Genomic DNA, 68,189 nt, shown 5'->3' on the forward strand with positions numbered 1-68,189 from the left:
GTATGTGATGGTCCGAAGGAGTGTGAAGTATACCAAAAAAATGGAGTAATATATCATCAGACTATGAAGAAAATGAGCAAACAAACATTAGAGAGAATTATTATTTAGCAAGACAGAAATTGTTGGATCCTTCTGGCAACAGAGATTTAGAGAAAAGTGTAGAGAAAGGAAAATTGTGTCTAGGTTTTTTGTTAACACACCTAGATTTTTTCACGTACCTTTATATTTTGGACTAATTGGGTTTTGTATCATTTTTTCTACATGTTTCTTGTATTTACCTTTATATCTTTATATCAGTAATATTTCTTCACTATTCTGTATGTCTGTATACGTCATATTTGCCTTGTTCTATACCCATATGTACTCACATTGTATGTTTTGTTTGGATTTTATGTTTTTGAAAATAAACCTAGACCTTTAGAAGCCTTGTGTGGATAGCATACTTTAAAACATCATAACTCAGTGTTTGGTTTATCCCCCTCTCATGCTCATTCTCTCCCAGCAGATGGCGCTCTTTGACTATTGTAAAAGGTGCATCCAGCTCTGGCCAAACTACAGTTTGACATCTTGATTGCACAAGCATCGTCAGCAGGGGGGCGCCAAATTATTTATATTGTAATTGTAGCTTATAGGAAGTATAGGCATCTCAAAAATTGAATATCAGGGAATTTTTTTTTTTCTGTAATTTATTTCAAAAAGTGAAACTGTCATATAATGGATTCATTACACATAAAGTGAAATATTTCAAGCCGCTTATTTGTTTTAATCTTGATTATTCTGATATCGATTATTATGTTTACAGCTCATGGAAATCAAAAATTGATGATCTCAAAATAGCCTATTAGAATAAATACAGAAATGTCGACCTGAGAAGGGCTCTAATCAGCTAATCAAAACACTGGCAATGGTTTCCTGAGCCTTTAATCTCAGTCTGGGAAGAGAAATAAAAATGTCAACAATATTATAGTTTCTTTTAAATGCACCTGCCTAACCCCTTGCCTAGGTGGTATAGACAAGATAAAGATTAGGCCTATGTTTTGGAATAATACAATGTCAGTAGCGTCAATAAATGATAACAGGATGTAAAGGTCAACGGATGGGTCTTATTCTTGAAAAATATACGTTAAATCAGAAAATCAAAACGAGGACACGTCTGGCCACTCTTCATTATTCATACATCTAAACCACATAAATGATTTATCAGTATTTTGCTATACACCATTGACCACCCTCCCTTAGCCGGAGTAGAAATAGAAATTCTAAGAACGACAGGAAATGTGTGCCACCCATTCATTTCAACAAGGGCGGCACCAGACAAAACATCGAGATTACGTGCACATCTCAAAGTATGTTTCTCAATGATTGTCTCCGTCCTATCAGCTGTTGTCGGATGGAACAAGTTGTGCCAAAATCATCTGCCACTGACGTTTGCCAAACCTCACGATCTCCTTGCAAAAATGGGTCAAAAAATAATTTAAAAGTTTCTTCCATCACAATAAATATTTGATATGGACATCTAGCCAGAATATGATACAGTAGGGTTTAGCCTATAGCCTATATTTGGTATAGTACTTTGTCTTATTTTGGCCACTTAACCCGTGTAAGGTCTTCGGGTCTGTGGGACCCGTTTTCAATGTTTGCTAAAAGTAAAATTATGCTATTTATTATTAACTCAGACTCATTGGCCTTGGCTCATTTTCTGTGAAGAACATAAAAAAAGACTTATTTTCAATGACTGCACACATGTGATGTTCGGGTCTACTGGACCCGAGTGTAATAATTGAAGGTGCTATGTAGCCTACCCGTGTGTGTGTGTGTGTGTGTTTCTGTGTCTGTGTGTGTGTCTGCGCGTCTCTGTGTGTGTCTGTGCGTCTACAGTATGTGTACATGTCTGAAGGTGTCTGCGTGCGGGAATGTTGTCTTTCTGCACCATTCCCACACAAAGTTACAAAATTGTTAAATTCAAGTAGCCTACTTTCACCTGTTCTGAATAAGTTCTAATCTTTTTTTACATTTTTTATAATTTCCTCGTTTTCTTACAAAAAACTAAAATTATCATAAATGTGATCTCACAGGGGTAGGCCTAAGTGGCAAATATGAACCATAGGCTACATGATGTCTATATCATTGATAATTGAGCTAAAGTAAACATCTGTTAAGTATTTTTACATAAATTGTTATGGCTGTATTCATTTAAAAGCCTAACAATGTGGTGGGTCCACCAGACCAGTCCCGGGAACATTGGCTAAGTAACAAAAATATGAACACCTTACAGGGTTAAGCAACCGGTTGTAGCCCATGAATAGTCTATCTTTTACATGCAGGACTTTTAACTAGGCTAGCAATATTAAATTAGGCCGAATTAAACAGTGATCTTGGTGCACACCTTTCTCAAAAAGGCGCGACATTGGTCGATTGGCAGCTGGCCAGTGTAGCGTAATGGTCAAGAGGGTGGACTGGCTGGCAAGGGCTTACATTTGGGTGAGGCGGATTGAAGATTCATGCTATAATTAGACTTAATCCGAGCTGCATTGCTGACCATTGTGGCCACTTATCTTTTGGACATTTTGATTCATCAATCACAAAGGCAAGTACTGTCTTATTTCGATAACTTTCAAAGTGGCTTTAATTCATTTTGTTCAAACGTGTGGCAAAAATCAAATTAAGTTCAAACCATGATCCTATGTTGTTTAAATGTAGCTTTCATCCTCCAATTTCTATAACTCTATCTTTTTTTTTTCTCTCGATGTTCAGTTTTATTACTTTCAAACTCCAGATGACGCTTTAAAATTTAACTAAAATCCTCTATACTTATTTTACGACACAGGCTATCCTCTTTTCGTCAATTTGGACTACTTTTCTACTATTATACGAGCAGAAATGCGAGCTGATTTAGGCTAAGCCTCTCTTGATTATAACAATATAAACAATTGCCAGTAGCCTACTAGTTGGCCTATTGACAGGTGCAGTGGCAATTCTCCCATTCATTGTAGCTTAATTGTTATTCTATTGCTGTAGCTCTGTAGCTAAAATGTTAAAATGCAAAATGTTAGCCTCCTTTATTGCTGTAGGTCGCTTTGGAGAAACGCGTCTGCCAAATGATTGAATGTAAATGTAAACAGCAGGTCTATCAAACTTGTTCTGCTCAAGGTGCTTTATGTTGTATAGTTTGGGGTGGCTTCCTTCATAGGCCTGGTTCGTTTTGTAGGCCTAGGACAATTTTGTAGGATTTGCAGACTAGCCTAGGCTATATGATATGTGTATTATATGTATTTACATGATATTACTGCCAATAAGGTAAAAACCCGGTCTTCATCCTACTACGGCAGGCTATTTGTCGGTGTCACCCAATAGAATACATTTGGAGGTGGAGTTTCAAAACACTGCCATCACATGAGGACAATATAAGCCCCCCTGTGTCACCGTGCAATTACAGTTCTTTTTCAACAACGACCAGACGTTAAAGATGAGCCTTTCAGCCAAAGACAAGACCCTGGTGAAGTCTTTCTTCACCAAAATCGCACCGAAGGCGGAGGACATCGGTAATGAGGCGTTGTCCAGGTAGACCTACAAACTTCATATTTTAGTCAGAAATTATTTGAATGCTGTCGTATAGGCTCTTCATATTTCTTCATATTTCCCTCTCATTTTACTTTCAGGACCCTCTTCGTCTATCCCCAGACGAAGACTTACTTCTCCCACTGGAAAGACCTGAGCCCCGGGTCTGGCCCTATCCGGAAGCACGGCTTGACTGTCATGACTGGTTATATGGATGCTGTTGAGAAAATTGATGACCTCTTGGCCGGCCTGCTCGAACTGAGCGAGCTGCATGCCTTCACACTGCGTGTGGATCCTGCCAACTTTAAGGTAGCCTATGGGACTTTTAGGCTGATGAATGGACTACGTTCTCTTAGGCCTATTGCATTTGAAATATGATTAATATAATAGCCTACTAATACTGTAACCTTTCAACAGATCATAACCCACAATGTACTTGTGGTGATGGCGATGTACTTTCCCGATGACTTCACCCCCGAAGTGCATGTGGCTGTCGACAAATTCCTCTCCAAAGTTAACCTGGCTCTGTCTGAGAAGTATCGCTAATGCGGGGACAGAAGAACTACATACCTCAATCGAACCCGTCATTGGTTCGACTTAATTTGAGCAATTAATAAATCAATGGAAAAAGTCAGATCATGTGTCATGATTTTTTCTTTGGGTGTAGCCTATTTCGAGTCGCATTGCGTTCTAAATTATAAAGGCTACTGCAGGCTACTGGACCTTACTGTAGGGGAATGATGAAATGATGTGTAGACTGATTATGGTAGCCTACAGCCAACAACTTTTTTGATTAATCAACATGGTTTGCCCGAAGGAGTGTGATCTGTTCAAACAAAACAACAGCAAAAAACAAAAGAAATACCATATGGACGAGTGAGATTATTTGTGACGCCACGATGGGCAACCTTTGTGGATACAATAAATAGCCTAGGGCCCTAGGCCTACAAGGTGAAGTGCCCTCTGGGCTCGAATTAAAATGGTTAAGATTGTTCAAATTGACGATCTGGTTTGATGTAATGATCAGAGAACTGAAGCACCGTTTTAACTAGCTGTAGGCTAGTTCTAGCTGGCCCTACCCCAGTGCATTTTGTTACAGCAGGCTACAAGTCTGATGTTTTCTCTTTTACATTCCCCTAGTGCTTGGTGGTCAATGCACCCTGTGACAAACTAGCTTTTCAAATCAAACGAATGTAGGCCTAAATTCTGTTAACAACCGGATGCGTTTAACACGCAAAACAATATATGCTTGGCTACTACATGCCTAGGTAGCTCGATATTCTACTCAATCTATGAAGGCCTGTACTTGGTAGGCTACATATTAATTTCTAAATAATTATTGTGGTGTATCACAATATAATGTATATAGTATTTTGCACTCTGACAATACACATCTCTTGCACTTTTGCACATCTTTCTGCTCTATCACAACACATCATGTACAATGTTACTAACTGTTAAATTCTTGTGTTTTTATCTTATTGTTATATATTGTTTAGTGTTAAAAATGTCCTTTGCACTTTTTGTCCTATCTGTTGCGTTTTTTCTTCACCGTGGAATAGAGAGGAACGCAATTTCAATTCCTCTGCATGTCAAGTATATGTGAAGAAATTGACAATAAAGCTGACTTTTTGACTTTGACATTTAATATTTTTTAAGGTATCTTTAATCATTTTTTAAAATTCTTTAGATCATTTTAGACCGAGTGAGAACTGATATGGAAAGGAAAGGAACATCCACATTGCCGATGACAACGTGATACCAGCACCTGGGCCCAGTTTCCCGATAACGACGGAGACACGGTCTTACGAGGGTTTTCTACGATTCATCTTACGACCGTTCGATTGGTTTTTCCGACTGTTTCCCGAACATGCTCGTAGCGTGAACGCGCGTGCACTCCTCTTAAGATGCTCTTAAGGGGAGCTGTCCACGTTAATAGTTCTGAAATATCCTCTGATTTGACGGTGATGTCAGGTGACTGCACGTCACAGCTATAGGCCTACCATTTAAACTTCGGATCTACACATTTATTCACATCAATACGAAAATAGAAACACTTTGACATCTGCATGTAAGCACCCCAAGTAGGTTATATACCACACAGAGACATAAATAATTGTAATTATTTTAAGATTAGATTGTTGCACCATGCAATAATTTTTCGCGGTGCCACTTAAGAACACGTTTGAAGATAAGAAAGAAGTCGAGTAAGAAAGAGAGGAAATGTGTAGGCTTAGATTTTTATGCAGTAGGCTACAGATTAAACCACATGTTGCTTTCTCTGCTTTTCACCTCATAGGCCTAATAAAATATTCACTTAGCAAAGATAATGTCAAACTATTCTGGCAACGTCTCGTTTCATAACTTGATTGCATTTTTGTCCGCTTTTCATCACACTATTATGACCATTAAATGTAGGCTATTTTGCACGCTAAAATCTGATTCATCACAGGTAAACACAATAAAGAATGGGAACGTAAGTTGGATTATGTATTCTAAGTTGTAATTCCTCTGTATGTCCTGTTGGTGACCTCAGTGAGAAGTACTGTTAAGACGCTCTTAGCCGGTAACGAGTACTCTGGAGCACTCGTAGATCTACGAGTGTTTTCACGATGCTCTTAAGCTACGATGGTTTCGGGAAACAGTCGGCAAATCTTAAGATGTTCGTAAGAGGGACTTTACGACGATTTTAGGCTTAAGATGCTTTCGGGGAAGTGGGCCCGGACAATTGCATTTTTATTTCAAATAGAATAGGAAGGTTTAAAATAATTTTAAGGTCCATATGCCAACTTGTTTTATATGCGAGTTACATGTCATCAAAGCCAAGGTCTTCACATTTTTCAGTGACACGCATTCTTACTTTGCCAGTGTAATTGACCATAGTTTGAGACTTTTATTTTGAAATTACACAGGACAGGGGTAAGGAGATTCAGCGCGCGGCAAGCTTTGTTAGACAAGTCAGACATTTTTTCTCTCTTGCGTGAACATACACCACATACGCACAGAAACACCTTTTCTCATTGTTTTACTTGAAGATTTATGTGTACATCACCGTTACGGATTACATTTTAGCATATTATGTTCGTGTTAAGTCTGTTTTGTGAACTACCTGCAAGGAGCTAATGGACAGCTAAATGAACTGCTAGTTTGCACCCTTGGAAAGTGGAGCGAGGTATGAAATCTTTAAGTATAATGTTCAGTTATCCAAGTGAACCTTGTAACGTAAAGTGTTAAATGATATTTGCAGTGTTTTCTTGAGTTATGAGTTGTCCACACGGGTGAATTTAATGTGAAAGTTGGCTTTATTGTAGCCTATTGCATTTACACGAGCATATTCTTCATTTATCATTTTGAGTATCCAGTTAATAATTGCATAAAACTATGCACTCTGTTTGTGTATTTTTATTTACTTGCTCTTGTGTGTATCATACTTTAGTTTCACGGTGCTGGAAGAGCGACAATAAATGTCATTGCACCCGTTTTCGTGACTCCTCTTCATTTCGGTTCCGAGGGCTGCTACAGTGAAACTCGTCACTACGCTGAGTCATCTACCACGCTCTGCCAGGATGTCAAAATGTCCATGGTCTACAGATAAGTCCACAATCAGAGACCGACAGAGTACAGGTTAAATTTAAGTGATCGTCAACATTGGACATTTTGATACATTGAACATGGTTTATGGAAATTGTGTATTAGCCTAGGCCTACAAGGTGATTGAGTAATTTCACGTACATTTTGTGACCTGAAAGATGAAAATAGACACTCCAAATAAGCAAGAAAAACGAAGGTGAATGCATTTCACTGTTTATTGTGTTAACCTGATTGAGTTTAAAAGAAGTGTATTGCTTGATTGTACATCATCAGTAATACTGTCTGATATAGTTTTTGTTGTTCTTTGCTTATCTTAGCATATCCTTGATGGGTAAATGTCTGAAGTGAGTGGTTATATAGTTTAAGATTTAGTTAAAGTCATAGATTTGAGTACAGACATACTACACTTACAAGCTTGTAGCATAAACAGACACATAGATAAACAAGATGTCAGAACCCTCTGAAGAAGTAGACAAGATATTAGAACCCACTGAAGAAGCAGACAAGTCACCAAGAGGTCAGGTCTAGCTCTCGTGAGCTCAATCTAACAGAAAAGGGCCAAGAATTACATGAACAAGAAGCAAAGAAAAATGAGAAAGCATTCAACAAGACTTATGAGGTGTGGCGACAGACAGCAAGGGAAATAAGAACACAGCTAAAGTTGTGCTGCTCAGATGAAGAGCTTAGATCATGTAAAGTCAACATTGAATCTAAGCTCAACACAGTTGCTCAACATTATCAAGCTATGCAGAGAAACCATAGTACTACTTCAGACATTGTAAGTCGAATGGATGCATGTGGCACTATAACAGCAGAGATCTGTGAACTAGCCACCAGACGACTAAAAAATATTCATGAAGTTTTTAACGGTCAACTTGAAAAAGGAAAGAGTGAGAATGACTTTAAATAAGCATGAGTACGGGTTCGGTCTTCTCGGTAAAACAAACACTGAAACTGTGTTCTCTGAGTCACCTGAAGAATTTGATAAGATCTCTAATGCCAACTCCACGGCATCTAGCAAACGTGCCGATGCTGAGGCTGAGCTTGCTGCCAGGTTAGAACAAGCAAAGTCCATGCAGGAACTACATGCTCAACAGTCAAGGCTTGATGAACTTGAGAGTGAATGGAAAGCCATGGAGGCTGAAATTAAATTAAAAATAGGGAGAGAGAAAATAAAGTTACAACAACTACAAGCAGAGAGTGATGTAAAGGTAGCAGCAGCTGCTGCGGAAAGCTTACAATGACTGCGATAGCCTCATTCATGGTGGTGAAGAAACACACATCCAGATCCCACCAGACCACCAAATCACTGTCAAAACATTAAATGTACAAGCCACACCGTTCCAGCCTCATCAAACATCACAAGGAGCGTCGTCAAATCAGTCAGAAGTCAATCTAGCTCTAGAAATTGCTAGTTCATTCACTCTAAGTCGTCTACCTGTCCCAGAACCTACAACATTCACTGGTGACCCCTTGAAGTTTATCGATTGGCAATTATCCTTCAACGCATTAATTGATCAGAAGCCCCTTCCAGTCGCTGAAAAAATGCTCTATTTAAAGAGTTATCTTGCAGGAGAAGCACGCAAGGCTGTGGAGGGATTTTTCTATCGGAACGCAGATGATGCATATCAGGGTGCTTGGGCAGTCCTTCAAGATAGGTATGGGAATCCATTCATTGTTCAAAAGGCCTTTAGAGATAAGCTTGCAAAGTGGCCGAAGATTTCTGCAAATGACCCAATTGCACTTAGAGACTTCGCATGAGGCCATTCCCCATGTTAAGGGACTGAGCATTCTCGATGACTGTGAGGAGAATCACAAACTTCTTAAAAGGCTTCCCGAGTGGTTGGTCCGTAGGTGGAGTCGTATTGTCGTGGAAGAATTAGATCAAAGTGGAAATTATCCCAGCTTTGCGCGCTTTACAGAGTTCCTGGCAAGGGAAGCCAGAATTGCATGCAACCCCATTGCTTCACCACTTCTGCTGAACATTAAAACAACAGAAGAGAGGGTTCCACAGCGAGCCAAAGCCCTAAACACAGTCACTCAAACGAAAGACTCTCCCACTGAGACAGTAGAACAGTCAAGGGCATGGCTGCCTTGCTTATGTTGTCAGGATGAAACTCATGGTATTTCTAAATGTCCAACTTTTGCTGCAAAATCCATAGATGATAAAAGGGCTTTCATTTATGAACATCATCTTTGCTTCGGTTGCCTAAGAAAGGGACACGTTACCAAAGAGTGTAAAAGGCGGCACACCTGCAGCACATGTGGTCAACGTCACCCTACATGCCTGCACATAGAAGGAAATATAAACTCAAATGAAAAAGCTACAAAGGACTCTGGAGCTGTAGGAGAACATAGGAATGAAGGAACCCACAAGGTTACATCATTTGCTTTGACACAACATGCCTCAGCCACCTCCAGCATTGTCCCAGTTCTTGTGTCTTCGACGACAGCACCAGAAAAGGAAATTCTCACTTATGCATTGCTTGACACACAGAGTGACTCTACTTTCATATTGGAGGATCTAGCTGCAAGACTCAGTGTGACCACGTTTTCAGTACAACTCAAGTTAAGCACCATGACTGCTGCCAATACAGTAATAGCAAGTAAGACTGTCAGTGGTCTACAGGTTAGAGGACTGAACTCGGAAACATACATCACAGTAAAACAGGCCTATTCTCGAGACTTCATTCCAGTCGATAAGTCACACATTCCCACTAAGGGCACAGCACTCCAGTGGCCTCATTTGAACCACTTAAGAAACAAGATGCCACCATTGCAAGACTGTGAGGTGGGACTACTGATTGGTTACGACTGTCCGTCAGCACTGGCCCCCCTAGAGGTCATCTCAGGTAGTGAAAATGAGCCCTTTGCACAAAGGACTGCATTAGGCTGGAGTATCATAGGGTCAGCCAATCCCCACATGGACAGGCAGGGAAATCAAAGCTTTGTTCATCGAATCTCTGTGAAAGAAATCCCAGTGCCATCTGCTCCAGATGTGTTAAAGATTTTAGAATCGGACTTCAGCGAAAAGACCTATGAGGATAAATACGTGTCTCAGGATGATGTTCGATTCATTCAGTTTCTGAGTGACAACATTAAGCAAAAGGACAATGGACATTACGAAATGCCACTTCCCTTTAAAGGCACTGGTTTACCAGTTCTTCCAAATAACAAGAAGCTGGCCACTGTTAGGCTGCAACACCTGAAGAAAAGGTTGAAGTCAAACAAACAGTATTATGACCACTACATGGCCTTCATGAAAGACATCATAGACAGAGGTGATGCGGAACCAGCCCCAGCAGCTTCTGAGAGCGAGACTGTGTGGTACATTCCACATCATGGGGTATACCACCCCAGAAAGCCAGATAAACTTAGAGTTGTTTTTGATTGCTCTGCCAAGTTTAATGGGATGTCTTTGAATGACACACTACTAACTGGCCCTGATTTTTATCAACTCTTTGGTGGGAGTTCTTCTACGGTTTAGAAGAGAAGCTGTTGCTGTGATCTGCGACATTGAAAAAATGTTTCATCAGTTCTCCGTTTTACCCGAATGCCGTAATTACCTGAAGTTCCTTTGGTGGGAGGGAGGTCAGTTGGAAGCAGAACCTCAAGAATATAGAATGACAGTCCACCTCTTCGGCGCTGCCTCCTCCCCAGGATGTGCCAATTTTGGACTCCGGTACCTGGCACAACAACATAAGACTGACCATCCCCTAGCATCAGCCTTTGTAGAGAATAATTTCTACGTGGACGATGGGTTAATCAGTGTTCCAACGGAGGAAGGGGCTAAGGAGCTAATCATCAGAGCACAGGAACTTTGCAAAAGTGCAGGCTTGCGCTTGCATAAGTTTAACTCAAACCGAAGAGAGGTCCTTACCTGCGTAGCTCCATCAGAAAGAGCAGCAACTACTGACCCTCTCAATCTCAATCCAGACACCTTACCAGAAGGACACATACTTGGCATTCAGTGGTCCATGGAAACTGACACCTTTTCTTTCAATATTGATGCCAAAGACCGCCCTCCAACTCGTCGTGGTATCCTGTCAGCTGTCGCCTCCCTCTATGATCCACTTGGGTTCGTGGCTCCATTCACCCTGAGAGGGAAATGTATCCTGCAAGAGCTGTGTCACCGAGGTGTTGGATGGGATGATCCCATTCCTGTAAGCCTTCAGTCACGGTGGGAGGAGTGGAAGGATGGTCTCAGAAGGTTAAAGGAGATCACTATACCCCGATGTAATGTTCCTCACAACCTCGGTAACATTGTCAGGATTGAACTACACCACTTTGCGGATGCCAGCAGGACAGGATATGGAGCGTGTTCCTACCTAAGGTACAGAAACAACAAAGGTGAGATCCATTGCAGTCTCAGAGTAGCTCCATCAAAGATCTTAAGTATCCCGAGATTGGAACTCTCAGCTGCTGTCACCGCAGCCAGAATGAGCGTCATGTTAAAGACGGAACTTCAGATGAAAATTGATGAAGAATTTTTTTGGACTGACTCTCAGGTGGTGCTAGCATACATCTGCAATGAAGCACGAAGGTTCCACGTGTTTGTGGCCAACCGTATCCAACTGATAAGAGGAAGTACAGATCCCAACCAATGGCACTATGTTGACACAACACAAAACCCGGCTGACCACGCTTCGAGAGGCATTAACGCAGAAGAAATCTCCTCATCTAATTGGTTATCCGGGCCTAGATTTCTGTGGGAACAAGAAGTGCTCTTGCCACCTAAACCCTCGACTGAATTGCTTGTCGGAGATCCAGAAGTCAAGGCAGCTCGAATATTTGCAACCCAAGTCAGTGAAACGAGTGATATCCTAAGCCGCTTGAGCCGGTTTTCCTCCTGGACAAAGCTTGTGAAGGTGGTTGCAAGAATCAAGAGAGTTGGATCTAAGAAAACCTCACAACATGTTGAATGTGTGTCCATTGGCGAACGTAAGAGAGCTGCTGAGGTTGTGATTAAGCTGGTCCAACAACAAGCCTTCTCTGAAGAGATAAAGGTACTTCAAACAAGTCACAAGGGCAAGTGTCTCCCAAGTTCAAGTCCCCTTTTTTGCCTGGACCCCATGCTAGATGAAGGACTGCTTCGTGTTGGTGGGAGACTGAAAGAGTCAACTCCTACTCAAGCGAGTAGGACGCATTTCACACTGCTCCTGCTTCACCTATCCTTTTAGCAATTTCCACTCTTTTTCATTCTTTTATTTCATTTACAAGCTAGTTTAGCAAAGACAGTGAAACCAGTACATTTAAATCTGAAACTTTAGTGGTTAGTTTTTTACTTTAAATGAGCCAGCCAAGTCAACGAGCAAAAACTGAACGGCAATTCACCTTGAAGTTGGATTAAAACAAAATGCGCTCCTCCGCCAGAGACCCAGGAGATCATGCGAAAATGTACTGAGCTAGAACAGAGGATTTCTACTTTGGAATCAAAGATGCATGCCCTTCCATCAACGACAGATGAACTACGAGAGGCATCTCATGAAGTGAGTACAGCAACTACTGGAAATGCAGAGAATGTAACCCAGCAGTCTAATATCACTGCTAATAGAGCAGATGAATGCATCGACCTCACAAAGGGAAATGTGAGTACAGAGCCTTGGCACAGGCAAGGTGCCAGACCAAAAAACAAAAAACATAATACAAGAACTGTAATTACCTCAACACCAGTAAATTCAGATGTTAACTTCAGGCCTCGGATCAGAAATACAGACAGATCAGCAAACTACTACAGGGCTTGTGGTCCTAAGGGAAGCCCACAGTGAAGAACTAAAGCACCCCATTATCCTCCCAAGGGACAGCCACATCACTGAGTTGGTTATAGCTCATTACCATGCCCAGATCTGTCATCAGGGACGAAATCAAACATTGATGGAGCTACGAGCCAATGGTTTTTGGATCCATGGTGGGAGTAAGACTATTGCCAAGTTTGTTCACAGATGTATAAAATGCCGAAAGCTTAGACGACCTACAGAGGAGCAAAAAATGTCCGACCTTCCAAAGGAACGCTGCCAAGCTTCAGACCCCTTTACATTCTGTGGGATGGACTGCTTCGGTCCATTTGTTGTTAAGAAAGGTCAGAAAAGATTACAAGCGATATGGGCTTATCTTCACATGTTTGTATTCACGAGCAGTCCACATTGAAATGCTTGAAGATATGTCTACGGACTGTCTTATCAATGCCATAAGATGCTTTGTCAGTCTGAGAGGAGCAGTCAGTCAACTCCGCTGTGACCAGGGCACAAATTTCGTCGGAGCTAGAAATGAGCTCAAGGAAGCCCTTAAGCAATGTGATACAAAGGCACTGGAAGCCTTCCTGGCAGACAAACAATGTGAGTTCATCTTCAATGCTCCTTCCGCCAGTCATGCAGGAGGCATCTGGGAGCGACAAATTCGAACCATTCGGAATGTATTGAATGCTACTGTTGTGCAGTGTCCAGGTAGACTAGATGACTCTTCTCTCAGAACACTATTCTATGAAGCAATGGCCATTGTCAACAGTCGTCCATTAAACGTGGAAGGAATCAATGACCCTCACTCATTAGAGCCCTTAACTCCAAATCACCTCGTCTTGATGAAATCCAAAGTCGCCTTGCCACCGCCTGGGAAGTTTGTCAGGGAGGATTTGTATGCTGTAAAAAGGTGGTGCAGGGTACAATACCTTGTTGAGCAGTTCTGGAGCAGGTGGAAAAGAGAATACCTCCTGAATATTTCCATAAGACAAAAGTGGCACTTACCTCGGCGAAATCTAAAGGTAAATGACCTTGTCATCATCAAGGATGACCTGCTCGCAAGGAATGAGTGGCGTCTTGGACGAGTGATTGACTCATTGTTCATTTTCATGTTTGTACCTCATTCATCATAACATGATTTGGTGGGAGTGTAATTGACCATAGTTTGAGACTTTTATTTTGAAATTACACAGGACAGGGGTAAGGAGATTCAGCGCGCGGCAAGCTTTGTTAGACAAGTCAGACATTTTTTCTCTCTTGCGTGAACATACACCACATACGCACAGGAACACCTTTTCTCATTGTTTTACTTGAAGATTTATGTGTACATCACCAAGTACGGATTACATTTTAGCATATTATGTTCGTATTAAGTCTGTTTTGTGAACTACCTGCAAGGAGCTAATGGACAGCTAAATGAACTGCTAGTTTGCACCCTTGGAAAGTGGAGCGAGGTATGAAATATTTAAGTATAATGTTCAGTTATCCAAGTGAACCTTGTAACGTAAAGTGTTAAATGATATTTGCAGTGTTTTCTTGAGTTATGAGTTGTCCACACGGGTGAATTTAATGTGAAAGTTGGCTTTATTGTAGCCTATTGCATTTACACGAGCATATTCTTCATTTATCATTTTGAGTATCCAGTTAATAATTGCATAAAACTATGCACTCTGTTTGTGTATTTTTATTTACTTGCTCTTGTGTGTATCATACTTTAGTTTCACGGTGCTGGAAGAGCGACAATAAATGTCATTGCACCCGTTTTCGTGACTCCTCTTCATTTCGGTTCCGAGGGCTGCTACAGCCAGTCTACTTTTCAAAGACAAGGCCGTTCAGACCGGAACAAACCTTGCTTGCTCCTTGAGAAGCGAAGTATTAATGCAATTTATTACATCGTTGGTGAAACTGAAATTGTTACAACATGGAGGGACTTAGCGTAACGTCGACATAAGTGATATTCAGCACATAATCTCCCGGCACTGCTAAAGACTGATATATTTGGTTTAGTGGATGAATGAAGAAGTTTCCTTTGTCTCTTTAGGCGTGTTTTTCTCCTGTCTCCATCTTCTGTCGCTCACCTCTCTTTACAAGGTAGATGCTACAAGTGTGATGTAGCATGTCATCTGAGAGTTTTGTTATCTTTGACAGCTTTGTGTTTTCTGAATTGCCTCGTGCAATGTCAGAATGTCTGAACTCCTTTCTCAACACAATGGCATGATAAGGTAATGGACAAATTGTGTGTGTTTAAGGTGAAAACTGAATGACAACCAGTTCAAATAGCCTACTGATTGATTAATGCATAAAACTCTTCAAGCAACGTTCACAGAGAATACGTGTCCGATTTAAGATAAATGACATTGCTATTAGGTAGGCTACTTTTTGACCACTCCAGTAGGAGTCGGTCCTATGTGGTTTGCTGTGTGTGGTGTGTTGCATGCTGAGTAGGGTTGCCACATACACTGGATTTCCCGGGTTTGTTCTCTTTTTTTGAGTGACTGTTCCGGACAATTAGTGGGCCTAATACTTCCCGGGACACGAATTGTCCCGGTTTCTGGTGAAAATTAACTTCTGATTATAATTTCTGCTAGTTTCAAACGGTTTTGTTCTTGGTTGTGTTTAGTCAAAGTCAAAGTCAAAGTCTGCTTTATTGTCAATTTATTCACATGCCAACACATACAAAGAGATCGAAATTACGTTTCTCACTATCCCACGGTGAAGACAAGACATATTTTACCAATTAAGTCCACAGACAAACATAACATTCAAGTTAACAATAAAAAGTAAATAAGAAGGCACATACAATGAAGAAATAAGAGCAGCAAAATTGGGTTGAAATTGTGCAATTGTGCATAGACAGTCAATATAATAGTGCAAAGTCAGGCCAATAAATAGCTGAGGTAGTTCTGCTATGACCTAAGTAAGCAAGTGGCATAGTGGTGCAAGTTATGTAAGAGCAGCAGAAGTGTTGTGTTTTCAGGACAACAGGACAACAACAACAAGTTGCAAAGTGTGCAAAGTGTGCAAGTGTACAAGTGGAGTAGTACAAGTGGAGTAGTGCAAGGCAGCCATTGTGGGTCCAGAGTCCAGGATGCTATGTAGCTGAGGGTGGAGGGGGGAGAGAGTTCAGCATCCTAACAGCCTGGTGTATGAAGCTGTTGGTGAGTCTGGTAGTGCGGGAGCGCAGGCTTCTGTACCTCTTCCCAGAGGGCAGTAGATCAAACAAATTGTGAGCGGGGTGACTTGTATCACTCACAATTGTGGTCGCGCCTTGCTGGTGAGGTGGGTGGTGTAAATGTCTTTCAGGGAGGGGAGTGAAGCACCAATCCTTCCAGCTGTGTTCACTATGCGCTGCAGGGCTTTCCTGTTGTATTCAGTTATCGTAGGCCTACATAAAATCCCGTGTAGCCTACGTACACAGACATAAAAGGCATGCTTTTTGGTGATTGGCAGCAAACAGTTTACATTATTACCTAGCAACTGCCGCGCAACCACAGACCATGATGTCAAAATGCACCAACTTCGTGTTGCCAGGATGATCATGCAGCACATCTAACTTGAACGTTACTTAGGCTACTCTAATAAATTGGGAAATGCAGAGAGAGAGAGATAGACTGGCAGGTTCCAGGTGTCGTGTTGATATCCCCTTTTAATATATGAAACTTATTAATATGCACAGTAATGTCCAACTATTGTGTTACTAATCAATGTGGCATATATATATATATATATATATATATATATATATATATATTCGGGGGGGGGGGGGGGTTTAATTGTGTCATGCAGTATCTTATTTGCAGCACAGTGTTGTGGGTTGAGGGGGGGTTAGGGTCATGGTGTTTGCTGAGTGAGGGTTGTTATATTTATTGGGGAGGTATCAGTCCGGGTAGGCCTATATAGTTTTAATGAATTGTACTCTTTAATAAATATTCTCTTTGATACTGTACATCCTGGTGCCATCCCTGTGCCTCTCCCTTTACATTACACCGGACCATACCACCATACCGGATGAACAAAGGTGGTGGCAGCGCCTAAAATATACCCAGAGCAAATAATTATTACAAAACCTTAATGTTAAGGTGTTTTAACAGCAAAACACCATTCGTGGACTCCACATGTTAAGCTTAAAGAACCTTGATTGACGCACAAAGCCATTAGAGTTTTAAGCTATTTTTATGTTTATGTGTTGCTATATATTTATTCATGAATTGACAAAACAATGCCAACAGAGGATGCATGTAAACATCTGGTGGTGTTGGTCAGCTCAAAGTTATGGTCATATTTATCTGGGTGAACCTGTTTATGAACCTGTTTATAGGCCTCTTAGAAATGGTTGTTGCATCTTGCATGTTACAATCGTGCATCCATGCAGGCAAAATGTAGGCTTAAAGCACTCAAATGTGGCGACGCTATGCCACAGAACTTGGGGGGAAAAAAACGTTTACAATGCACTGGCGGTAATAGCCTACAGTTAATGTGAACAACCAAATGCGGACAACAACCAAAGAAGGAATTTGCACCTCCATTCACCAAATAAAGACTGAAGTAGTGTTTCTACATGTTGGCACAAAACGTAATTTCTGTCAGAGACCAGGGGCCTGTTCCCCGATAAGTGCTAAGAAGACTCAAAAGATATATCTTACCAAAGTTGTTTATGTTCTTAAGTGTGTTCCCCGAAGTGTCCCTTAGGAAGCTTCTTAACACGCTGCCTCTTACGTTCGACGTTACAAAGGCGCTGTCCCAAGCGAAGGTGCTGAATTAGTTGGCATCTATTGCTCAGGAATCGATTTTCCACTTCACGCAAAGGTGCATGGCGGCGTTAAGAAAGACAACACGTTCTATGCAAATGAAACATTCCTCAAATTATTCCAGTAACTTTTATTTCAACAGAGTTTTAAGTTATCAGTAAAATATAGACTATTAATTAAATTATCAAATTGTCAGTATGTTCACACGATATGTTGTGACGGGTAGACTAACCGGGTAGGCCAATCCCTCGCTAATCATCAACCCTCCTTATCCCGTTGTGCCACTTGTGCCGCTTCGTGACATGGGCTTGACGACTTCTAAAAATGATGTACACTTTTATATTAATGGTAAGGTACCTTACAATTAGAATTGATTGGCAAGCAGCTGCAGTTACTTCTGTACGGTACGGTATTGATTGCCATTGGTTAATGTTTTCAATAAAAAGCAATCTGTCTATCACAATGAACAAAGAGAGTTGGATACAGAATATGGTGGGGAAGCAACGTAAAAAAGGGCACCAAGCTTCTCGTCAGAGGAACTTGAAGTTTTGCTGGACGAGGTGAGCTTGCACAAGGTGACACTGTTTTCCAGCTTTCGGAATAACTTGTGCAACAGCAACAAAAAAGAGCTATGGAGTGACATGGACTAAACGGCTCCGCGGCTGGCGCCGTCTCTGATTCAATACAAGGACACGTTGGATCGCTGCCATAGTTGGTCGCTTACTGGACACCACCATGCTTACCCATTTATAGATCTTAGCCATTTAGAGGCAAATTCTAGCTTTTAATTATCAAACGTGATTGCCAATTTGAACGCTTTAATGACATTACGAAATAGCCTAGGCTAATTACCACCACATTAGTTCTGATACCAAATAAAGTAAACGTAGGCCTGTATCCATTGCGAACATATTTTATTATTAGTCTTAAAATGTCTATAACATAAAATTATCGTTGAGCCACAACATTGTCAACATACTGTACCATAGTTTGACTTATGCGCTGCGCTGATTTCTAAACTCTGCTGCACAGTGGCGGCGACTAGCGTCTTGAGCTCAAACAACGCTAAGAAAGAGCTTACGAATGGTCCAGACCAACCTTACAGAATGTGTGACTTACAGAAGATATACTTAGCTTATGAACGTGTCGGGAATCGTGCCATAACGTTAAGAGAGAGGTTAAGGAATAGACTACTTAGCGATAAGAACGTTTTGGGGAACCGGCCCCAAGCTATTATGCATGAATCACGTGAGGTGAGTCAGACAGAAGAGGGATCATGTATCATGTCCCTTTGAAACTACCTTACCTGTTAAGAGACGGGTGGCCTTTTACGCCCCCACACACACACACACTCCCTTTCAGTGGCGTGCACAGACATTTTGGGGGGCAGGTGCTCAGGGGGGCTTTTTAGCGCACGTTAGTAAATCAATATACAATTAAGACAATAAAGAGACCAAAATGTGTTCATTTATGTTGCCTAACAAAACCTATACAACAGAAAACGTTCGTCTTAACACATAGATTTGCAATTGCAAACTCTACCGAAATGATTTGTAGCCTATGTGGTCGTCCTCACGTTATCTGTCATTGACTTGGGCTACAGCGAAAAACTTTATCAGGTGACCAGTCGGCTAAAAATGCTTAGTTGTTTGATGCTGTATGAGACATTTTACTGCACAACAAAATGATTACATGTTGGGCTTAGAGGGTAAACTGTACGATTTTACTTGATCTGTAAGACAATAAAGAGACCAAACAGTACGAGAGGGAGTTATAGTGGGCTACTGACTGTTGTCATTACATGAATGCAGATGGGCATTTTTCACAGGTAATGGGGGACTTCCCGTTTCTTCTGTCACAAATGAATGTGTTAATACATGTTGCCTAACAAAACATATACAACAGAAAACGTTCTTCTTAACACATACATTTGCAAAATCTACCGAAATTATTTGTATGTGGTCGTCACGTTATCTGTCATTGATTTGGGCTACAGAGTAAAACTTTATCTGGCTTCATCTAACTAGTTTATCAGGTGACCAGTCGGCAAAAATGCTTGTTTGGGGCTGAATGAGACATTTTACTGCACAACAAAATTATTGCATGTGGGCTTAGAGGGCAAACTGTACGATTTTGCTTGATCTGTATGTTACCTGGCTGATGGGGCACGGGAGAAGCAGCCTGTCAGCGACCATGCCTGCTATTTGAAGACGCTTACTGAACTGCTGCGCATCTGGCGTGCCCTGCGCGTGACCGCGCGAGTTCACGTGACAAAGGAAGAGAGCTAGGCTGGTCGGGTGTGCGCAAGGAGGTGGCTCATTTCGGGGCATTGTTTCAGTCGTTTTTTAATGGCTCAGGTTTTCAAAAGATCATTTCAAAACCGACCTCAGTAAAATCTTAATAATATTAATAATTAAAAAAAAAAAAAAAAAAAAAAAGTTTCAAAAGGGCATTTCGTTGATAAAGGGCAAACTTCCTAGTGCTTTAGCACCACCCAGTGTCTATGTATGCACGCCTAGGTCGGTCAAATCAAATGATTGTAGGCTATGTGAATAAGGATGCATTACTATAGTGCTTTTTAAGTTTGCTTTCTATGCAGGCCTGTATAAAACAGTTTAACGCAAAATGATAAATACTACACTATTCTACTCAATATAAAGGCCTGGATGTGGTACACATTAATTTGTAAACAACTATTGTGATGTAGTATCACATTATTTTTTCAGATATCATCTTTAATATTTGTTTTAATTCTTTAGATCATTTTAGACCGGGTGAGAACTGATGTGTAAAGGAAAGGAACATCCACATTGCCGATGACGTGAGACCTGGACAATGCATGGTTATAGCGCTCATTTTATTTCAAATACAATATGAAGATTTAAAATAATGGTATGGAAATGAAGATGGTTGATCCCTAAATATTTCGGCTAAGCAGAATTTAACCATTTTAGGTAGGCTAATAGTCAAATGTAGCCTATAACCTATCGTGCGGGTGACCATGTGGCATTATCTATACGCAACAGTGGCTCCACCCAAACAAGTTGCTCATTCGATAACCAAATGTTTTAGTGATACCTATGTAAAAAACAGGCTACTACGCCTTTTTATATTCATGGCTAAATACTGCAGTGTCCGCTGATAAAGCAAATCATTTTAATTGCTTACGTGTCTGTGATTTTTCATACACGGCTAATCAGTGTGATGCTTCATTTAAAATCAATTAATGAATGAAATTTCATTTTTTACGTCATGTTTTATTTTTCATTTTTCTTCAAGATCTGTCCGACAAGTTCATTAGGATTAATTATTGAATTTAGGAAAACGTGGGAGACAACACTCGTCATTGTCCTCAAATGACTTGTCCTCAAGCGACACCCGATTTAATTGTTCGATAAAGATTTCAAAAACACCAGTGTCAGTGTTGACTTTTTGTGTTTTTTGGCTAGAATAAACTTCACCACGTTTATTTATTTGTGTATTTTGCTTTTCCATGTGTAAGACATCAGGTGTATAGCTAGTAGCCTACGGGTTGTCAAAAATAGGCTATTACATATCGCAGTTGTTGGCCAGAGGTCAAGTTGGCATCTAGCCAGGTGAGAGGTGGGTCTTGGGTGTGCCCACAAAGTGATTCGAGGTGGCCTTTAAAAAGGCCGAATCGTCGCCTGGAAATGTTACTGGACTCAAAGAGTGTAAAGTCTTAAATCCAGGAAAGAAACAACATGAGTCTAACAGCCAAAGACAAGGCGACAGTCCAAGCATTTTGGGGCAAGATCGCTGGTAAAGCTGAGGAAATTGGGGGCGATGCCCTGTCCAGGTAATTTCTTCTTTCTGATTTTAAAAATACATTTATAATATCTACCTGTGTGTGCAATGTACGTGTGCGCCTGCAATTTTTTTCTAACCAGCATTATGACTGGACAGGATGCTGGTGGTCTACCCTCAGACCAAGACGTACTTCTCCCACTGGGATGACCTCAGCCCCGGCTCTGCCCCCGTGATGAAGCATGGCAAGACTGTCATGGACGGTGTTGGCTTTGCAGTCGGTCAGATCAATGACCTTACTGCAGGACTTCTTACACTCAGTGAACTGCATGCTTTTCAGCTGCGTATTGATCCAGCCAACTTCAAGGTATATAACGTCACGTTTGTCCTGTGCTTCAATCTAAATTATTTTATGAATTCGTATATTTTTTTGCGATTCTCGGACAGTAGCGGTAACAATAATATCTCCTTCGACTCTTTCTTTCCCAGCTCCTTTCTCACTGCATCCTTGTGGTGTTGGCCATCAAGTTTCCTAAAGAGTTCACCCCAGAAGTCCACGTGTCCATGGACAAGTTCCTTAGTGCCTTGGCGATTGCTTTGGCCGAAAAATACCGATAAGTCGGCTGTCCATCCTTTAAACAGACGACAGAGTTTTCGCATGTAAACTGTCTGTTTGAATAATAAAATAAAATTACAGCAATGGTATCATCCGGTGTTTTTCTCTTAATTTACCATTTATCAGACACAGTGATGGAATTATATGGGCCTAACTTTCCTCAACATCAGTTTGTGTACAATTATACAAAGAGTACTATTTAGCCTATAGCCTACTATACTATAGGCCTACTTTTATGGAAAAACGATCACATCATGGTTGAAAGTTATACATTCTTTTGGATACGGATATATTCCTTAGATCATTGTTTACAATTATGTATTCATGAAAGTAAGCCTATACCATTAAACAATTTCTTATTTATTCACCCTGTTAGGCTACTGCAAACATGGTAGCCTATAATATTACTGACAATTAGCCTGAGTTTCAACTGATGTTTAGCTGCGATAGCCTCCATTACACCAATAAGCACAAACACATTTGCCTATCTGTTATTATTTTATTATTACATATAGCGTAGTGCGTATGATAAGGAGCTGGGTTAGCATGCAGTAGCCTGCAAATGTATGGGTTCAAATCCCAGGCTTCCACAGTTGTGACCTTGAGCTACACTGAGTTGTTCCGTGGACAATGTAGCCTACACTCTTAGAAAAAAAGGGTTCTTGTGGGTGCTAAATAGAACCATGGGGGTTCTTTGCCAAGGAAATAGAACCTTTTGCCTGACTATAGTCTTGTAATAGAATTGACAGTCACGTTGGATGAAAAGTGTCAGCTAAATGAATACATATATTATTATTATTATTATTAATTCAGTTTATTAGTGAGTTAATTTATTTGTTTGTTTATGTTGTCGATTTAAATGTTTCTGGATTTTGTTTCATTAATTTACCTTCTTGCTGAATAATAGTGAAATAATGTAGGCCTATAGGCCTATTCATTTCGGGACATTTTATGGAGGACGGTTAATTAATTGTAGGATCGACCAATACCGAAATTACTTCTTCTACATTCTAGGCCTATTTGGCGTGTGAAGTGGATGAAATAGCACTTGCTGAAAAAACACTTGCTGAACTGTTTCCATTCTATATTTCCCTCACATGTCATTTATGTTTAGTATGTCGTCTGATGAAATGTAGGGCTATATATTCAATGCAATGAGAAAAAAGAAATAAAAGAAATAGAAGCAATGTTGTTTTTTATCAAAACTACACTCAGTTGCTTTATTAGGTTATTAACGCTAAAGTAAAAATGAGTAGGCTACTAGCCTCATGTTAATTATAATAAGTTGCTTTACACATGGTTTAGAGTTAACACAGACGAACCTGTAAGCAAATTTTAGTTTAGGCTAAATCTAAATTTGCACACAGGTTCGACTGGGTTCACCTAAGCTGCTCTTGTACCGTGTTTACTGATAGCTTAGTGTATATAGTTTTGACCATTCAATTTCAATCAATAAGACTAAAATAACTTAATGACCTTTGTGTTTAACTCCGTATGTTTAAGAGCATAAACGCATTTTCTGAATACAGTTTAATCATAACCTCTGTTTAAAGTGTTATGAAGTGTTTCCACATGCAGGGCAATATAAGAAGAAGAGTGAGGTCATGAAATGACTATAGAAATAAACTTGACTATGAACCTCTTTTTAGATACACAGCTGATATAAAAATGCAGACTATAGAACACGAGACCAAACCCAAAGCAGGCATAGGCCTAGTCCACATAACACCGTGTGTGATGTCTTTACATGTTTCGTGCTTTCCTATGAGCAAAATCATTAGATGTGACAACTTGAAATACTTTTGCGGACACCTTTATTTGCATTAACGTCGTATACACATCTGCAAAGACACAGAAAGCATCAGATGGTTATTTGCTTTCTTGTTGGAGGTGTAGAGTCTCTAGTGGTACTGTCTGCCGAGGGAGGACACCACGACGGCCAGGAACTTCTGGAATGCGGCCTGGACATCAGCGGTGAAAGCGGTTCCCATTTGTGCAGCAACAACAATACTCAGGCAGTCAGCCAGCAGCTACAGGAAAGGACAGAGACATCATTTTAATCGCTGTGCTATTTGTTTAGTTTGTAAACAACATACATTATATCTGTGATCAAAATGGAACGCACCCTAAAGTTGTCGGGATCCACGTGCAGTTTCTCGGAGTGCAGCACGCTCAGCTCAGCATATGTTGCTTTGATGTTGTCCATGTTCTTGACGGCTCTGTCCAATCCATGGAGCACCACTTTACCATGATTGGCGACCATTGGGTTTCCCATGATGGCAGCAGCATTGTACAGGTTTCCAAAGTTGCCAAAGTATCGCTGCGTCCATGGGTACACGACAAGACACCTGGTGGGTTTTATAATCATATGTTATAGAGTATTTCAATGTATCATAGACAAGCAAAACTGTCTAAAAAACGCAAATCTTACACGACTGTCTTTTTACCTGGCAAGGGCTTTGGGGCCAACGACGTCATAGTCCATATTAGCAAAGATGTTCTGGATGGTGCTGCGTTCGAAATCACTCCACTCAACCATATTGGCGATAAATGAGACTTTTTGCACGATCTAGATGTGAAGGTAACCAGACCTGTGTGTGGAAAGAGCATTTGAAAGTCTTTTAAATACGTCGCATTACTCCTCCCAATCGTACATGATTGGGCGTAATATGTGTGGGCGGGGTTTTGGCGCGGCCCGCAGATTTTGCTTTGATAAGCTATGAACTGCTTGTAATCTAAGATTATCAGATATAGCAAATTCGCTAAGGTTTGCACTCAAGTAAAAGTTCGCACCCACTCGTCAAAGATCCCCTGCCTATATTTCACACATAGCCTACCATTATTTAACTATTTCCCGTCCGATCAAAAATGACTCCTTTACTATATATTTCTGATGTTGGTGACCTAAACTCATCTCAAGGAAAGAAGCCTATTTATTTCTCCTTGAAACCTGATAGTTGGACTATGACTATACAAATGTATGTTTGAAATTAGATGAATTCATTATATTTCTATATTGATTTGCATTGATTTGTATTACAAATTACGTACACTAATTTTGAGTGTAAACTCCATTAAGGCTTAAGTATATATACCCTTTTGATCCCGTGAGGGAAATTTTGTTCTCTGCATTTATCCCAATCCGTGAATTAGTGAAACACACTCAGCACACCGTGAACACACAGTGAGGTGAAGCACACACCAATCCCGACGCAGTGAGCTGCCTGCTACGGCGCTCGGGGAGCAGTGAGGGGTTAGGTGCCTTGCTCAAGGGCACTTCAGCCGTTCCTACTAGTCAGGGTTCGAACCAGCCACCCTCCGGTTACAAATCCGAAGCACTAACCAGTAGGCCAAGGCTGCCCCAAAACGACAAGACACCTGGTGCCACCTTAAATGCTGCATGTTATGAAAAAAGTGAAAAAATGAACAACGTCGCATGTATCTGCTGGCTAAATAGGTACCAAGATTGGCAGCAATTAGATAAAAGGAACTCTCATAACCAAACTTTGAACCTAACCCTTGCTTAAGTATTCCTATGGAAATTATGGAAATACTGTATCCTGCAATAGCCTACTACAGTAGGCCTATCACCATTTTTACAATACAACCAATATTAATTTAATATTTTTACACTTTTGTACGGAGCCCCTAAGGGGACATGAGCAAAAAATAAATAAAGTTTAGTTTCATGTGCTCACGTGAAACTTTCATGTGCTCACCTGAAAGTTTCATGTGAAAAGGTTTTGCGTGTGCACATGAAAGTTTCAAAATTTTGAAATTTTTTGCTCATGTCCCCTTTGGGGCTCCGTACTTTTGGAACTATTTATAGGCCTATATGTAAAAAAACAGTCAATAGCATGAACACACAGAAAAAGTATACAGGCCTCCCTCCCGCATTAAGATAGCCTACTTTGGGAAGAGTGCACCTTCTTAAGACCAAGCTGTTTTCAGATGCTTTCTGCTAACTGCGCTGAATCACAAAATTCTGAATCTGCCTTCAAAATTATTCTACCTTTTACTACTTTTGCCTTTTTTTTGCTTTCTTTATTATTTTTTATGTATTCTTTTTTTGTTTTCTTAATTTTGCTTTCTGTATTTTTAAATGATTTTACCTTGTGCGTTTTATGTTTTCTTTTTATTATGATCTTTACTTTTTGAACTATTCTTTGACTATATTGCCCTTATATGCTTTTATTTGTTATTACTGTTTGCTTTTGTTTATGTAAAGCACATTGAATGACCTATGTGTATGAAATGCGCTATATAAATAAACTTGACTTGACTTTTGACCTGTGACCTCTTTTTTGGCACACCATAGGCTACTGCTTGGGCTCAGAGACCTTTTAAGACTTTTTATAATGTTCAACTGTTTTCAATGCAGAGAAGCAGCATTTGCATCATCCGTATATAGGTAGCCTACTGTTTTTTGCATTGGCGGACGTGAAAGAGTTAAGCAAACAGAAAATAAGAATTAAATCAATCAAATCTAGAACGCCGAGCAACAGTGCATATAAAGCAACAGTTTGTCTGCAGTTTACTTAGGCCTACTGTAGGCTAGCCTACAGACGTTCACTTTCAAGGCCTTCTGAGAGCGGAAGCACTAGCCTGCTATCACAACATTTACACATTCTTAGGTTGATTCTGAATTCTTCACATTGAACCAGAAATTAGCTGACGGTAATCAAATCGTTTGAAATTCAGTTAACCAAATTGTTGGGCTAGACTAGAGTGCCTTAATCTCTTACAATATTAAGCGGTAGGCCCAGCTTAAGCCTAATATCTTTGCAATGAATACATCTTTCTGCAAACTTTTGGACAGTTGGTAGTGCTGATTGACATTCAAGAAACTGAAATGGCTAATGCTTTGCTATCGTATGGTAGTGCTACAGCTACACTTTCACTTAATGTTGTCTCAGATCAGGGACGTAGCACAATATCCTGGGCCCCTGCATAGGCAGTCCTGATGGGCCCCCATGTTATGAAATTTAATTAGGAAATTATAATATCCAGGTAAAATCAAATATATTCCAGCCGTTTTAAGGGCCCCCTCTCCCCTTGGGCCCCTATAATCAGTAGAAGTTTTACACCCAGTATGACACCCCTGTCTCAGATCACTTCTCTGTGGCATCAGGAATTAATTTAGGCTACGTCACGAAATGTGACAAGACGGGAAACCTTCGAAATGTTCTGAAATTACAGTAAGGTGGTCTTGTGACGCCTCCTACTGTTCAGTCATAGTACTGGAGGAGCATAAACAGGCCAAGGCACTGTCAACCCAGTCGACAACAGATGGCGCTCAAACTCTATTTTAAAAATAAAACTTGGCCCTGTGGTCGTGTTCAGGAAGAAAAATCTGACTGATTTCGAAAGAAAGAATGGAAGCTAACTATATTTTGACTAATAGCTTTACACATTGCCAAGGCAAGTTGTGGACTAGAAGTCTGGCTGCTCCGTGAAAAGGTAAAAACAGTTTACCATTTGGGCAAACGAATTCAAGATTAAAGTTGTCATTAAAAACTCATTGCTTTGACTTTAGTGTTTGCTCATTGATGCAATGTTCAAGTACTACCACCAGGTGGCGTTTGGAGTTTACAGTTTTTTTACAGTTCTTTTTTTTTTTACAATTGCTGAAGCACAATTTTGAAAACAGGGTCCACAACACATAATTACAGTTTTTCACAATTGCTAAAACACGAAACACTAAACACAAAACATTTCTTGAACCGATCCCCCTTTTGGCAAAACCTTTAGTTTTCACATATTAAACACAATTTGCAGATTTCATAGACTCTTTATTACAAAACTTTAAACACTTGTCAATTGTAAAAAGTGTAACTCAAAATTTAGGAAACTTGCTTTTTGACCAAGTGTTCACGTATTCTATATGTTCGCGTAGCCTACACAACGTTGAGATGTGAATGAAATCGTGCCTATTCTAGGCGGGCACGTGTTACCCGATGGACTCTGCTACGTAGGCCTGCCACACAGACCCAGCAAGATAAATAAAGCCGGCCTTGTATGCTCATGACTAGGCCTGTCAAACTCGATTCCTTTTAAGGATCCGGGTTATTCTGAGTCACTCACTAAACTGATCCGGGTTGAACGAGTCACTTGAGTCATTTGAGTCAGTATTGCTAAATCGCAAAGAAATTCAGTCCCACGCTCAAGCAGTGTCGTAGGGTGCTTCATTTAGTTAAGTGCCTTCTCATGTTGGATGTGGATCCTCCATGATTTGAAACCAGGTTTTTGCAGCACTTGCATTTAGCCTTTAGAGTTTTGCTCTCCTGGTCAAAGTGCATCCACACATTGTTCATCTTTTTGGTGCTCATGTTCAGAAACGTTGATCTTATTGACAGAGAGGGTAGCCTATATTATAATAATTAATTATTTGTTGTTGTTTTGTTAACAATAGAAAAGTTTGCCTAGGTCTAATGCTACTCTGCTACAATGTTTATTACCACTACTACTAATAGTAGGCTACTAGGAATTTATTCTAATAAGTATTATAGGCTGCTAATACTAGGCAACTAATAATGCTATTAATCATAGCTATACTGTTAGGTAGCCTAATATAATAGTATATAATATAATATAATATAATATAATATAATATAATATAATATAATATAAACTAGCCTAATATAATAGCGTCAAAACCTCCACCCACTCACGGGAAAGAAAGCAGTTTGAGCCAGACTGTTTATTTATTGTCTTAACCTAGCCTAAGCAATTGACTTTCAATGTAGACATAAAAACAGGAACGTAGAAATGCCCTGCAGTGAATAAATTATTATTATTGTTATTATTATTATTATTATTACTACTATTCTCATTAGGCCTATTATTATTATCACCTTGACACGGTAGAAACTAGGCTACTCATTTCGTCTACAGATCCACTCATGTAGCCGGGCTGATTCGACTGACTCGCACTCATAACAACATAACGCTAACCGGGTCCGCCCGCTGATCCAAATGACCCAGGTAGGCTAGCCTACTCAAGCAACTCCATACAGAGCTTGCAATGTTTCGGACTGTCTTCGCGACCTAATTGCATTTTAAAGTAGGCTATGCGTGCAGAATATATGTTATTTCAGAAGTGAACGCATGGCTTTTGTTGTGGATTTTCTTTTAACCTTGACGAGGAGTTACTCGCTCCTCTAAAGATCCACTCATGACAACGTAGCCGGCTGATTCGGCTGACTCGCACTCATAACAACGTAACCGGCCCGCCCAGCTGATTCGACTGACCCGGGTAGATACTCAAGCAGCTCCATGAGCGTGCAGTTCGGACTGTCTGCACGACCTAATTGCATTTTAATATGCTACATCTATACACCAAATCTAATTATGTCTAGGCTACATGCAGAACATTGAATGTTATTTCAGAAGTGGAAAAATGGCTTTTGTTGTGGAATTGCTTTTCACCTCGAGGAGGAGCTACTCGCTCTCGCAGATCCACTCATGACAACGTAGCCGGCTGATTCGACTGACTCGTACTCAACGTAGCTTAACCGGCCGGCTGATCCGACTAACCCGGATTGCTACTCAGCCGCTCCAATCTGAGTCCCATGGTCTGTGAGTCTGCAATGTTTCCGGCTCTGCGGGAAGTTAACCAGTTATCTCGGACTGCCTGCTCACTCAGTCGCTTGAGTTGATTTGTGGAGTTGTGGTTGCCTACGAAATTGTTACATTTTTGGCAGCTATGATGGCTAGGGCTAGGAGGCTAGCTAATGTTGCAAGAGGTTTGTGTGTGGCGCTGTTTATCGTTTTAGATTGAATTGTAGTAGGACTCAACTGATCCGAGTTAATGATACTAGAGACTCGCGACTCATGGGTTAATTTAAAGACACGGGTGAAAGATCCGAGTGAATCACGACTTAAACACCTTTACTCATGACCTGTCACGCACTGCGCAAATCTGCCAGTTGCACCTCGCGGACGCGTCTTGTTCATAGTAAAAGCAAGTAGGCCTATTCTCCCAGTCAATGGCGACATGATTGGGCAGCCGTCCCACTGACAAATTCTGTAAAAACTGGGAATTGTCAGGCATGAGTAGACTTAAAGTGATGTAAAATAGCCTACAAAGATGGGCGAGGTTGTAAGTAGCCTATTTTGCCATCTCAAAATGGCTAAGGCCTGTATCTATGTCTCTCTGTGTGTGTGTGTGTGTGTGTGTGTGTGTGTGAGAGAGAGAGAGAGATCATCAGATTTTCATACGAGAGGATCACCACATCTTATCATATGGTCACTCCGGATCCAGAGTCGATTTTTTTCTCATTTAGTTGAGAGATGGGGGCAAACATGCAGTCAACACGATTGCTCTTGTTTAGTTATAGGAAAACAGGCAAATAATTTTGACTTGAATGCATTTACTGTAATTTAGTCACACTCAGAGACATTACAAAGAGTCTTACATTGCCATACTTAACCATAGGTTGTCACACTTGTATTCTCCAGAGCATACAGCTAATGTAATGAATAGGCTATGATCAAAGAAGACGCAGAGAGAGACAGAGAGAGAGAGAGAGAGAGATATTAGATTAGATAGCAGTTGTATAATACAGTTTATACAATTCACCAGTTTTTGACAGGTTTTGTCTGTAGAAATGGTTTTGTGACAGATTACAAATATAGTATGTATTGTCCAGCATTACATGACATTCCTGGCTGTTCTTTTAACCAAAACTACATATTCTATGGGCCAGGTGTGTCAATTAGATTAGATTTCCACTCCATTAGATTAGATTTCCAAGTTCTCCACTCCAGATCCCAATGTCATTCTGTTGTTGAATCATATTTAATAGTGTGCTTGTTTATTTATTGTTTTAAGTTGTAAATGTAATTTTACAACATAGTTGTTTTGTAATTTGCTTTTATCAAAAGTGTCTGCTAAATAGGCCTACCATAACTTATTAGAAGGCAGGGAATAGATGACATTTAAGTAAAGCACTGTTGCTTTTAAAGTTGATATCATGACAACCCTGCTGACTGTTCTATGGATTGATTGGTATCGGTTACTGTAGGCCTATTTGGGATAAAAAGGCATCCCCTGGTTGTGTGACTGTTGAATGGAATCCTTGTTACAGTGGTAGACACTGTATAGTCAAATTCATATTGCTGTGAAGCAGAGATCGAGGTGTTATGAACCTAGAGTTCTGCCAAGGCAGGAAGAATGCAACCTTTTCACTAACTTCATGCGGTGGCCAAGTGGTGCATAGGCTGATGTATCTGTTTTAAGGGTTCATTTTATTATGCCGAACAGAATAGCCTACATCACAACAAGTGCTGACAACCGATCACTTATTGTTCGCATTCACAGTGGCATTATTTGGCGATGGAAAACAATTATGATAGGGAAAAACGAAGTGTGACAATAATTTTATTTTTTTTATATGTTTATTCATTATTTCACTCTGTCCTGAGTAGTCAGAGAAAATTTCACAACGCACGAGTTGGTGCGCACACCACCGCAACTTAGCGGTACTTCTCAGCAAGAGCCAAAGCCAAGTTTTGGAAGAACTTGTCCACAGACACGTGGATATCAGGGGTGAAGTCGGCTGGAAACAACATGCCAATGACAACGAGGAGACAGTGAGCCAAGATCTGCAAAGGTAAAGACAGCGTTTAGGTACAGATGGATGGATGGTTAACAGGCTATTGATGACTGGCGGTTTTAATTACGGTGCTTACCTTGAAGTTAGCAGGATCAATCCGCAGCTTGAAAGCATGCAGTTCGCTGAGAGATGCGAGACCTCCAACCAGGTCGTCCATCTTACCGACGGCATCACCGACAGCTCCCATGATGGTCTTTCCGTGCTTCTTAACTGGGGCAGACCCAGGGCTCACGTCAGCCCAGTGAGAGAAGTAGGTCTTAGTCTGAGGGTAGACAACCAGCATTCTGGAAAGAAGAAGAGGAGTTATTGTAAAACTGCAGAAAATGAGACAGTGAAATGCATTTTGTAGTTCACATGTCTGCATTAAATACACAAGTGTAATAGAACTATACTGTATCAACAGCCATCTCAAATTGCTTTCTTAATGGTGATCTAGTTTATCGCTCCGAATTTAGTTGTGTTTTAAAAATGTTGTTTACCTGCCAAGGGCTTCAGCTCCGATGTCATCAGACTTTGATGAGATCTTACCCCAGATGGCCTTTACGTTGGCCTTGTCCTTTGCAGAGAGACTCATGACTGCGTCTTAAGGTTGGTCAGCTTTCAATTGAGGCTTTTTGAAAAAAAAAAGATCCTTTGCAGGAATTAAAACGATACGTTGTATTTATACATGTGTAAGATGCGGCACACCCAGGAATCAAATCCAAACCACTCCTCTGGTATAGGCTACGTGACCGGACACACCTAGTTTTCTGCGTCATTGTATTTGGTGTGCTGCCACTGTATTGCTGTTTTAATTGAGATAACATTCTGTGTTTAATACAGTGGGTGGTATTTTATGCAGTATCAACTTATTAGGCTATGTCAAACAAAATTAAGCTAATGGAACACCTATGCAAAATAAAGCCTATTATTTTCAACTCTCAACTCTATTGTTTTACTGACATTGCACCCTCTCTTTCATTTAATTTTCAGTCATGTTATTTCAGTAGACCATTAGGGCCTTATTTTAGAGCCTCTTACATTCTATTATAAAATATAATTTAGGCCGATCTGTAGCTTAGCCAACTATAAACCACACTGCATGCCATCAAAAGTAAATAGTCTTTCTTGCAGTTGGACAATATAAAATGAAATTTTAGGTAGAAATAGACTAGTGTGCACTGAAATGTTCAGCTCAGATTTTTGGTATGCAATATACAGTTGGCTATGTTGTAATAAGTCAAGTCAAGTCAATTTATTTGTATAGCACATTTAAAAGCAACATCATTGCACCAAAGTGCTTTACATAAAATAATAATAATAATAATAATAATAATAATAATAATAATAACAAAAACAATAATAACACTAATAATAATAACCCTAATAATAATAAATACAATTAATAATAATTATAGTAAAAAGAAGATAACAAACTTAAAAACTAAAAGATAACAACAGATGGCCCTTACTAAAATACTAAAAAATAAAATAATAATAAGCGTGTAAGGAGTTCAAGACAGAGCATTTTAGTACTGCAGTGCAGATGTGAGTTATTTTGTTGCTGTTGTTGTTGACCATTTAAAAGCAATAGCATGCATGTATCAACTAATATACACCGTTAGATAAGTACATGATTTGGAATGTTTGTTATGTAGCATATAAAGACGTATCATGGTGATTTTTCCTGAACTGTGATTTAGCTGTAGGATGCTTACTTTCTTGTTCATATAGGCCTACAGTATTTGTGACTGTTTTATTTTTTGTTTTAAGCTATAGCCTAGGCCTTTATCTTAATATTCTTATTGCGTTTGGTTGAAGGGGGGAAAAAGCTTATTCATGTTTGATATCTTTCCAAGACAACTCTAAAACTATTTGGCTCACTTCCCATCTAAAGTCACGTCGGTCAGTTTTCCTGGCAACACGAAACCAATCAAATTCAATTTTGCGTTAGAGGCGGAGTCAGAGATCATTATTAAATTCTCACCCCGTACGTTCTATTTCACAAGTGTTTTTCATCTGAGATCTTTACGCACGAACCTCAAGAACCCAAAGACGTCATTATGGTTGACTGGACAGATGCTGAGCGCAGTGCCATCGTCGGCCTGTGGGGAAAGATCAACCCCGATGAGATCGGACCCCAAGCCCTGGTCAGGTAATTTACTCCCGTCCCTGCATGCCCCCCACCATTTTTTTTTTTTTTTTAATGTGTCTCTTTTCCTCCTCACTCAGGCTCCTGATCGTGTCTCCTTGGACTCAGAGGCATTTCAGTACCTTTGGTAACCTGTCAAATTCCGCCGCCATCATGGGTAACGCCAAGGTAGCTGCACACGGAAAGACAGTGATGAATGGACTGGACAGGGCCGTGAAGAATCTGGATGACATCAAGAACACCTACCGTGAACTGAGTGTGATGCACTCCGAGAAACTGCACGTGGATCCTGATAACTTCAAGGTAAGTCTTGGTGGATCTCTTCACATCGTAGTTGGGTGTTTATTTTGGAAACCGCGACATGTAGGCCTAGCCTTACTGATTTTCAATGTAACTTCAATATTTTTAACAGAATCTGGCTGACATCCTCACCGTGTGTGTGGCCATGAAGTTCGGCCCCTCTGTCTTCACCGCCGATGCCCAGGAGGCCTGGCAGAAGTTCCTGTCTGTCGTTGTCTCTGCTCTCGGCAGACAGTACCACTAGATTCTCCCAACCAGTCGAAGAGCCACTCAACCGAGCTTGATTTCACAGCTCAGATGCATTCGTGTATAAAGGATGTCCTGTCGAGTGAAATTAATAAAAACAGTGAAATTAATTTAAAAATGGCTAGGTGTCATGTTTCGTCTGCTTTAGATAGTAGCCTATGTTGATTTTATGTAAAAAATTGGCCCATCATAGCCTATACTTTACATTTGTTCACATTTGATGTTTTAGATGCAAAATAAGCAATATTTTGGATTACCACACGAGCGTTCAGCTTTATAGGCTACTTTAAATGTAGTCGAATAGCTTCATCATCAGTGTTTCTTTTTTGACAGTAAAACCAGGATTTATGGCGTATAGCCCCCACTTGGTGCAGTTTGTCATTGACTTACCCACCAACCCATGAGCTAAAGCTGATATGGAAAAACATGTTAGTTCATTACAAGATCACATTCAGTTTGCTTAACAATGATACCTCCATTTGAAATGGTTCATCCTTTATAAGCTAAACGGGTGAAACGCAAAAGGGTGTTGTGTGAGTGGAGTGAAAGGGGCAGTAACATAGGCCTATCTGTACCCTCAAGGCACCTTTTCTGAATTATTTCCAAAGGAGTCGTTGAAATTTTAAGAGACGTGTGGCACAAACTCAGCCTAACCCTGTCCTATTATTACAATACATTTATTGCCCCAATTCATCATGCAATTTTATGATAGCATAGGTCAATGCTATACGGCTTCTTTGATTTGCCGATTTAATAGGGTAGCCTTCTTTTCTCCTATATATATATAGTGCATACATGCTATTCACACTTTTCCTACATTTCGTTATGTTACAGCCTCATTCCAAAATGAATTCAATTCCCTCAAAATTCTACACACCATAATGACAACATGAAAAAAGTTTTTTTTTTTTTTTATGTTTTCAAATGTATTAGAAATAAAAAACGAAAATATAATATGTACATAAGTATTCCTGCCTTTGCTCAATACTTTGTTGTGGCACCTTTGGCAGCAGCCTCAAGTCTTTTGGAATATGACGCCACAAGCTTGCCACACCTATCTTGACACACCCATTCCTCTTTACAGAACCTCTCGACCTCTATCAGGTTGGATGGGGAGCGTTGGTGCACAGCCATTTTCAGATCCCTCCAGAGATGTTCAATGGGATTCAAGTCTGGGGTCTGGCTGGGCCACTCTAGGACATTCACAGAGTTGTCCTGAAGCCACTTCTTCAATATCTTGGCTGTGTGCTTAGGGTCGATGCCCTGTTGAACCGTCACCCCAGTCTGAGGTCAACAGTACTCTGGAGCAGCATTTCTTCCAGGATATCTCTGTACATTGCTGCATTCATCTTTCCCTCAATCCTGACTAGTCTCCCAGTTCCTGCCACTGAAAAACATCCCCACAGCATGATGCTGCCATCACCATGCTTCACTGTAGGGATGGTATTGGCCAGGTGATGAGCGAAGAGTGAAGATTCTTTCACACAAACATACGGTCATTTGTGGGCGTTTGAGGGCGTTTTTGGGTGGTCACCAGGTACGCCATGCTGTTGGAGGTGCAAACAAACGCTGCATCGCTGTTGAGATCACATAGGAAGGAGCTGGCTCCAGGGTTATAAAAGTATTCTTTCACACAAACATACGTCACAGACCACTTGGAGGTGCAAACAGTATCAGAGTTTTGGTTGAATTGACCATCAGTTAACTTCGAAACAGGCATTTTACTTTGCATAGACAATAGTAATACATCATAGGAGTGATTAACTTCTCTTGACTGGAGTAACTCAACATTTGACACCTATATTTTTTTTAGCGTTCTAAAGATGTCAAATAGCCCGCTATAGTTACCAAATTCATAGTCAAGGAGCCAGAAGTGCACATGCATAGATGGCTATACAAACTGTGCTTTCATTATACAACTAAACATGACAAAATACTTTTATAACCCTTGAGCCAGCTTCTTGTGATCTCAATGCAGTATTTATTTGCACCTCCAACAGCATGGCGTAGCTTACCGCAGAAACGCCCTCAAATGCCCGTGTGTTTGTGTGAAATAATTTGTGTTTAGTTGTACAATTAAAGCACAGTTTTTATAGCTATGTGTGTTCACTTCTGGTTCCTTAGCTATCATTTTGATGGGTCTTTCAAGAGGGGTCTAAAGGCATATCTGTTCAACATGCTCTTAGTTTATTAAGCGTTTCTTATGCGTTATGGTTTGTATATTATAGTATTTATTTATTTTCATTAGGCTATTGATTGAATTGACATTGTTGTTTATTATTGCTGTTCACCTTGGTGTAGTCTTACCAAACGTTTAAATTGTTTACTGTTAAATTTAACTATTGTATTGTTGTTATTTGTGCTCTACAGGAGGGTGATGTGGCCACTGATGTGGAGTGAGATCGTAAGTAAGATGGATGGTAAAACCAACGCATTCATCTGAAAGTGGTTGGGGCTGCCACGGTGCCTCTCTGAAACGGGCCTTTTCGGAAGGAACACCAGCTGCCATTTCAATCCATCAGTCTGGACTACAAGCAGGGACACTACAGATGGCGCCACAATCAGGTCCTGGGAAAGCTAGCTGAGGTGCTAGAGGGGCGTCGACAAGGCGGCAAAGGGGTACCACCAGCAGAGAACCACCACCACATCAGCTTTGTTTCGGAAAATGGGGGGAGAAGAATCAGGCCAAGACAAACACCTAGGCCGTTTTCCCCTGACCAGGAGTGGAACACGAGAGTGGACCTTGACAGGCAGCTCCGCTTCCCGGTCAAGATCACTGCCACATTTCTCCACCCCGACATAGTGGTGTGGATCACCAAGGCAAAATCCGTGCTCCTCATTGAGCTCATAATACCAGCCGGGGGGGGGGTGGAGGCCGCCTACGAATGCAAGAAGGCCAAGTACTCAGAGCTGGCTGCTGAGTGCTGGGAGGCTGGCTGGAAGACCACCATCTATCCAGTGGAGGTTGGATGCCGAGGCTACATGGGGCTGTCAACCATACGTCTTCTGAGGGACGCAGGAGTGACCAGAGGGGACCTAAAGAAGGCAACCAAAGAGCTAGCGGAGGAGGCTGAGAAGGGGAGCTTTTGGCTATGGCTGAGGAGGAAAGAGAAGATCTGGGGGAAAAACAACTAACCCCGACGGACTGCAGAGGGAAACACCTATTAGCTGCAGGGGGTGACAGGGAGACAGCCCTGCTCCGCCACCAGGAGACGTTCCACGACTAACACTTAAAGGTATGGGTTTTTGAACATTCTAACATTCCGTTCCGCAACAATTCAAGGTTCTAAAATTCTATGTTGAATTCAATGAACCCAGTTATTCATTTTCCAACATTCCCTTCACACTGGTGTGACAGTACACCTTTTAAGGTTAAAGGAGCGAAACATTTGTTTTTCAATTAATTTCAATTAATCATAAAATGGCCCTGGTATGTCACTAGACATTAAAGGAATTATCCGGAGTAAAATACACTTTAGATCAATTTACGGATGATTGGGAGTACATACGTTGAGTTGACATGAAAATCATGTCAATCGGATGTGTTTTGAGAAAGTTCGATTTTACCGTTTTTAGTCAAAACTTGTTAGCCTGGAAGTGACCAGGGCATGTCATTTTGCTGCTACAAAATGCTATTTTTATACCTCTTCTACAGTTCCAAACAACATTACACTTACGTGGTAGTGAGTAGAGGGTCCCTAAAGCCAAACCGAAGTATCCCGAGGTCTTTATGTGGTCGGATAGAGAGTCCAGAATTGCCAAGCCAGTACCTTTCCGGAAATGTTGCTGCTGCAGCTGGCATCTTTAGGGGAAAGTGCGGGAGTCGATTGCATCACGTCGTTGCACGACATCACGTCATGTGACATTTCAAAATTCCAACCTGTTAGTAAGCTAGGGTTTGCTGTTGCATACGACTTCATTTCAATTTCGAAAGAAATACTGGACTATGTTTTTTAAAAAAAAAAAAACGGCAACGAAATTGTGAATTTCCAGAGCGTGTAACTCCACACTCGGCAATCGACTCCTTCTCGTTTTTGCGCTGTCAAAAGATGCTATAAAATCCACTAGAAGCTAGCTACTAAACCAAGGAAGACACCAGGGTTAGCTAACGTATCTTCTAATTTCAACCTCTCAAATTGTTTTTTTTTTTTTTTAACAGAAACTCAACGCGGTTAACAGGTGCAACACTACTCGCCATTTCTGCATCTTGAAATGAAACGATAGGCCTAATTTATAACTGGCGGAATAATTTGAGCAGTTCTAGAATATGACCATGGGGCAGACTACTTTACGACCATACAGGCGTCTTTTAGTGTGGATTGCAATCCTTATTGAAGCCGCCAGGGTTATGCGATAAATTATTGAGGAATGCGATCGTCGAGGTGCCCTGCCCCAACATTGCATGACACATTAAACTCAACGAGAATCGCCACCATCATCCAAAAGTTGATGCCAATAGACCAAAAATAGTTGGAAAGCCTACAGAAACTATAGATAATTAATGTGACAATCACATTATTAAAAGTAGATTTGGAGCAATGATTTACTGAGAAACTATTTTTTGTGGAGGATGCTTCAGGTAGTTCGCTGCCCCACCTGCCCATATGGACTGCACACTCCTGATTAGGATGTTAACTATTTCTGTGGATCTATGGAACAGGGGTGCATTTCCCAAAAGCATAGTTGCTAACTAAGTAAGTTACCATCTCAGGCTTGTTTCAAGTCAGCATAACAATGTTCGCTGGCTACTTAATTTAAATGTGGGCAATGTAGTAGCCTAACATTGGCGATTTGAGATAGATTTGAGACCCATAGCCTACAGCGAGGCCATTTGTTCAGCACTTGATTTGATCTTTAGAAGACATTAGGTAGGCGCATACTATGTTCCCAATGTCCTATGTTCCCAGGGCCCTATGTTTCCAAGGTCCTATGTTCCCAGGGCTCTATGTTTCCAGAGCCCTATATTCCCAGGGCCGAGAGGGAGAGATTCCCACCTCCCCCCTCAAGGACTTACAGACTTTGATGGGTATTCCCACTAAGATTGTGAGGGTGTAGGGCTGTCCCACTGTGAAATTGTGAAGTGCATCTTTGGTGTTCTGGGTCAAATAAAATACTTACACTTAAAATACACATACATTTTTGTTCATCTTTATTTATCTGAAAAAGGCAGAAATCCAAAATATGTCTGATAGGAAGGATCTAGTTATTATGGCATTGATATGAAAACCAGCAGTGAAATGAGCACAAAGAACACAAACCCATCATGTGCCTTATAAAGCTAGGGGACATTGGACCCTCTCACTGGGAAACATGGGCCCTGGGATCATAGGGCCTTGGAAGCATAGAGCTGAAAACATAGGGAGGACCCCCATTAGGCTGTTCCTACTACAGCCATGTCGTTGCGTTTATGGAAAACTATCATTATCTATCTCTGTGAATAGGCTTCTATTCCAAATTAACAGGACAAGATAGGCTATGGATTTAAGTTGTGTTGCAGCAGGAAAAGGATTTGATAGCCTGTTTGTTAGTGCGTCAGTCTTTTTCGACAGTCAAAACAAGGTTTAGTTAGGCCTTTGATCATGTTTTATTTGTCATGGACACGAATAAAGGGAACATAAACTAAAATATTACTAACCCAAATGTCTTAATTGCATAGAGGTCTCAATTGGCTCAACGTTATGTTAGGGCTACCATTTCTCGAATTGGAGTCACATCAGTAAATAAGGTAAAACTACCTGCTTGTGATGACGTGCTATTTATTTATCCCCAGTTAACATGCATCTCATTAAGATCCGTACCTCATACAAGAATAGGGCCGTTGCGCTCCTCCAATGAACCGCGCCTGTCTCTGCCACCCGTACGATCACGGTAATCTAAATTTTTCTCATCTGTAGTTCCCCGCTGGTGGACCTGGACCAGGAAACCCCCCAAAAGAGATAAAAACAACACTCTGAGGAGGATTGCAATATTCAATTTATTCTTATATACCGGTCCGGTATTGTAAATGGCATTTCTGTCTGACTGCGTTTAGACTGCGTTAAAATGGTGTGTTAAGCAGCCAGAATTTCGAAATTTTACTGGGAGAAAAATGTCCCTTTTCAATCCCTACTGGATATCGTAAGTCAGTGAACCTTTTCCAGACCCACCAATTTTGCCTATCTTGTTCTTGCCCATCTGAGATAGATAGATAGATAGATCAGGGGTGCAGGAGGCACGGGGGACGTGGGGGATATGTCCCCCGCAGTGCTGAAGAGCCAGCCGTCATCCCCATCACTTTTGATAAGGAAAAAAGCCTTATAGGTACGCTAAATAAATAATAACATATAGGATTTGCGCTAACTATGTAAAACTCCCCATTAACAGCATCACATCACTAACCACAGCCATCTACAGCTACTGTAAGACGGCACAATCTCATTTCACTTGTTGGATATCTGAAGCCAGTTTGTCTACTAACAATCATAAAATAATCCAGGCTACTTGCTTAGCATAAATCATTCATCATCATCTTTATTTGAGCCAGGCTGGTATTCGAGGCAGGCTTTTTTAAATATTTCTAACCTGCATTTAGACATGCGTTTCGTTTGGAGCGGCATACCGGTATCAAAAGCATTTTCGGTTTGGTTTGGGATTTAATTTACTTTTGGACTGTTTGATTATATTGCTAAATGTTGGGACTGATGGGCACTGAAATCTGGGAGATATTTGATGGTTCACTGTTAAGTTTCATGCAGTTGAAAAAGTGTCGGGATTTCCACTACTGTTTATTGCGAGACAAGGCAGCCCTTCATTGAATAGGGGTTGTGCTGTAATGGAAACCGTTTTTATGAGCCAAGTAGCCTAAATTGAGTTATTGTTTAATTATGCATGATTTAGTACTTTTTTTTAATAAAATTTGTAGGCTGGAATGCCTTGAGTCGCAACAATTGTGTTTAAATGTAGTAGGCTTCAGCCTCTGGCAATTAGCTCGAAAGGGACGGCAAGAGAATGAGCTTGAGAACTTGTGTTGGAGACCCATGGTAGAAAAACGACTTTTCTTTGCCAACCGTAGGCTATTAATCCAACCAACATAATACAATACAATACATATAATAAAATGTTAAGAAGAGGTGTTATTTCATTGAGAAACAATGTCTTCTAGTGGACTGATGGCAATTGTTGGTATGGTAGGCAATTGTTACCCCAACTTGTATGGGAACCTGCCTTTATTTGTCCTGCTATAAATAGAATCAATCCCGGGCATAATTTGAGGATTTATGGTAGTGCTCAACTCCTCCTGCTCAGCATGACATCAGCTGTTATGTTTATTGATAACAAACTAAACTAGCCTATTTATCAACTGGTTTTCACTAGCCTAACTATAAAATACAAGTCTATCAACGTTTTTGTTCTAAGACATTTATTTCAAACATAATTTCAAGACACAAAATGGATACTTCAGTTACCTTGGTGCATAAATCCCAGAGAGTAGGCTACCACACCCCAGAGTGATGGCTTAGTGTTCTTATCCGTTCAGTGTGGGGTATAAACAAGCTGAGAATTTAGCGGTGTCACATCTGCCTGTCAGAGACGTGGGGAGCTCTTTGAAGCTTGGGATAATGTACTAGGCTACAGTAACAGTATTTTATTTTACTTCTTATGTATTTTTTTTTCCAATATTATAAATGCTTTGTTTAAATGTTGTTGGAACAAATAGTTGATTATAAAGTCAACTTTCTGTTGCAATTTTCTGTGTGTTCTGGACTGGTAACTTGTTAAGCAAACACTTGTTAAGTTCTAACGTTGCATAAATATTAACTGCAAACAAACAGTGGAGAGTTGATTTGGTTTATACCAGACAATTTAAGTAGGCCTAACTAGGCTATTTGATCATGTAGTCTATGTTTGGATCATAGGCATGATGATTCATTCATGGCTTCATAAAATATCAACATCCCATGTTGCTTTTTTCTACCATTGGCCCAAGTAGTGACCAGTATTCTACCATTGGCCCAAGTAGTGTGAAATAAATCTAAAAAAAAATAAATAAAAGTAGAATTGCACATAGCAAGAAGAAGCTGGTCTGAGGGCAGATCTGACGTTGTGCTCATCTCACAGTTTTCACCATTTTTATCAAAAAATATTTTGAAAACAATCAATGGTATTATCTTAATATTCTGGCAAGTTTAAAATATGATGGTCGAAAGTGGGCCAGAGGTGGCGATCCGATATCTGGAAATCTGATCTCACTATGGGTTTGTGTTCACAATTTGGTCCCCCTCACTTTCAAATTATCTCCTGCGCCCCTGAGATAGATAGATAGATAGATAGATAGAGATAGATAGATAGATAGATAGATAGATAGATAGATAGATACTTTATTGATCCCCAAGGGGAAATTAAAGGTCCAAAGACACCACACACAACAACATGATGATGATAACAGGATGATAAAAAAAATCCACATGACTAAAATGAACAGTAAAAGATCCAAGATCCAGACAAGGATCCATGAATGTACTAAGGATGTGTACGCATGAGGTGCAGTGACAGGGCAGAAACTGACCCTGTGATTCAGTATGCAGTGGTAAGGTGCTCAATGAGGTGTGTGTCATGGTGGTAGTGCAAATAAGTCCAACAGTGCAGGGTTAGTGCAGGGAAAGTCTAGCGACCAGCAATAAATATGGACATTAAAAGAGACCAGCATTAAATATGGACAATATAAGATACAAATGTAAGCATAGTTATACACGGTAACAGTTCTAGTATAATTATATTGACAATATAGAGAAAAATGTAAACATAGTAATATAAGAATTATAGCAGCAGTGCAAGGATAGGTTTGAAGTAATAGGGTATCAGCCATTGGTCAAGTATGATGTTAGACCACAGTCCAGACTGGGGGATGGAGGAGGGAGGGGTTGTACATATGGGCTAATATAGCCAGTAGACAGTGTAAGCAGTAACACAGTGGGCCAGTGGACAGTCAGTACAGTCAGAGGTCATGGAAGTGTAGAGGAAGGTGTAGAGGCAGATAGACTATGCAGAGAAGTCTATCTCTCGTCTTCCTTTAACCTTTAAACACTGTTAGTTGCTACCCCCCTTAATTTACTGTTCGCGGTCAAATCTGACCGGACAGTTTTAACTGCTCTTAAATACCAATACCATGACAAAAAGTATTATTTAATAGAACATTTATTGTAAAGAGAGCCTTATTAGAACATTAACATCTACAAAATGTGTGTGTGTGTGGGTTTGTGGGTGTGGGTGTGTGTCTTTCTGTATGTGCGTGAATGCATATGTATGCGAACACTGGTGGTTCACATGCACGAGTGGCAAGATGACAACATGAACTGTGTGTGTGTGTGTCTGTGTGTGTGTGAGAGAGAGAGTGGGTGTAAATGTGTGTATCTGTGTGTGTGTGTGTGTGTGTGTCTGTGTCTGTTTGTGTGTGTCGGTGTGAGTGTTTATGTGTGTGCATACATGCATGTGTGTGCAAACATTGGTGGTTCACATGCACATGTGGCAACATGACAACATGAACTGACAATATGAACTGTGTGTGTGTGTGTGTGTGTGTGTGTGTGTATTTTTGTGTCTGTGTGTGTGGGGTGTGTAGGGTGTGTTGTGTGTGTGTGTGCTTCTGTGTGTGCATGCATGCATGTGTGTGCGAATACTGGTGGTTCATATACAAGTGGCAACATGACAACATGAACTGACAACATGAACTGTGTGTGTGGTGTGTGTGTGTGTGTGTGTGTGTGTGTGTGTGTGTGTGTGTGTGTGTGGGTGTACATGTGTGTGTGTGTGTGTCTGTTTGTGTGTGTGTAGGTGGGTGTGTTTCTGTATGCATATGTGTGCGAACATTGGTGGGTCACACGCACAAGTGGCAACATGACCACATGAACTGACAACTGAGTGTGTGTGTGTGTGAGTGGGTGAACATGTGTGTGTGTGTGTATGTGTGTCTGTTTGTGTGTATATGTGTGTGTGCGTATATGTGTGTGGTTCTGTGTGTGCATGCATAGATGTGTGGGAACATTGGTAGTAATTTGTAGGAGTATGTGTAAGGAGATGTCTTTCATCTCCTGGATGAAAATTATACTCTTTCCCATTCATTTCCTATGGCGGTCATTTTTGACCATGAACAAAAAAAGTGTTTCTAAGTTGAATAAATCACTCAAAATTCAAAGAAAGTAGTCACAATACATTCTATTTGTTCAAAAGCCTTTTGTGAAGGATATCATAAGATCTTGAGGCAATCTGATGAAAAATGCCATATTTATGGTACAGGGAATGTGTAAATCGGTCATTTTTGACCGGAACAGTGTTAGAAGGTTAAGTGAAGCATTGGAGTAGACTAACTCCTCGTCTAGCTTTGCTGCCTCCATCCTTTCTTTTTTCATTGTTTACAACAACGCTTTATAGCCATGATGGCTTTGAAGTCTTGAGTTAGTGATTCGCTTTGTGTGCTGATAACTAGCAACCTAGACATTAAAAGAAAGCAACAAATAGTCTAACCACTTCTGTAATTGCTGGTGCGTGCGTTGTTATTCTCTCTTCTGCTCAAACCAAAGGTGTGCGTGCGCATTATAGGTCTGCATTAAGTTGATTTTGATAACGTGTTTACTTTACAGAACGGTCATGTAATGGCAGTAATGTATTAGAGGAGGATAGGAGTTGGGAATTTACGGTAGGCCAATTTGGTGTGAATGCACACACACACGGGTAGGCTAAGTGCAGAGCGTACGGTAGTAGCCTACACCTGCAGGCGCGCCTGAGAAGAAGTAGGTCTTCATTTCATGTTCATATGCAATAAAAAATAGTACACGTGTAAGCTTATAGTGTATGCGAGCTTTTCTTGATATATGGCCTAGGGGGCGCCTCATACTAACATTCGCACTGTAGGCTACCTTGATTGTTCCTTTCTTTCAAGTCGCTTTGGATACAAGCGTCAGCTAAACGATTAATTGTAAATAGTTTAGTCAAGCAACACTTAAGCTTACAACAACGTTGTGGATAACTAACATCCACCCCAATATTAGTTGTATAGCCATATCATCTGTCAAAATTTAGTTTGATCATAGTCGCATAAAAAGTCAACAATTAGCCTACCGAGAATTAAGGGAAATGAATGATCATACTATAGACCTGTATGACACGCGCACAGACCTTAAGCAGGCTAGTGCCAGAACACACACTCCTGTCATCCGTTTGGGATGCACTGGAAAGTCCCTGTGTCTCAATGTTACACTGCCCAATGGCATGAACTGTGACTGTCATTGGCGGAGCGAGGGGGTGGCTTCGGGGGCTCAAGCCCCGAATCTTTTTTCAAAAGCCCTGAATCTTTTTTTGTATGTGTTTTCAATTTCCAACGATTCTAATTTCTAATTTAACTTCCCCTCGGTTTCTCTATAAATGTTACAAAATGTAGGCTACTATTACGGAGCAAATATCCCTTATTTTCAAAGCCCAATATTGACAGATAATCTGATTTCCCACGCGATGAGTTTAGGCAATGGCAGAGCCGAGATGTAGCGGTAGCGGTTTACGTCATAGCCTAAACCTGGCAGGAAAGTTCAGAGCGGCGCAGTCAGTTTAAGCCGGTAAGAAAAACTATTGTCAAGACATTGGGCAATTAGGCTTTTTGTACCCCGGAATACAAAAGTAAGCTTCAGAAAGACAGAAAGTTTGTTGAACTGTATTCATAGAGTCTCAATGACCGAATCAGTAGATTTACCTGTTGTCAGTTGAGTTCGTTCAATTAATTTATTGTAGGCTAGTAGCTAGGCAAATCTGAAAAGGAGATGTAACGTGGCTACCGGCGGGATTTTGAACTTTTTAGGGCAAAAAATACCATGGGATTGATGTGTTCTCCATTTGAGGAACGTAATCAATTGTGGACATGAACAGACAGCTCAAACACAGAGCGCATAGGCCAATAGGTTAGGCTACTTTCACTTTCTAGAGTGTGCATTCATTACATAAAAGATGCTTCATACCAAAACAACGATCAAACATTATCAAATGTATCATGACGTGTTGTCACAAAGACTTACTCCAATTAGAAAATCGAAACCAACATCATGTACTGTAAGTGTGTTCTCTCATTGAGGCCTGTAGGCCTATAAGGAAAATGCGATTTCAGTTAAATAGTATAATTAAAATTAGCTTCATGTGTTCCACTGAACATTATAATAAGTGGGTTCACAATGTGTGGGGCTGTGCTAAACCTGACCATAAGGCTACTTTGGCCAGAGTTCAAAATAAAAATGTATTGAGACAAGGTAGCATCCCATCAGGGTTATCTCAACATAGTGGCCTATACTAGCCTGTAATATACAAACCATAACTCATAAAAAAAAATAAAAAAACGCTTAATTAACTAAGTGCATGCTGATCAGGCTATGCCTATAGACCCCTCTTGAAAGACCCAAAGTGCCAGTCAGATATACCTTGAGTCTCACATTTTTAAAGTCTCAATGTGTAATTAGTTTACATAGAATTCACTAGAAGTCATTATTTAAGGGGTAATTTTTCAAAATGTTCTACCGGGGGTGGGGGGGATGCCTCCGGACCCCCCTAGTCTTCCTGTGTGTGACACTGGGCTAAGCCCCCAATGTTTCAAATGTCTGGCTCCGCCCCTGGTGACTGTAAGTCCATTATACTCAAAATCGCAATAAGCATATTTCTCAAGTTTGTGAATTTGTTTGTGCAGACCCGGCGTGACATTTAACGCAAGATTGCAGAGCTCAACAAAATTCAGCAGCCTCACGGTTTGCCTATATTTAATTTTCAACTTATCGAATTTTTATCTGCAGCCACAGCCTCACTGTGTATCAAACATGTACACACACTAAAAATGCTGTTTTTTGTTTTTACAAGCGAGTCAATTAGCCTCACACAAGACTGAGCATATGCATGATAGTCTATCTGTTAATCCAACACCCCGTATTCAGTGCACAAGACCTCAGGCATAGTTAACTCATGATCAACTGTTTTACCCGAGGTTCATTAGACTGAAGGCTAGAGATAAGTTTAAACAGCATTCATATCTTTAATCAATTCCACTCTTTGAGGTATATTTTTCAGCTAGCCTTTGTTTTCACATTAGCATTGATAACAAATGAATAAAAACATTGTAGTACTTTTGTTGATTTAATATTTATTTCACTCTCGTGTGGTCAGAGAAAGAATCGTACACATTTGTGCGGACATCACCGCAATTTAACGGTACTTCTCAGCCAGAGCAAGAGCCAAGTTCTGGAAGAATTTGTCCACAGACACCTGAGCATCAGGGGTGAATTCTGCGGGGAACAGCATGCCAATGACAACGATGAGGCAGTGAGCCAAGATCTGTGAAACAAGACAATGAGCACAGTTAACTCCAAATAGGCTAGCCTAAGTAAAAAGTAATGCATTGCTGTCAATTCTGTATCGCTGTAGCTCACCTTGAAATTGGCAGGGTCAATCCGCAGCTTGAAAGCATGCAGTTCGCTGAGAGATGCGAGACCTCCAACCAGGTCGTCCATCATACCGACGGCTTCACCGACAGCTCCCATTATGGTCTTTCCGTGCTTCTTCACCGGTGCAGACCCAGGGCTCACGTCAGCCCAGTGGGAAAAGTAGGTCTTAGTCTGTGGGTAGACAACCAGCATCCTGTATAGAAGAAGGAAAAGTGCAATGCGTCAAACGTTATTTATATTGGGTGGAGTACATGATTTACCATAGGCTGTAGGCTAGAAAAAGTGTATTCCCAAACAGCCTATTTGTACAGATGTCACTCATATGTTCAGATCATAGCACAAAGTCTTTTCCCCCTATAGTCAGATACATTTCTGTGACAAAGTGTCAACCTGATCCGACATGTTCTGACATACCTGCCAAGGGCTTCGGCTCCGATTTCATCAGCCCTGCTGCCGATCTTTCCCCAAATAGCCTTCACTGCGGCCTTGTCCTTTGCTGTGAGACTCATGTTTGCGCTTTAGGATCTTTCCTTGAGGTATAGAATGACTCAGAAAAAAGATGCTACACGAGAGCAAATTTGTAGCCGTATTTATATGAACGTATACGAGGGCACGCCCAAGAATAAAATATAAACCACACCTTTTGATTAACCATGCTGATATCCCACACCCTTTTCGAAAGTATTTGGAACTGTGCCTAAGTTATTTTTGTTGACCTCACGATAAAGAAATGTGTGCTTACCAAATATAACATGTAGGCTATATATTCACTTTTTTTAAACTGTCCAGATGGTATTAATAGGCTACAATTATCCAAACACCTGCAACCATATGGTCAGAAATAAGGCAAATAATGTCTACGTCATATTGACTATAAAAATGAGTTCCTCATTTATAGTGTAGCCTTACCGGCTCGTTCATCTCGATAATCTGTTGGCAGTAAAAGAAAAACATCAACCAAAAACAAGACCTTCCCTGCAGTTTTTATTTCATGCTTATATGCTTCTTTCAAGCAGGGTCAAAAGGTGAACTTAGTTAATTAAGCGTTTCTTATGAGTTATGGTTTGTATATTATAATATTTGTTTTGTCCTTATGCTATTGATTGAATTTACATTATTGTTCATTATTGCTATTCTCCCTGAAGTCTTGACAACATTTTAAATTGTTCACTGTTAAATGTAACCATTGTTTGTATTTGTATATCGCTTTGGACAAAAGCCAAAGGCAAGCGACTATAACCATAACCATATCGGTAAGGTTTGTATACAGTTGCTAAAAACTATATAACTATATTTTTGTCAGTGTAAATGTATTTTCAGAAACGCAAATTCACGATTGGAACTTTGCCAATATAACTCCAGTAATCATCTATCTGGGACCTAAGCCAATATTGATAAGAGTCGTATAACCTATGACGTGTTCGATGGAGTAGAAATCCAATGAAATGATTTTTCTCTCATTAGGGCGTGGTCTATGATGCCAATAAATTAAGACCCCCGCGTTCTAAATCTCACGGGATTCCTATTGAAGAGCTTTATACACGCACCTCAAGAAAACCCAAAGACGTCATTATGGTTGACTGGACTGATGCTGAGCGCAGTGCCATCGCCGCCCTGTGGGGAAAGATCAACCCCGATGAGATCGGACCCCAAGCCCTGGCCAGGTAATTTACTCCCGTCCCTGCATGCACACCCCCAACACACACACACACACACACACACACTACCGCCACCACCACCAAAGAAATTGTGCAATTTTCAATGTGTCTCTTTTTCCTCCTCCCTCAGGCTCCTGATCGTGTCTCCCTGGACTCAGAGACATTTCAGTACCTTTGGCAACCTGTCAAATTCCGCCGCCATCATGGGTAACGCCAAGGTGGCCGCACACGGAAGGACCGTGATGAATGGACTGGACAGGGCCGTGAAGAATCTGGATGACATCAAGAACACTTACAGTGACCTGAGTGTGATGCACTCTGAGAAACTGCATGTGGATCCCGATAACTTCAGGGTAAGTCTTGTGGAGCTCTTCACATCGTAGTTCTGGGTTTTCATCCTCTTTATGATGATAATAATAATAATAATAATAATAATAATAATAATAATTAATAATTATTATTGTTATATTTTGAACAGAACCTGGCTGACATCATCACCGTGTGTGTGGCCATGAAGTTCGGCCCCTCTGTCTTCACCGCCGATGCCCAGGAGGCCTGGCAGAAGTTCCTGTCTGTCGTTGTCTCTGCTCTCGGCAGACAGTACCATTAGATTCTGCATCGAGCCGCTTGAGAGAAACAGCATGACCTCGTAGCGCAATGCTAAGAGAATGTTCTCACAAGATAAATAAATAAAGTCAGTCACAATCAGATGCTGTGTCTTATTGAATGAATACTGTGCGTTAGATCAACATAACTCTAGCGAGTTTTATCCACGGTATGGTAATCAGTAGGCCTATATGGACCTAATAGTTGTCCACCCACTAAAACAGGCACATAGGCCTACCTAAAGCCTTCGAATATTTCTAAACACCTTATCAATAGTTCTTGGGTGATTCCTGTTTTGGATGCGATTTTTGGCTTTCTGAAAATTCAAAAGTTGTATTTGATGTTTTTAAACTTTTGTCAGACCAGTGGCATACTTAGATATGAGGACTGCATGTTGCCCAAGCTCAGGGGTTAAACATATTATATACTATATTATAAGCATACATAGCTTAAAAACATCCACCCTGTTGGGTTCCACCCTGTTATAGGCTATGTTCATTTAAGATTAAATTTAAAAGTCGGACCAGGGGAAAAAAAATAATTAATGGGTGTAGTCAGTCTGAATGGAATGATAAGCCTCCCCTCTCATAAAATGTCGTTGATATCAAACTGGAATTACCAGTGTAGGCTACAGACATCTTACCTCCCTATAGGCTACGGGTGACTAGATATGGCGTCTTCTTTTCAAGCATTTCCAGTAGAAGTATTGAAATAAAAATAGGTAAATAAAGTTTTAGAACATTTAAAAAAAACTTTTACGGACAAGGCCGTTGTTGATCTAGGTGGGCGGGGCCAGGCTATTGGTAATAGCCTATGAGATGTATTCAACCTGTCCTTAACAGGATTCTCACGCTGTATTCTGAATGCAATGTAAAATGTCATTATTATTCCAAGCTCCGGGCATGTTGTCAACTGCAATCACAATTTGTGTACTAGTTTCAAAATTCCAATAATTATTGTCTTGATGGGCCTAAGTAGGCTATACACAACCGCGTAGAATGACGCTTTTTTACAAAGTAGGCTACTCAGCTTTCGAGGCACGTGTCTCGTTAAGATTTTGCTGAACGAGAAAGGTATATTTGACAGGTGATGTTGGTGAAGCATGTCTCAGAGACAAGCCCCACGTAGGCCTATATATTATTAAAGTGTTTTTATTGGGAGATATTGGTTTACTTACTTTGTGCAGAACTATGAGCACGGAAAGTGGAGATTTTGTTCGTATGTTTGGTTTACAAATTTTAAATTCGATATGTGTATTGGCCAATTAGATCTTTGCCGATTAGCCTACGGTTGACGCACCCACACAGGAAGGTTATCAGTGTTGCACACGCAGATTACACTGCACGAATACACTGTAAATAAAATCCTCAGAACTTTATGCTGTCCATTTAGTTCAATTCAAGTAGGCTGCTGCTGCATTGCCTTGGCCGATGCACGAAGTTCTTCTGTCTACAGAAAGCGAATGCTGTGCCTTGTAATCAGGGCTCCGAACCGGTTCAAGGAACGAAAACGAAAACCGAAAACGAACAGAATTTTACGAGGAGCGGAAACGGAAACGAAAACAAAATGGTCTTCAACTGTTCCGGAACAGAAACGTTATTCTGAAATCCACAGAACATCGTTCTCTATATATTTTATAACATTTCACAAAAGCATATCCTAAGTGTTCTACTCGTTTGATTGTAGGCGAACAGCCTAATAATTTGATTTATGCAGTTTGAAAAAAAAAAAACCGAATAAATGGACCTTTGGTCCAAATGTGTATATTTTGTCTTGCTGTTGTAATGTAACCTATGCGTCTGCCACTTCGGATCTTAGGCCAGCTCGTAGCGTAGGCTACTGAAACTGATTTTGAAATTGTTTGTAGCCTATGCGTAATAGCCTATTTTGCCTGTCCACGCCTTGTCGTTTTAAAGTCGGGATTTGAAATGTTTGCGCAATTATAGCCTATTCTATGTAGAAGAGTTAAACGGGAAATTTGAGATAGGCCTTGTCAGCAACAGACAGGTTCGTTTATAAACAGGGTTGGAATTATAGCGCAAGCCTTTGAAGATCTCCATATAGATAAAACTTAGGCTACAACCAGGTAAGGAGTTTAGCACGTATCCAGAAATATTTTTGATACGAAATTATTTATAGGCATAGGTTAGGCCTACAGTAAGTCTGTAGGCTAGGCTATGGGATGGATAGCCCATCTGAATGTTTTTGGATGCCGCCTGTGATTTATTATTTTTGGGCATAGCTACGGTATAGGCTAAATCAAGGGGAAATAATGAGTACGTCTATTCTAAGGTAAAGTCCACAAAAATAGACTTGATAGGCCCGCCAAACACTGCCGGAAGAACGAACGATATTTTGCGTTCCGAACCGGTTCAGGACCGATATGTTGGTGGCGGAACGCATGCAAGAACGAAAACGTTAAACATAGGCCTACCTGGGCCCAGTTCCCCGAAAGCATCTTAAGCCTAAGAGCGTCGTAAAGTCCCTCTTACGAACGTCTTAAGATTTGCCGACTGTTTCCCAAAACCATCGTAGCTTAAGAGCGTCGTGAAAAGAGCGTGATGAAAAGCGGACAAAAATGCAATCAAGTTATGAAACGAGACGTTGCCAGAATAGTTTGACATTATCTTTGCTAAGTGAATATTTTATTAGGCCTATGAGGTAAAAAGCATAGAAAGCAACATGTGGTTTAGTCTGTAGCCTACTGCATCAAAATCTAAGCCTACACATTTCCTCTCTTTCTTACTTGACTTCTTTCTTATCTTCAAACGTGTTCTTAAGTGACACCGCGAAAAAATATTGCATGGTGCAACAATCTAATCTTAAAATAATTACAATTATTTATGTCTCTGTGTGGTATATAACCTACTTGGGATGCTTACATGCAGATGTCAAAGTGTTTCTATTTTCGTATTGATGTGAATTAATGTGTAGATCCGAAGTTTAAACGGTAGGCCTATAGCTGTGACGTGCAGTCACCTGACATCACCGTCAAATCAGAGGATATTTCAGAACTATTAACGTGGACAGCTCCCCTTAAGAGCACCTTAAGAGGAGTGCACGCGCGTTCACGCTACGAGCATGGGCCCAGTTTCCCGATAACGACGGAGACACGCTCTTACGAGGGTTTTCTACGATTCATCTTACGATCGTTCGTTTGGTTTTTCCGACTGTTTCCCGAACATGCTCGTAGCGTGAACGCGCGTGCACTCCTCTTAAGATGCTCTTAAGTGGAGCTGTCCACGTTAATAGTTCTGAAATATCCTCTGATTTGACAGTGATGTCAGGTGACTACACGTCACAGCTATAGGCCTAAACTTCGGATCTACACATTAATTCACATCAATACGAAAATAGAAACACTTTGACATCTGCATGTAAGCATCCCAAGTAGGTTATGTACCACACAGAGACATAAATAATTGTAATTATTTTAAGATTAGATTGTTGCTCCATACAATATTTTTTCGCGGTGTCACTTAAGAACACGTTTGAATACAAGAAAGAAGTCGAGTAAGAAAGAGGAAATGTGTAGGCTTAGATTTTCATGCAGTAGGCTGCAGACTACACCACATGTATCTTTCTCTGCTTTTTACCTCATAGGCCTACGAAAATATTGTAACGATTTCACTCTTAGACAAGATTCACTTTTGGACAGGACGGCCACTTATTGAAACAGGCAGACTTAAACATTATCAGCCAAATTAGGATAGGGCAACACAGGAGTAGTATCAGCCGCACATGCAACACACAATACGGGTTTACCACACACATCAACACGGGGATAAGCACATGAGGTACAACCAAAGAGACTAACAAGCTAACAAATACACAACATGCTAAACGTAACTACAACTATTATAACCGACATTACACATTCTAGCATTCACTCGCACTGCATTCTGGGAGACACTCATTCAACGTTAGACATGAACATCCACCGACGCTACAATATTCACTTAGCAAAGATAATGGCAAACTATTCTGGCAACGTCTCGTTTCATAACTTGATTGCATTTTTGTCCGCTTTTCATCACATTATTATGACCATTAAATGTAGGCTATTTTGCACGCTAAACTCTGATTCATCACAGGTAAACACAATAAAGAATGGGAACGTAAGATTGATAATGTATTCTAAATTGTAATTCCTCTGTATGTCCTGTTGGTGACCTCAGTGAGAAGTACTGTTAAGACGCTCTTAGCCGGTAACGAGTACTCTGGAGCACTCGTAGATCTACGAGTGTTTTCACGACGCTCTTAAGATGGTTTCGGGAAACAGTCGGCAAATCTTAAGACGTTCGTAAGAGGGACTTTACGACGCTCTTAGGCTTAAGATGCTTTCGGGGAACTGGGCCCTGGTACAATGAAACACAACAGAGGTACCCTACTGATTCTGTTGTATAGTTGATGGATTTAACCGCGATTCGGATTAGGCTACACCTGCTTTTAAAAGACGGAACATTTTCACCGCAAAACGAGCGCTGTAGACACTGCGCCTTTTTATGTGCGCGTCCACATTAAATCCATTCCACTCACGTTATCAGGAGAATACCGTAGCCTAATAAGTTTCATTTTGAACACTTACTCTCACTCATTGGATCCAAATAACAGAAAAACCAAACTCCAAGTCATGGTAGGGTAGCCTAGCTATACGCACATAGCCTATTAAACATGACCAAGGACAAAGTGAACGGGACAACACACAATGCCACGGTAACGTTACGCTATGAATAAAGAATGCTCAGCTCAGCCAGGTTCGTTTGTGCAGTCAGGATGTAGAACTATGTGAACGAAAATATGCCCTTCACAAGTAGCAATAGGCCTCCTTAAAATGCACACCCAGCTATTTTTTTTTAGACATTTTAAGAAAATTACCTTTAAATGCTGACTTCTGGCGAGTTTGTGGAAATAAATGGACAAATTGAGACTTACAATATGACATAATCATCATTGTGAAAAAGATATGGCGTCAATTAAATTACCCCATTCAGATAACAAGGGCAAATACCATAATCCATGGTATATGATTGAGGGGTCCTATTGAGACACATATAGCATAACCCATGCTATTTGACCGGCTCAATTCAGATATCAGGGATGGAGAACAGCGTCTTCATGGTCTTGAGCTTCAGGGCCCCTTAATAGCTAATTTGGGACCCTGGGCCTGGGGCCGGGCTGGGGTGCGTTTCCCGTACAACTACGGAGGTTAGCTTTTTACTAACGTGGTACGATGCATCGTTCAACTAACCAACATGTAAGTTACGACTGTTTCCCAAAACCGTCGTACTTACATAGTACTTTGTTAGTTTGAACCATGTTGGTTTCAACCAACATGGTTCAGACTACAATGGTTGCAGATGTGTTCGGAGAATGTCGGGCTATGTCGGTTAGAGCCGAACGCATTAAGTCACGTAAAAGTAATGACATTTTACATTGCATGAAGTTTCCTGGGCCCAGCAGTTATAATATCATTAATAATAATAATCATAATAATAATAATGATAATACTTATTACAACAATAGGCAGTAATTTCAATAGGCCCTAGGCTATGTATGCTTTTTAAAAAATATAATAATAATAGGCATAATAATAATTTGAATAATAACGTCACAGTCTATTGAACGTAGCCTACTAATTAGCCTAATCAGTGAAGCATAAATCGCCAACCGCCGAGCAAATGTGAACAAATAAGTTACACATTTAATGAAACACACCGAATAGCCTACATATAAATACTGGCCAATATTTTAATTTGTTGTAGCGTGACAAGGTGGCGTGGAAGGATAGACCTCTGCATTTTGGATCTTGTAGTCGTAGGTTCGGGCTTGGATAATGATCAATTAACAATGGTGTTGGAATCTTGGATAGGCTCAATCACTTTAGATCGTTTAGAACCTGTAGTCCTAGTTTTAACTACTGATTGGAGACCATATGCTTACTAGCCTAGGCTTAGGATACATGTATATTATGTTCTATTTAAATTGGCATGGTTAGATTAGATTCAACATAGTATACAGTACTATACAGTAGTATACAGTTGGTTTGCAGAAGGTGGTTTAGAGTAATATAAATGAAATATAAATATGTGCAGTATCTTAGCACTTACCTTACAGTAAGAGCACAATAAATATGGATATGTAATATGAACAATGTTGAACAACATGTTGTTGTGTAAGTGCTTTGGGTTTCACTCTGTTCTAAAAGCGCTATATAAATGAATACTTTACTTTATCATTGCCCTTCATTTCACTGGAATATTTTCATGCCTTTATGCAGCATTTGCCCAATGTTGCCCTTGTTATGTGTTTTCACTGTGACACTGAAAACTGAATACTGTTACCACACACAAGTATTTCATGATATTTTAAATGCACAGATACAGTTTTTTTTACCATTACTTTTCATCTATTGTAGTTATGAAGTTGTGTGTTGAATCACAACCACAAAATGACAGTTCACATAGCACAAATGTTTCAATGCTCAAATGGTTGAAGGATCTGCGCCAGCTGTACCAACATATACACACACACACACACACAGTGTTACTGTAGGTGCTGCTCATGTTGTTGCCTTCTGCTGCTGAGATAGTAGCAAAGTCTATACTGTTGTTTTCAAATGCATGTCTATATTCCCTGTGAGTGCACTGACATTTCAAGACCTACTTTATTCCATCAACCCCCTATGATAATACAAGCATGTCAACTGCTCCATCTAGGAGCCCAACAGCGAGGCAGAGGCGCGGTACAACAACGCCCATAGCCGGACCCGCGTTGTTGTGGAGAGGGCCTTGGGCATGTGGAAAGGTGTGTGAGCAAATCCGCTGGTGGCCTGAAGCTCCATCCTGCAAAGGCGTGCAGTGTAGTTTTGGTGGTGGCGCTTCTGCAACATGGCCCTTCAGGATCACATCCCACTGCCGGCTGATGAGGAGCTGTTAGTGGAGGAGGTGGAAGAGGTCATTCCAGTGGCTGTTGCACACCTTCCTGCTGGCCTGGAAGCACACTGGGAATTAGTTGCACATATGTTTGGCCTAAACACCCAAACCCCACAATTCCCTGCCACATTACCTGTTTTTTCCCCCTTTGTTTATGTTTTTTACATTTCTTTTAGTTTGGTGGGGGTGAGGGGGTAAATGTACCATCACTTTCTCCCCATGATCCCTCCCACACACACACACACGTTCCCTATGAGCCATGACATCAAAATACATACACAGATTGAAAGGTCACAAAGCAAAGGCAACTTACCATTTTTCCGCCTCCCATGACAGGCCTACCCATACCTGGGCCATGAAGGACAAGTTAAATCAGTGAAAATCATGTCACATTTTGACACTGACCACAGCACTCTGCATGCTCACTTAAGTCCCAGAGGTCTTAAAGTTCTCCAAGCGAGAGGCTACTCAACTTCACAGCAGCATTCTCCAATGTCATTGTACCAACATAATTCAGCTATGTGTTCAAATATCAAGATCATATAATAACTGAGAGTAGCCTAACTTATACACCCACTAAACATAGCTTGTGATCAGACAAGATACAACACAAACCCCACTCCACAGGCATACTCACCTCACACCCATGACTCAGTCTTGAACCCCTGACCTCTCTCATGTAAAGCACACACGCTACAGTCTCTGCCACAGCACAGTCACTTCACCACATCATAATGGGCTGTAGAGTCCATATACCGTTAGCTATGTGTATGATTAGCAGATGCTTCATCCAAACACACTTAACATACGACTACAATGTAACGTTATCCTTTTATAACAATTACAATGCTAGCCTCACATAACAATACCGTTGGCATTCAAAAGCTTTATCACCAGATAACTTAACTTAACGGGTGTTCGAAAGAATCTGTGCTGACACATTAGCATTAGGCTACATGTAAATTCACGAATAATAACAACACAGATGATTGCGGTCACCATAGCACTTCACCACAGGCCGCTCTGTTGGAGGCTAACTCCATAACACTTCACTTTCCACTGTACCACAGTAATGTGCAATTGTAGATTCCGGCAATGCTATGGTATGGTATCCCACAGCAATGTTATGGGATCGTTTAATGGCTACCTCTCATCCATCTGTCCTCTGCGTGTTCCGTCATCAGGGTTACGTCGTCTACTATGGTTCTTACTACATACTACAGGTCGAGAGGTGTAGCTGTAACTACACAACTTTACGATAGTGGTTGCGAACGTTAGTTGCTACTATGGTTTTGGGAAACACTGACGCAGTGTCACGATGCATCGTACTATGTAAGTTCCACCACCATAGTTCACACTATCGTTTTGGGGAACAGTTGTGTCGTACTTACATAGTTGCAACCATGTTAGTTGCTACCGTAGTTAGCAACGATGCTTTTGGGAAACGCACCCCTGTTCAGTAATCCATTCCAGGAATTAAAAAGTCATTGTCCAAATCCTAATCGAAATAAATTGCAATTCGTTTAGGGCTACATTTTGTCCTGATGCGCTTTTTAAAGTTTCACAAATCTTGACTATACTCTCCACTGAACTGCAACATAGGTTTTTAGCATGTAGGCTAACCCAGCCTCCAGCGGAGCTGTCCGCGGTGCTGAATGAACGGAAACATGCCCGAGGGCTCTTGCCTCCACTGGGATGACGCTTATGGAAAGCGATGGTATAGCAGCAACTAGCTTTTTGTAAAATGCAATATTATAGGTGTGCTATTTTATAACCTACTGTTGTGTAGGTTGAAAAATATAGGTAGGCTATATGTAGGCCTATAGGACCGGAGTCACCTATAGATACAGGCCTACGAGGAGTTAAGATGCAAAAACAGTCCATCTTCACAAATGTTAAAAAAATGTTGATTGTTTTTGTTTGGTAAAATAAATCCAGGCTTCCACCGTTTAACTCCTAGTTGCTCTGGGGAGAATGGTCCTTGTAATATAATTGACATGTTAGTTGCGTTGGACAAAAACGTCTGCTAAATGAATACATGTAAAATATAAATGTAAATTAAATTAACACAACCCAATAATAGTTGAACTGATAGCCTATCAAATTAAAGGTAGCCCATATTCAAACATATGCCTAGGCTAAATTAATCTAAAATAGATTTAATCTGAACCCTTATTTACTTTTCTTTATCAACAGCCTATTAAAATCTCCCAGGGCCCGGTTTCCCGAAAGCATGGTAAGCCTAAGAGCGTCGTAAAGTCCCCCTTACGAACGTCTTAAGATTTGCTGACTGTTTCCCGAAACCATCGTAGTTTAAAAGAGCGTCGTGAAAACACTCGTAGATTTACGAGTGGTCCAGAGTTCTCGTTACTGGCTAAGAGCGTCTTATACTTCTCACTGAGGTCACCAACAGGACATACAGGGGAATTACAACTTAGAATACTATATCCAACTTAACCTACGTTGCCATTCTTTATTGTGTTTACTTGGGATGAATCAGATTATAGCGTGCAAAATAGCATATAGCCTACATTTAATGGTCATACTAATGTGATTAAAAGCGGACAATAATGCAATCAAGTTATGAAACGAGACGTTGCCAGAATAGTTTGCCATTATCTTTGTGTAAGTACTAGGCTGTCTTTTATTAGGCCTATGAGGTGAAGAAAGTAACATCCAAAGAGTATAGTCTGTGCTGCGTCAAAATCTAAGCCTACACATTTCCTCACTTTCTTAGACTTCTTTCTTATCTTCAAACGTGTGACACCGCGAAACATTATTGCACGGTGCAACAATCTAATCTTAAATAATTACAATTATTTATTTATGTCTGTTTGTGGTATATAGCCTACTTGGGATGCTTGCAGATGTCAAAGTGTTTCTATTTTCCATTTGATGTGAATTAATGTGTAGATCCGAAGTTTAAATGGTAGGCCTAGCTGTGACGTGCAGTCACCTGACATCACCATCAAATTGGAAGATATTTCAAAACTATTACAGTTTTTCTCGATTGCTTTGACCTGCTTAAGGCAACTGGGATCCTGAACACTTTCTTTGCACAGCAGAAGTCATCTCTTGCGAATGTGTTCACACATTGTCATTGGGTTCAAAGATTTCTCACACCCTTTTGCAAAACAGTTAACACAGATGTCATTCAAAAAGGTTTTCCCGTCCTAAACAAAAGGAAAACATCTTTTCACAGGTGGTAGGCTATAGATTCCTTGCATAAGTCTGAATCACTGATACACCTGTGTGAAACTCCTTTGCACAATACTTCAATCAGCAATCATTCATTATCCATAAGAGATGCCATGTCTGTTCTGTGTTGCTATTTATGGATCTACTGCACATTTAGACAAATTACTGTATTGCCTATTTGGTGAAGAAAACAGTACAAAAGGTGTTTACTGTAGATCTATTTCGATGAAAAATGACAAGTTGTAGTTCAATAAAATTTGTCTTGCCTAGGTGTTTACTGTAGGTCTTACATGTCAATGGCAGTTTCACCTTGGGAGAAATTAATTAATTATTTTTTATTCAGTACATTTGATCTTTTCACGGTTTTCTCTGATACCAGAAAAATGAGAAAAAAATGGAACAGACATAAGCAAAAATGCTGAATTTTGAGAACTATATTTTGCATTTTGTTGTCCAGTGTGTGATGATTGATTGAAATCACACAATGATTTGACGACAGGATGTGTTGTTTGAAGGCAAGATTTGCTTTTGCTGCATGTTTTTTTATTTTTTTTTGCTGCAAGTGTTTTGAGAGAACAGCCTTTTGCAAGCAAAATGTGCCATTTTGGCCAGAGTGCTTTTGTTCAGACACGGGTGTTAACTGTTTTGAGAACGTGATGTCAGAACAAGCGTCAAAACGATCGAGAAAAACTGTAACGTGGGCAGCTTTGCTCCCCTTAAGAGCAATGCACGCGCGTTCACCCTACGTGCATGTTCGAGAAACAGTCGGAAAAACCATACGAACGATCTTATCGTAGAAAACCCGTGCTTGTATCGTAGAATATCGTGCTTGTAGCCTATACGTGGGCAGCTTTGCTCCCCTTAAGAGCAATGCACGCGCGTTCACCCTACGTGCATGTTCGAGAAACAGTCGGAAAAACCATACGAACAATCTTATCGTAGAAAACCCTGCTTGTATCGTAGAATATCGTGCTTGTAGCCTATCCGTCGTTATCGGGAAACCGGGCCCAGGAAAGTAGTGGTATTTAGTGGGGTTTGAAGCGAAATTATTTAATTAATGTTGTGTGGAGAGCATTCACTCACTATCGTTATCTTATTTTTGACGGAGGTGGCATAGGCTTTTGCATCTGATCTCTTCATGTGCATCAGGCAGGCCTAGCCTAATGTACTTTTATGAGTGGTTTACGATAGTGGCTATATTATCTATATTATTTTCAGGTGTTTATTAATGGGTTATTTTATCCTTATTTATTTGTTAAAACAACAATGACAATACGCCAAGTTAATGTTAAGGGAAATGTAGTTGTAGGCCTACAGTAGGCTAAATTTGGTGAAACTAAGGAAGATTATATGATGTCCTCTTGGAATAAAACGCATAGGCTACATTTATTATCCGTAAATATTTTTTATTGGTGTATATAACACAGGTTCAGCAACATGTTCTGCTTGACTCTCGAGATACCAAGTTTATCTGTACTTGTCAGCCAAAGCAGCTGACACGGCAGCCAGGAATTTGTCCACAGCCACGTGTACTTCGGCGGTGAAGTCAGCGGGAAAATTCACAGCCAGAGCTACAAGGATGTTGTGGGACAGAATCTGGAAAAGACACATTGCAAATTGACGATGTAGCGCATTACTTTGACGCTAGACAAATTTCAAAAAGGGTTAACGATTTTGTTAAAGTTCAAATAAAATGGTCAAACCTTGAAGTTTCCTGGATCGACACGAAGCTTGAAAGCATGGAGATCACTGAGGGCACTCAAACCACCCACAAGATCGTCAATTTTGCCAACAGCCTGGTTCAGGGCACCCATCACCGTCTTGCCATGCTGCCTAACCGGGGCGGAGCCCGGACTGGTGTCACTCCAATGGGAGAAGTATGTCTTTGTTTGGGGATACACGACAAGCATCCTACAAAAAAAAGATTGCAGTCGCAAACAAATTAACCAATTAACAATTAACCAAACTGTGTTTAGCTAAATATGCTAGTGCAAGTGCTAATGATATAACGGCCCGTAAATACTGCTTTTTAAGATCTTACCTGCCCAGGGCCTCGGCTCCTATGTCGTCAGCCTTGCCGCCGACTTTGGACCAGAAGGACTTGACCAGAGATTTGTCCTTGGCTGTCAGACTCATTTTGATTTCTTTTCCTGAGAACTATTAGGAAAGAACCTGACAAAATATGGCAGAGAGACCTCTTTATATAAATCCGCAGTAGGCACACCCATCAACTCCGCCTACAGTCCCCTTGCCTTACTTCCCGTCTGCCAAGTTTTTTCAAAGTCTGTCCTTTTCAAGGGTCATTGGGTTAGTTAGGGTAACATTGATAGCCTAATTAGTGAATTAAAATAATCATACACCCACCACGAATATAAACACATGGCCATAACACAACTTTGACGAGAACTGGTCAACAAATAGGGGCTATTTTTCAATGAATTAAATGTTTCTCTCTCTCTCTCTCTCTCTCTCTCTCTCTCTCTCTCTATATATATATATATATATATATATATATATATATATATATAGGCCTCGGCCTATCTTTCATATCACCCTCTTATTTACTGCTGAACAATAAATTGAGAAATATTGAATTAGATATATAGGCAAGATCAGATTATGTTCCTTTTCCCATTTCACAACGTATATATTTAAATGTTTGTTTGGACTCTTTCCTTCTTATTCAAGTCATTTGTTAAGTCATACTGTTGAATAACATTAGTCAAGGAATCGTAGTGAATAGGGGCTATAAGGATGCTTCTGTCGGGTCGTCTAAGGTCGTTGTTCAGTCTGTGCCAAATACAACTGGAACAGGACATTTTGTTTATCAAATTAATTGGAGCCAAATTAAGCACATTTTGTGGGTGGAACGGGTGTGAGTGGTCTGATTAATGTGTTTTTCATTAAGATAACAGTTTATCAAACCCTGAGCCAAATTCTATTGTAAAATAGACTGCAAATGTATAAAATAGACCGGCAGTGTCCGCAATATTATATTCCACTTTCACAAATAAGATTATCGTAGTTTTAATTTGCTTCACAATGATCATCATTATCATGTTACAGCCTATGCATTTTTAAAAGACCTATGAGGCATAATCTCTGACGTAATTATTAATTTGAAGAATAAAGTAGGCTATTGCTTTCTTGAAGTTGCATTTATTCCGCATAAATCGCCATGGGGTTTTCCTATCTGTCACTATGATAACATTACAAATTCAATGCACATATTATGTAGGCCTACACAACTCAATGAAATAAACACATTTTGGCGGATTTAAAGCTAGCGATGTGTCGTTTGAATTTAAATCATTAGATACAAATCATTAGATGTTTTTGTGGAAATTATTGTTCTATTTGAAGATATTAAAATATATATTGTTGGATATAATTTGGCTATATATAGTAAACGTGCATTTAGTAGATATGCTATGTCTTTGGATCATTTCCAATTCATCCGAAAACCTTTACGAGAAGCATCCAATCAAACGCAAGCGACGCACGGGGCGGGGTACAATGCCAAATAAAAGCTGGGACCATATTGGCCTTTCAAGCAGGAGACGAAATATTTTTTGCTTAACCTCGGAAAAGTTAAAATAATATATTATGGCAGAGTTTACAGCTAATGAGAAGAGCATCGTTTCTGGTGTCTGGGCCAAAATCAGTGTCAACGAAATAGGACCGCAGGCCCTTGCCAGGTATGGTATTGCAAGTTACCACCATTTTCACATATTTGTTTAGGTTTTGTCTATCTAATGAGCTGACAAACAACTGTGCTTGTGTTGTGCATTGGCAGGGTGCTGATTGTGTATCCCTGGACTCAGAGGTACTTTGGGTCTTTTGGAGACTTATCCAACGCCGCAGCAATCCTGGGCAACAGCAAGGTGGGCAATCATGGTAAGGTTGTGCTGAATGCACTGGACAAAGGCGTGAAGAACATGGATAATGTGAAAGGCACCTATGCCGCACTCAGCAAGCTGCACTGCGTGCAGCTGAATGTCGACCCTGATAACTTTAGGGTAAATACGACGATTATTCTTATTTTTGTATTTCCTCTTCCCATTCCTTCTTCTTTTAGGCCTACTACAACACTTCATCTAACCTGTACAATAGTCTAAACTTCATCACCATGCATATAATATTTTATGTTTTACTTTTAAGGTCAATATGTGTAATCTCTCATTTTCTAATTTTAGCTGTTGGCGGACTGTCTCACCATCGTCGTTGCCACAAAGTTCGGCAGTGACTTCACACCTGCGATTCAAGCCACCTGGCAGAAATTTTTGTCAGCTGTCGTCATTGCCCTTGGAAGTCAGTACTTCTAAATGAAGCAGAGGAGTGTGTGCATCTCTCTGACCAAACCAAAGAGAATCCAGCATTGAATAAAAATAAAATTAAATAAATTGATAAAAAGTTATTTTGCTTGATTTGTATCTATCTTGTTTGAATTAAGAAAAAGTAAAGTTATAAGGGATAATAATAATAATAATACATTTTTTTATGACAGTGAAAGTCAGTTTATGCATGCTTCTGATAAATACCACCAGTTTAGTGGCTATATAGGTATTTAACATTGATTAATTAGGTCTACATTTTAAAACGAAATAGGTTGCCAGTATTCATGGCCCTTGTTTGAGTTGCAGATAAATGCAGAACGACACATTATTTAGAATTATATTCAGTCAACCAGCCTACTTAGATACTTCTTCTCATTAAAACGCCTTGTGATAGGGTCATCAGTCAGGGTGTAAAATCATAGAGGAAATTAATCAAGACAAGGCGATTCCAGTTTTTTCACGAAAGGGGCTCAAAGAAAATATCCAAGTTAGATGCACGATTGAGCACCATTGAATCTATACAAAGAAAGCGGAAGTTGCATCACAATAGACAGGTCATCTGCTGGAAAAATTAGGCCTATTTTTTGGTCAAAGTTTTCTCCATTGATTCCGGGTCAGAACCCCTATTGGAACAGATTAAAATCTGAGGCATGTTGAATTTTGTCCAAAAATCCAATATGGCCGCCATATTCCAAAATGGCACATTTTTACACACTTTTTGCTATACTATGGGGACATTTCCGGTAAAAGCAGTGTCATTTTAGCAAAAAAACTGTCCTTTTCTATCAAATACATATTTACAAAGGTTAACTGATGATTTTAAAACCCTAAGTATACCCTAACAATTTTAAATCATTACAAAATTATAATTTTGTCAGATATTAGTCAAATATCAGAAATCGTCAAATTTCCTTCTAACATAAACCTCTTACAGGTTAAATACAGTTCAAATAAATTGGGTACCTTAACTTAAACAGATTAAAACATGGCATTTAGACATTTTTCCAAAAATTCAATAATATCGCCAAAATGGGGGATTTTGGGGCCTAAACTATCACAGGAAGGAGAGTACTGGGCTACTCATTCCACCAACGAGGAAGCACTGAGGAAAAGAGTCTTGAATTTGATCTAGCGTTTATGGCTGGTCGACACAACAGATGCTCATCAGATGACCGCAGTGAGTGGTTGGGGATGTACAGCTGGATCATAGAATTGAGATAGCCGTAAGCAGATCCAGTAAGTGTCCTATAAGGCCAAGGCCTATTATAGGGAGTCAATGTAGAGTAGGAGAAGAGTTAGTACAATATTCCAGTTTGGAGATAACCATGGCCTGCACAAGAAGTTGTGTGGAATCTTGTATCAGATAAGGTCTGATCTTCCTAATGTTGTAAAGGACAAACCCAACATGATTTTGCAATTCAGGCTACATGCTCAAAGAAATTAAGACGGTCATCATGTGACGCCAAAATTACGTGCCAATCTAGTTGGGGTCAGTGAAGAGGAGTCAAACTGGATGTTAATCTGTTGGGGATTAGCTGTTTTAGCTGGAAACACCAAAAACTCAGTTTTTGAGAGATTAAGTTGAAGGTGTCGGTCTGTCATTCAGACTGAAATATCAGGCATGCAGAAATCTGATGGGAAACAGTCCTCAGGTGGAAAAGACAGGTAAAGTCGTCCGCATAGCAGTGATAGTCAAATCCATGGGAACGAATGGTCTCACCCAAGGAAGTGGTGTAAATAGTGCCCTAATACTGATCCTTATGGCACACCTGTGGTGAGGTCATGGTACTTTGATAGAAGCCTCACTGAAAGAACGCCCTTTAAGGTAGGATTCAAACCAGTCAAGATCTTTCCCAGAAATTCCCTGTTCAGACAGTGTAGAAAGGAGAATGTCATGGTTTATAGTATCAAAGGCTGCAGGTAAGTCTAGTAGAATTAATACTGATGACTGAGCAGACTCCTGATTTGAGGTGCTGCTCTTTACGGGTTTGAGTCCAGGCATGTGCAGGGCTGAACCACGCAGGTTAAACAGTAACAGTAAATGTAAATAGGTTACATTAGCTACTCTCAATGCTTCAGTCCCAGACAGAGCAATTTCATTACATTACATTACATTACATTACATTACATTACATTTGGCTGACGCTTTTTTTAACCAAAGCGACTAACAACATGGTAAACAGTAAGTTTTAGAACAATTCTCACAATTTTAGGACAGTTTAAAAAAAACACATTAGAGTACAGTAAGAATAAGTGCGTCGGTGAGTGCTGTATTTTAACAGTTACTTGTCAGTTTAATGGCTGGTGAGTGCTAGGATCAGTAAGACTTGTTGTAAGTGTTGCTATGAGAGTAGATGTTCTCTAAAGAGCTGGGTCTTCAGGAGTTTTTTGAAAGTGGAAAAGGATGTCCCTGCCCTTGTAGGAACTGGCAGTGTGTTCCACCAACGAGGAACAACAGATGAGAAAAGTTTGGATTGGCTTGAGCGCACCGGGTGGTAGAGCTAGACGCCGCTCGTCAGAGGAGCCGAGCGGTCTGGAGGTAGTGTAAGTCTGTATGAGGGCATTCAAGTAGGTGGGAGCAGAACCGAGACTACTTTGTAGGCAAGCGTTAGAGACTTGAATTTGATGCGGGCCAGCCATAGGTAGCCAGTGTAGCTGGATGAGCAGCGGGGTAACATGTGCCCTTTTGGGTTGGTTGTAGACCAGGCCAGCGCCGCCCAGCGTTCTGGATCATCTGAAGTGGTTTCACTGCGCAGGCTGGGAGACCTGTCAGGAGGGCATTGCAGTAGTCGAGTCGTGAGATGACTATTGCCTGAACCAGAAGTTGGGTAGCATCTTGAGTCAAGTAAGTCCTGATTTTCCGTTATGTTGTAGAGTGCGAAAACGGCATGACCGGGCGACTGAGGCAACATGATCTGAGAAGTTTAGTTGGTTGTCGAGAACAACTCCTAGATTTCTTGCAGTCCTGGTGGGTGAAACAGACAGGGAGTCAAATTTGATGTTGATGTCGTGGTGTATGGTAGGTTTAGCTGGGATGACCAGCAGTTCAGTCTTTGAGAGGTTCAGCTGGAGGTGGTGTGCCTTCATCCATGTAGCTATGTCTGAAAGGCAATCTGAGATCCGTGCTGAAACCAGGGGGTCGTCAGGTGGAAAGGACAGATAGAGCTGTGTGTCGCCTGCATAGCAGTGGTATGAGAAGCCGTCTTAACGGATAATCTGTCCCAAGGAGGTGGTGTAGATAGCAAAGAGGAGGGGGCCCAGCACTGAGCCCTGGGGACCCCTGTGGTGAGATGGTGAGGTGCAGATAGCTGACCAAGCCATGATACGTTAAACGAAAGGCCCTGTGAGGTAGGATTCAAACCAGGAGAGAGCAGCTCCGAGATTCCCATGTCAGCGAAAGTATAGAGAGAAGGATACGGTGATTAACCGTGTCAAAGGCAGCCGATAAGTCAAGCAGAATGAGTACTGATGATCGGCGGTTGCCCTGGCTTCTTTTAAGGCTTCTGTTACAGACAGCAGAGCCAAGCTGTAGAGTGGCCGCTTTTGAACCCAGACTGATTTGGATCCAGAAGGTTGTTCTGTGAAAGGAAGTCAGAGACCTGTTTGGAGACTGCTCGCTCAATGCCTTTGGATAGGAAAGGCAGTAGTGAGACAGGGCGGTAGTTCTCGACTTGAGCAGGGTTGAGAGAAGCTTTCTTAAATA

General features: G+C 40.6%; 10 protein-coding genes and 3 long non-coding RNA genes across 13 annotated transcripts in view; 8 read left to right on the plus strand and 5 right to left on the minus strand.

Annotated features, from left to right (window-relative positions):
- kank2 (KN motif and ankyrin repeat domains 2) overlaps positions 1-423 on the plus strand; it is a 10,426-nt gene extending 10,003 nt beyond the window's left edge. The window contains exon 11 of the mRNA XM_048244876.1: positions 1-423. This exon is cut by the window's left edge and continues 1,675 nt beyond it. The gene's annotated coding sequence lies outside the window, so the exon portion shown is untranslated.
- A 3,012-nt stretch (positions 424-3,435) lies between these two features.
- On the plus strand, positions 3,436-4,192 carry LOC125295647 (hemoglobin subunit alpha-2-like). Its single transcript, XM_048244996.1, has 3 exons — positions 3,436-3,561; positions 3,660-3,867; positions 3,976-4,192. Exons 1-3 carry the CDS (start codon positions 3,467-3,469, stop codon positions 4,102-4,104), a joined length of 432 nt encoding a protein of 143 aa, XP_048100953.1. The 5' UTR covers positions 3,436-3,466; the 3' UTR covers positions 4,105-4,192.
- A 2,244-nt stretch (positions 4,193-6,436) lies between these two features.
- Positions 6,437-7,040, plus strand: LOC125295648. Its single transcript, XR_007193681.1, has 2 exons — positions 6,437-6,730; positions 6,995-7,040. It is a non-coding gene; the product is annotated as an uncharacterized LOC125295648 (long non-coding RNA).
- Positions 7,041-14,257: 7,217 nt separating this feature from the next.
- On the plus strand, positions 14,258-14,648 carry LOC125295649. Its single transcript, XR_007193682.1, has 2 exons — positions 14,258-14,338; positions 14,603-14,648. It is a non-coding gene; the product is annotated as an uncharacterized LOC125295649 (long non-coding RNA).
- A 6,652-nt stretch (positions 14,649-21,300) lies between these two features.
- hbae1.1 (hemoglobin, alpha embryonic 1.1) lies at positions 21,301-22,102 on the plus strand. Its single transcript, XM_048244997.1, has 3 exons — positions 21,301-21,449; positions 21,557-21,764; positions 21,887-22,102. The coding sequence occupies exons 1-3, from the start codon at positions 21,355-21,357 to the stop codon at positions 22,013-22,015; spliced, it is 432 nt and encodes a 143-aa protein (XP_048100954.1). The 5' UTR covers positions 21,301-21,354; the 3' UTR covers positions 22,016-22,102.
- Positions 22,103-23,810: 1,708 nt separating this feature from the next.
- Positions 23,811-29,458, minus strand: hbbe1.1 (hemoglobin beta embryonic-1.1). Its single transcript, XM_048244999.1, has 4 exons — positions 29,442-29,458; positions 24,461-24,604; positions 24,139-24,361; positions 23,811-24,043 (listed from the first exon to the last, which is right to left on the minus strand). The coding sequence occupies exons 2-4, from the start codon at positions 24,550-24,552 to the stop codon at positions 23,915-23,917; spliced, it is 444 nt and encodes a 147-aa protein (XP_048100956.1). The 5' UTR covers positions 24,553-24,604; positions 29,442-29,458; the 3' UTR covers positions 23,811-23,914.
- Positions 29,459-31,379: 1,921 nt separating this feature from the next.
- si:ch211-5k11.8 (Hemoglobin subunit alpha-like) lies at positions 31,380-32,274 on the minus strand. The gene is made up of 3 exons (XM_048245000.1): positions 32,110-32,274; positions 31,707-31,914; positions 31,380-31,619 (listed from the first exon to the last, which is right to left on the minus strand). The coding sequence occupies exons 1-3, from the start codon at positions 32,202-32,204 to the stop codon at positions 31,491-31,493; spliced, it is 432 nt and encodes a 143-aa protein (XP_048100957.1). The 5' UTR covers positions 32,205-32,274; the 3' UTR covers positions 31,380-31,490.
- A 1,330-nt stretch (positions 32,275-33,604) lies between these two features.
- On the plus strand, positions 33,605-34,425 carry LOC125295654 (hemoglobin subunit beta-like). The gene is made up of 3 exons (XM_048245002.1): positions 33,605-33,764; positions 33,842-34,064; positions 34,174-34,425. Exons 1-3 carry the CDS (start codon positions 33,673-33,675, stop codon positions 34,303-34,305), a joined length of 447 nt encoding a protein of 148 aa, XP_048100959.1. The 5' UTR covers positions 33,605-33,672; the 3' UTR covers positions 34,306-34,425.
- A 13,006-nt stretch (positions 34,426-47,431) lies between these two features.
- Positions 47,432-48,318, minus strand: LOC125295655 (hemoglobin subunit alpha-like). Its single transcript, XM_048245003.1, has 3 exons — positions 48,167-48,318; positions 47,738-47,945; positions 47,432-47,642 (listed from the first exon to the last, which is right to left on the minus strand). Exons 1-3 carry the CDS (start codon positions 48,259-48,261, stop codon positions 47,514-47,516), a joined length of 432 nt encoding a protein of 143 aa, XP_048100960.1. The 5' UTR covers positions 48,262-48,318; the 3' UTR covers positions 47,432-47,513.
- Positions 48,319-49,258: 940 nt separating this feature from the next.
- LOC125295653 (hemoglobin subunit beta-like) lies at positions 49,259-50,118 on the plus strand. Its single transcript, XM_048245001.1, has 3 exons — positions 49,259-49,416; positions 49,541-49,763; positions 49,889-50,118. Exons 1-3 carry the CDS (start codon positions 49,325-49,327, stop codon positions 50,018-50,020), a joined length of 447 nt encoding a protein of 148 aa, XP_048100958.1. The 5' UTR covers positions 49,259-49,324; the 3' UTR covers positions 50,021-50,118.
- Positions 50,119-56,351: 6,233 nt separating this feature from the next.
- On the minus strand, positions 56,352-58,647 carry LOC125296316. Its single transcript, XR_007193737.1, has 3 exons — positions 57,589-58,647; positions 57,265-57,299; positions 56,352-57,008 (listed from the first exon to the last, which is right to left on the minus strand). It is a non-coding gene; the product is annotated as an uncharacterized LOC125296316 (long non-coding RNA).
- A 2,887-nt stretch (positions 58,648-61,534) lies between these two features.
- Positions 61,535-62,328, minus strand: LOC125295774 (hemoglobin subunit alpha-like). The gene is made up of 3 exons (XM_048245239.1): positions 62,191-62,328; positions 61,853-62,060; positions 61,535-61,745 (listed from the first exon to the last, which is right to left on the minus strand). The coding sequence occupies exons 1-3, from the start codon at positions 62,283-62,285 to the stop codon at positions 61,617-61,619; spliced, it is 432 nt and encodes a 143-aa protein (XP_048101196.1). The 5' UTR covers positions 62,286-62,328; the 3' UTR covers positions 61,535-61,616.
- Positions 62,329-63,694: 1,366 nt separating this feature from the next.
- LOC125295773 (hemoglobin cathodic subunit beta-like) lies at positions 63,695-64,566 on the plus strand. The gene is made up of 3 exons (XM_048245238.1): positions 63,695-63,847; positions 63,946-64,168; positions 64,346-64,566. The coding sequence occupies exons 1-3, from the start codon at positions 63,756-63,758 to the stop codon at positions 64,472-64,474; spliced, it is 444 nt and encodes a 147-aa protein (XP_048101195.1). The 5' UTR covers positions 63,695-63,755; the 3' UTR covers positions 64,475-64,566.
- Positions 64,567-68,189: the final 3,623 nt, after the last annotated feature.

The sequence above is a fragment of the Alosa alosa genome, chromosome 6 (genome assembly GCF_017589495.1).
Source record: "Alosa alosa isolate M-15738 ecotype Scorff River chromosome 6, AALO_Geno_1.1, whole genome shotgun sequence".
Classification (NCBI taxonomy): domain Eukaryota; kingdom Metazoa; phylum Chordata; class Actinopteri; order Clupeiformes; family Clupeidae; genus Alosa; species Alosa alosa.

What these genes read in the sequence shown, in the direction of transcription:
- LOC125295774 (XM_048245239.1), bottom strand. Translation starts at nt 62,285, where the DNA reads ATGAGTCTGACAGCCAAGGACAAATCTCTGGTCAAGTCCTTCTGGTCC. An exon ending in GGAGCCGAGGCCCTGGGCAG is followed by an intron (nt 62,061 to 62,190) that starts GTAAGATCTTAA and finishes TTTTTTTTGTAG; the next exon opens with GATGCTTGTCGTGTATCCCC. An exon ending in TCGATCCAGGAAACTTCAAG is followed by an intron (nt 61,746 to 61,852) that starts GTTTGACCATTT and finishes TGTCTTTTCCAG; the next exon opens with ATTCTGTCCCACAACATCCT.
- LOC125295654 (XM_048245002.1), top strand. Translation starts at nt 33,673, where the DNA reads ATGGTTGACTGGACAGATGCTGAGCGCAGTGCCATCGTCGGCCTGTGG. An exon ending in GGACCCCAAGCCCTGGTCAG is followed by an intron (nt 33,765 to 33,841) that starts GTAATTTACTCC and finishes CTCCTCACTCAG; the next exon opens with GCTCCTGATCGTGTCTCCTT. An exon ending in TGGATCCTGATAACTTCAAG is followed by an intron (nt 34,065 to 34,173) that starts GTAAGTCTTGGT and finishes TATTTTTAACAG; the next exon opens with AATCTGGCTGACATCCTCAC.
- LOC125295653 (XM_048245001.1), top strand. Translation starts at nt 49,325, where the DNA reads ATGGTTGACTGGACTGATGCTGAGCGCAGTGCCATCGCCGCCCTGTGG. An exon ending in GGACCCCAAGCCCTGGCCAG is followed by an intron (nt 49,417 to 49,540) that starts GTAATTTACTCC and finishes CTCCTCCCTCAG; the next exon opens with GCTCCTGATCGTGTCTCCCT. An exon ending in TGGATCCCGATAACTTCAGG is followed by an intron (nt 49,764 to 49,888) that starts GTAAGTCTTGTG and finishes TATTTTGAACAG; the next exon opens with AACCTGGCTGACATCATCAC.
- si:ch211-5k11.8 (XM_048245000.1), bottom strand. Translation starts at nt 32,204, where the DNA reads ATGAGTCTCTCTGCAAAGGACAAGGCCAACGTAAAGGCCATCTGGGGT. An exon ending in GGAGCTGAAGCCCTTGGCAG is followed by an intron (nt 31,915 to 32,109) that starts GTAAACAACATT and finishes TCTTCTTTCCAG; the next exon opens with AATGCTGGTTGTCTACCCTC. An exon ending in TTGATCCTGCTAACTTCAAG is followed by an intron (nt 31,620 to 31,706) that starts GTAAGCACCGTA and finishes TTACCTTTGCAG; the next exon opens with ATCTTGGCTCACTGTCTCCT.
- hbbe1.1 (XM_048244999.1), bottom strand. Translation starts at nt 24,552, where the DNA reads ATGGTTGAGTGGAGTGATTTCGAACGCAGCACCATCCAGAACATCTTT. An exon ending in GGCCCCAAAGCCCTTGCCAG is followed by an intron (nt 24,362 to 24,460) that starts GTAAAAAGACAG and finishes AAAACCCACCAG; the next exon opens with GTGTCTTGTCGTGTACCCAT. An exon ending in TGGATCCCGACAACTTTAGG is followed by an intron (nt 24,044 to 24,138) that starts GTGCGTTCCATT and finishes CCTTTCCTGTAG; the next exon opens with CTGCTGGCTGACTGCCTGAG.
- LOC125295647 (XM_048244996.1), top strand. Translation starts at nt 3,467, where the DNA reads ATGAGCCTTTCAGCCAAAGACAAGACCCTGGTGAAGTCTTTCTTCACC. An exon ending in GGTAATGAGGCGTTGTCCAG is followed by an intron (nt 3,562 to 3,659) that starts GTAGACCTACAA and finishes TTTTACTTTCAG; the next exon opens with GACCCTCTTCGTCTATCCCC. An exon ending in TGGATCCTGCCAACTTTAAG is followed by an intron (nt 3,868 to 3,975) that starts GTAGCCTATGGG and finishes ACCTTTCAACAG; the next exon opens with ATCATAACCCACAATGTACT.
- LOC125295773 (XM_048245238.1), top strand. Translation starts at nt 63,756, where the DNA reads ATGGCAGAGTTTACAGCTAATGAGAAGAGCATCGTTTCTGGTGTCTGG. An exon ending in GGACCGCAGGCCCTTGCCAG is followed by an intron (nt 63,848 to 63,945) that starts GTATGGTATTGC and finishes GTGCATTGGCAG; the next exon opens with GGTGCTGATTGTGTATCCCT. An exon ending in TCGACCCTGATAACTTTAGG is followed by an intron (nt 64,169 to 64,345) that starts GTAAATACGACG and finishes TTCTAATTTTAG; the next exon opens with CTGTTGGCGGACTGTCTCAC.
- hbae1.1 (XM_048244997.1), top strand. Translation starts at nt 21,355, where the DNA reads ATGAGTCTAACAGCCAAAGACAAGGCGACAGTCCAAGCATTTTGGGGC. An exon ending in GGGGGCGATGCCCTGTCCAG is followed by an intron (nt 21,450 to 21,556) that starts GTAATTTCTTCT and finishes ATGACTGGACAG; the next exon opens with GATGCTGGTGGTCTACCCTC. An exon ending in TTGATCCAGCCAACTTCAAG is followed by an intron (nt 21,765 to 21,886) that starts GTATATAACGTC and finishes TTTCTTTCCCAG; the next exon opens with CTCCTTTCTCACTGCATCCT.
- LOC125295655 (XM_048245003.1), bottom strand. Translation starts at nt 48,261, where the DNA reads ATGAGTCTCACAGCAAAGGACAAGGCCGCAGTGAAGGCTATTTGGGGA. An exon ending in GGAGCCGAAGCCCTTGGCAG is followed by an intron (nt 47,946 to 48,166) that starts GTATGTCAGAAC and finishes TCTTCTATACAG; the next exon opens with GATGCTGGTTGTCTACCCAC. An exon ending in TTGACCCTGCCAATTTCAAG is followed by an intron (nt 47,643 to 47,737) that starts GTGAGCTACAGC and finishes CTTGTTTCACAG; the next exon opens with ATCTTGGCTCACTGCCTCAT.